Genomic DNA, 72,089 nt, shown 5'->3' with positions numbered 1-72,089 from the left:
TTAGTTACATATTTTCTTGCCAACCTGACAAGCATAATATACGTGGGGAGTTTAGCCTGTCAACCAGGTCGCAGCTTGATGACCACATCAGGAGGTGCAAGTGAAATAAAGGGCTCAATGGAGACACTACTCCCCTGCTTCATATTCCTGTTAGTGGGCTACATGAGTGAGGCTGCCCGAGCCTTGTGATGCTTCCAGCCTCATTGGATCCACGAGACACTGCATGCAATGGCCTGTGATCTTCCTGCATTCTACATCATTGCATGCAGCTGTGTGACTTCGAAGAGAAATTAAAGAAATAGGATCAGACTTATGGGTTGATTTGGATTGGACTGGGATATTTTCTGGACTATCCATTTGCTTCTGATATAAAGCTCTTTCTTACACATATGTAAGTGTCACTGGATTTGCTCTCTAGTCCACCAGTCCTAACATATATATTCAAAAAATCCATAGAGATGGATTCAAAAGGATTTAGAACTGGGGAGGATACCAAAATGGGACAGTATTCCAATGTGGTGTCTTTTTTCATGGACTTTAGATTGTTCTTTCAGATGTAGATGTCCTATCACCCATAGTACCCACATGGTGAATACTTATTGTCCCTCTACACATACTGATAGTGAATTTGTGGTTGTTCTCCAAATGCTATTTTAATGTTCAATATTTTGGAACCTGTTTATATTACTGATATGCTAAAGGGTGACTGCTAGCTTGATACAATAAGTTATATTTTCAGATTAGATTTAACCTAGATGATCCTCATAGGCCTATTTAATAGTGTATATTGCAATGTGGACAGTGTGGGGAAAAAAGCAGAAAAAACTGAATAAGCAAAAAATCCACAGTGGAAAGTAAAACAACATAGTAGCAGACACAGTCCCCAACAGCTCAAAAAGCCTCCGTGACTCATAGTCCTAATTTTTCCCCAAGTCAAGGCTAGACCCCAGCTGTTCTTGCATTTGAACTGATGTTGCTGTGTAGTGTCCCATTCCTATCCCCTAACCCTCTTTAACATAACAGCATCAAGAGGGCTCTTTAAGGATATTATAATTCACAGGTAGGGAGTCGCCTCCAACTCATAGCAGTCTTAGAGGGCAGAGTAAAACTGCCGCTTTGAGTTTCCATGGCTTCAATCTTCACTGTAGCACATACCATCATTCTTCTCTGATGGAACAATTCATGGGCTCTAACCACTGAAGTTATGTTAGCTGCTCATTTTGTAGCCCCCTTTACCAACAGAGCTCCTTAAAATTCATAGAGCAATCATTTTACTCATACCAGGAATTTTTATTTAAGGAGGCACATTAATAGTTTCATTAGTAATGAAAAAGTATATTAATGTGTTCTATCTCACACAAGACCGAGTACTTTCACATGTAGACTTTATAACTCACCACAATGGCCACATTGTCCCCAGAGACAAAATTCCCAACTAAAGTGTATGTTAAGGAAGTTAACAGGTTGCCATGCAAGTCAAAAATGATACAGTTGTTTGGTACGGATGAGTTACAAAAACCTTTCTTGGTTGTTAATAAATGTCTCCCACCAGTTGTCTGTCAGTTTATCATCCAGTGTTGGCTTGTGCATTGCTGTGATGGTGGAAGCTAGGACACTGTCATTTCAAAGGTCAGCCAGGCTCTCAAAGTGAACAAGTGTCCGCAGAGCCTCCATGCTAAGAACAGACAGCAAACGAGTCCTCTGCTCCCAGCTTTGGAGGATGAAGCCGCTGAGAACTTATGCATCGCTTCAAAGCATTGCCAGATACTGAGAGCTTAAACAAAGGAAAGTACAACCACAATGCTCCTTGGAACTGATGATGGCGAGAATACCTTTGAGGACTTAGATCAATGTCTAGGAGGGAATAGACCTTGATGAAGACCCTCTAGATTGTCAACATTCAGGGTTAGTGAAGGAGAGTTCAACTCTTGACCTGATGAAGTGACACAGTGGTTTCAATAATGGACTCACTTAGCTTATAGCTTCAATTGTCCAGATGTGCAGGACCAAACCTTGTTAGATCTAAAGTAATAGCGCAGACATGATCAAAGCTGACTCGGTGGTACCTGACAGCGGTAAAACATGACGTTTTTATATGGAATCAGATGGACAGGCCATTTTTAAACTGCATCACAGGGCGAAGTGAACCAAGAACTTTTAGTTAGAAGTCGTGGATAAATTGTGTACATGACCTTTCCAATAATAATAATAATAAGTCCAAACATTAACTGTTGGTAAGGTTGACTATAATTTGGAAAACTTATGCAATGCTTATGGGGATATAAAGGAAGCAGAAGTATTAGAAAATAATTTGGCTGTTTAGTTATGACAATATATGTCCAGACAGGATATTATATAAAAATACTTGTTAAAACATTTAAAATTCTTAAATGTCAATCAACCAATGTTTGGATAAACAATGTGTGGTACAGCCATGTGATGGTACATTATTCCACTAGGAAAATAAATGAAGTACTGAATATATATATATATATATATATATATATGTATAAATATATATATATATACATATATCTGTGTTATTTGTTCTGATGTACACAGGTTAGTTCACTCTCCTTCACTAACTCTCAGTGTATCTATAGCTATCACATCTATAACATTGATGGGACTTGAAAACATTCTACTAAGTGAAAGAATCCAAACACAAAAGTCAACATATTATAAAATTTTATTCATACAAAAATTCAGAGTGGTGACCAGATTCAGGTTGTGACCAGAGGAGATTGGGGAGTAGCTGTAGGTATGGGATCCTTTGGGGTGGTGAAATATTTCTGGAGCCCGATGTGATAAGGTTGTACAACCTAGATCATGTAAGTAATGTTATGAAAGTGCAATCTCACTTTTGGGTGATGCTAATTAATATAATGTGTATTTAGCCATGAAATAATAAATGAATAAATGCTGAGACTTTCTAACGAGGTATAAAAACATCCAATTAGTTGGGAAGAATGTAACAAAATACATAAAAATATGATAAAACTTACTTTCTTGGTGTCATTTCCATTCTGTCATTTCATAGGGTCAAACTATTCTGTGACCTTCCAAGACTATAACTCTTTATAGGAATAGGAAGTCTCATTTTTCTCCCACAGGGCATCTGGGACTTGAATTGTTGACCTTTCAGTTAGCAGCCTAACGCTTAGCCATTAATCCACCAGGAATAAGGCTTCTGCAGGATGATAAAATGATGCAGTTTCATTTTATGAAAATATTGGCGTGTTCACAAATACTAGTAGTTGTTTAAGATTCAATGAATCGAAGAGCATCAAGGAAATAAGCAAACCTGAATTCAGCCCACCAGTCAGTACTGGAGGCAGATGTATGCTGAGACTGAGAGGGAGTACAATTGGATGCTGTGTTGATGCTTTATTTTTCAAGCATGCGGTGGATTTATATTTTGTCATAATAATAGTATTTCAATGAAATGTAGATGCTTCATAACTGTAGAATTTGAAATAGCCTACTATTACCTAGAACAACTATAACTATCTTATTATTTGCTGAAATGAAGCTGAGTGTGAAAAGATGCTGAAGCTCAAGGAAGGATTATCACAGGCAGTTCTGAGTAATCAATAAATTATCAGAGATGATACAATTATTACAAGAAAGATTTCTTAACAAAGAGTTTTCTCAAGCTCACCTTTATGTCTTTGTTCCTCAGACTGTAGATGAAAGGATTCAGCATTTGGGGCACCACAATGTACATCACTGAGGCGACTGCCGATTTTCTGGAAGACTGTGTAAATAAAGAACTTATGTACACACCAACACTGGTCCCATAGAATAGAGAAACAACTGACAAGTGAGACCCACAGGTGGAAAACACTTTATACTTGCCATTAGATGATGAAATATTCAAAACAGAGGAGACAATTTTGGTGTAAGAGAATATGATCCCAGACAGAGGAACGCCTCCAAAAATGAAAGTAACAGAGTAGATGAGGATGTTGTTAATGAGGGTGCTGGAGCAGGTAATCTTGAGGAGCTGAGAAAGTTCACAGAAAAACTGAGGGATTTCCAGGTCTGTGCAGAACGACAGATGCAAAATCATCAGACTGTTCAGCAGAGCAAGCATTAAACTAGTTACCATGGAAAGCAGCATGAGCAGGCCACAGAAGCAGGGATTCATGATGATTGTGTACCTCAGTGGGGAACAAATGGCCACATAGCGATCATAGGCCATTGCTGCTAGGAGAAAATTTTCAAATGCACCAAAAACCATGACAAAGCAAATCTGGCTAAGGCAGCCTGTGAAAGTGATGGTCTGATTCTGTGTGTGAATGTTCACCAACATCTTTGGGATGGTAGTTGTGCTTAAACAGATGTCAGTAAAGGAGAGATGGGAGAGAAAGATGTACATGGGTGTGTGCAGGTGGGAGTCAGAGATGACAGCCCAGACCATGAGCAGGTTTCCAAGGACAGTGACCAGGTATACCATCAGGAACAGGCTAAAAATGATGGGCTGAAGTTCTGGATCATCTGTAAGTCCCAGGAGAACGAACTCTGCAATGACTGTGTGGTTTCTGGGTGCTGTACCATTGATGCCTCTGATGGAAAGATCAAGAAAAAAACACAGTTAGATGTGTGTTCCCGAAAACTTCAAAAGCAGCAGAAATAATGGACACAGACTCTCTCTTATGTCAAGGAATAGAAGCACAAAGTGAATGTCAAAAGCCGACCTTCTGGTTTTGTTTTTTGAATCCTTTAAAAAAAGAAAAATACATTTCTTCATAAAAGGACTAGATGCATACTTTTATTGTTATTTCAATAGCCATGATTATGTATTCATTTAAAGTACTTAGCCTTTAAAAAATAGAACACTGTAAACCCAGGTGGCATCCTAATTAGACAACTTAGGACACAATGTCATTCCCTAGTGATCAGAGACACATATTAGTGGTAATATAGATACCCTCAGAATGGAGAGGGTTAGAATAAGATTCCAAGCCCTCTTATTCCACCACAATCACATTGTTGTTTGGTGTTATCAAATCAGTTCCAACTCACAGTGACCCACTCACAACAGGGTCCTTGGCCATCCTACTAGTTGCCCCAGTCTTGGGCCTGTTGTTTCAGCCACTGTCTCAGGCTATCTCTGCAACCCTAGAGTCCTAGTCGAGGTCATGGAATTTCATAACATTTGTCATTGTTTTCAAAGGTTTGGCTGTTGCTCAACCGTAAAATCATCTTGATTTTATGGGCAGTGCAAGAGACCCAGAGAATCAGTGACTTATTTGACAGCCATGTAAAGAAACACAGACACATGATCAGAATATTACAAACAAAAAAGTTTCCTATGAGAGTCCTAGCTCCAATTTTTATCTGCACTTACTTTAATCCCATGCATATATTCTTGGATTTTCTTGTAGTCAAACACCTGCTACACTTGTAAAACATATACAAAAGGACTTTAGGTTAACTGGGTGGCATCCTCAAGGATTAATGGCTGACATCTACCAAAGATGCAGAAAAGAGGATGTCTACCATCAGGAAAGACAGATGTTCTCTGTGAAGCCCTGTGTTCCCAGGTAAAAAAGATCATCTCAGGCAACATGGTCATTTATTATCCCTCCTTACAGGGGGAGAAGTATTTAAGTACAAAGTCATATGCATGTTATTGGCAGTTTCTGTCTCCTTGGATGCTGAATATCCAAAGGGCCTCATTAAGCCAACACATGCATTGCCTCATTTATCCCAGGACAGTTATATTGTTAATTCTCTAACCCTTTGAGGTCAATTACACATTACTTGACACTCCCTATTTCTGCTCTCCAGTATATCTTTCATGTTAGAAACATAGACCAAAATCATTTTCCTATTGGAAATCAATGTTTTCATTTTAGATATCCAAAGAATTCTCTCTTGATCAATGGTCTCAGAAAATGCAAATTAAATATTAGGTATGGAAGTAGAATTCAAATGTTTGAGTATTTAGAAAATAGCTTTCTAAATATACTTATCTCCCTGCCATTGCCACTGAGTTGATAATGACTCATAGTAACCTTATATGTCAGTATATTACTTCTCCCTGTGAGTTTCTGAGACTGGAACTGGATTAATCAATACCACTGTTAAGCATGTACCGTAAAGAAATAAGATACAAATCAGGAGTGGAGTTGTGCTTTCCCATGTTCAGAGCAACACAGTTCACAATAGCAAGAAACTGGAAGGAGACCAAATGCCCAACAGTGGGAGAATGGATAAAGAAACAACTGGTACATAGACACAATGGAATACTACACTTCCCTTAAGAACAGCGATGAAAGCATGAAACACCAAAGGACACCAAAAGACCGGAAAATATGTATGCTGAGTTAAATAAATCAATCACAAAAGGACAAATATTGTATAAGACCACTACTATAAAAGAAACACCAATTAAACAAATCTCAGGTATCAATTTCTGAACAAAAGAGAGAAGGCACTCTACTGGCCATGGACCAAACATCATCGCCTTATAGCGCACTTCCCAATAGGCAAATTGAAGGAGGAGACCCCGCATTGATTGGTGTCACTCCTTTAACAGTGAGGCTACACTACATGTAAACAAGGCTTTAGCAGATTGATGGGCCCCCACAAGACCTGAAGGAGACTCTTTCCAGAAATCAATCCAACACCAGGAGAGGGGACCATCTGCATTGTAGAGGAGATGCTGGCATGTATGTTCGCGAGTATGGGAAAAATGAACCTCATAGAAGGGAGGAATACTAAGTCATAGCTGTAGGGAGCAGAGAGGGACAATGGACCGAATTTTATTTTCTGGGGGTGCACAATGTGAGTATCTTCTACCCAACCTTCAGTGAACCACTCCATAGACTAAACCATGAGGATCATGGAGCTTGGACTTGCAGGCAGCAAGGCACACAGCACAGTGGCTACACCAAAGGAACCTCACATAGAGGCACTGCTGGATAAAGGGAACCATGCCTCTAAACTTCCTGCACCTTTGGACAGAGGACTGAGGTTGTTGGCTAGGAGATGAAGCAGACAATGGCTGCCCCAGCAAGGTGGAAGTGGCAGTCATTGGGCCTTGGGGGAACCCCTGGCTCAGTGAGTGTTTAAAGGAAAGCAGCCAAGGATCACCATATATGTAATACCTCTATGCCTACGTTTCAGTGGCACAACAGGTTCTGATCCATTGATCAAGGATCTTCCGTAGGAAGAATTGATCCAGAATGCTCCCCCAACATCATTCCCCATACTAGGGGTCATCAGACCCTGAACTAATAGGAGATAAACTACATAAGGCAAAGCTTGTGTGTTACAGCTCAGGTGGAAGTATATTCACTTACTCTCCTCATACTGACAGTGTCTTGGGTGCTGGGTCATTGGGAAGATTAATGATGATAATAAGGCAATAAATTAACCCCAGGGGGGGCTGATTGACATTGCTTTACTTCTTTGATTATGTGGGTTTTTGCTTTCCTGTTACTTTCAGTACTTTTTTTCCTTCTGCTTTCTGCCTTCCTGTGTGTGTTCTGTTTGTTTGGTGCTGCTTGTCTTCTAGTTGCTATTGATACAATTGATCTTATATTGTGCTGACATTGTCGTATAATTGCCACCAAAGTAAATCTGAACTGTTCAATCTTCAGGGAGGAACAAACAGAGTCTGTGTTTCTACCCAGTTCTAGACCCAATTCAAGAACAGTTAGCTCTGATAACATGGCTCTAATTGATGCTAACCTCATAAAATGATCACTGAAGATAAGGCTGCTACAGAAAAGTGTGATAAAGGAAGTAGATGGTGCCCAGCTGTCAATCTGAATAGCTCCGGTGGTCTTAAAAGCATGTATTCAAAGAAGCAGCCATCTAAACAAGGAGTCAATCAGGCTATATGGAAGAAGCTCACCAGCTTGTGGGATCCAAAGATTACAATTACAAAATTGAAATCTGGCGAAGGGGATAAATTTTATCAGAGCTAAAATTGGAACACCCAATTCGTAGAAGACTATAGAGGACAGTGAGAGCATAAACTACATCTGCACAATTTCTAGTCAGACTGAGCCCATGGCAGATCCCCTGCACAAATCTACATAGGCAGTAGTGGAATTAATGGTTCTTTGGGTAGTCTAAAGAAGTTAGGGGGAAATGTGGAACTAATAACAATAAGTATAAGAAAGAACAAACTTTTAAAAATTAGTTGTGATGGTGATTCTATCTCTTTTAAATATGATTGAATTACTTAATTGTATGATATGTGAATTGTATGACAATAAAATTATTTTTAGAAAGGAAGTGCACATGATCCTACTCTCATTGTTATGAAAAGAGTATAGTTTCTTTCTAATACAATTATTTGGCTGCTTTAAAGGTAAGTTTATGGTCGCCCAGTTCTGAAGGTTATAAATCAGAAACCAAGTAGCAACAGCAGCAGCAGCAGCAGCAGCAGTGTGAAAGCTCAAAGGCCCTGGAGGAGAATGCGTTCATGGCCGCTGTCAGCTGCAGGATGAGCTTGGGGCTCCAGGAACTCCTTGGCCTGTGGCCACATGACCCCGATGGTTCTCTGTGTGATATTGTGGCCTCTTAGTTTTCTCTGTATTTTCTGCGCTGTCGATGTTACAAGAATTCATTTGATTGCAAGTAGGGCTATCAGGATAACCCTCCTTCAATTTCCTCTGCAAAAACATTTTCACCATAAGGTAACAATCACCTGTGTTAAAGAATAACAAACAATGATAAGTGAGATCAACATGGGTAGACAGTTTTATACATTGCACCAGCTGAGGAACTCCTCAATATAGAGGGTACAAGTTTAGTGTCAAGAGAATATGATTTCAGAGAGGGAAATACAACGTAAAATGCAAACTAAAAAACAAAACAATGTACTATCAATAGAGGCACTGACACAAGCTAGCTTTAATATCCAAGAAACTCACAGCGGAACTAAAGGATTATGAGGTTTGAGCTGAAGGATACATCAAAAACCATCAAACTATAGATAAGGGCATCTGTCATTCTAATGACCAAGGAAAGCAGAATGAGGAGACCACATATGCAGGAATCTATAATACGGTGTACTGCAGTGGATAACGTATGGCTACATAGCACACATAATAATAGTAAGCCATTACTGCAAGAAGAAAATTTACCAACAAAGTAGAAATCAAGACAAACATAATCTTTTTGAGCTGTCTTATGTAAGTTTTGCTCAGGATGTTCAGGACATTTGTTCATTAGCAATTTGAGGATGGTAGTGGTTCTTACACAGATGTGATTCAAGGGAAATTTGGAGAGAAAGAAGAACATGGGGTGTGCAGATGGTAGTCATAGTTGACAGAACAATGAACAGATGTCCAAATACTGTTAGCATATACATGGTCAGGAACATGGTGAAGAGGAGAGGCAGCAGTTCCGGATCTTCTGTTAGTCCAAGGAGAAAGAACTTTGAAACATATATTTGGTTTCTGGATCCTACAATTATTAATCTGATGGAAAATTTGAATGACGAGACAATCAAATGTATGGTTGACCAACTGCTAGCTATAGCAACACCATGGGAGACAGATGTTATCTTGAGGAAGGATGAAGAGGAACTGAGGTAAATCCTCCAGAAAGAAAGGTCTGATGTCATCTCAGGAAAGATGATCATGTATTCCACACCCTCATAGGGGACTAAGAAGCCCAGTTTTCAATGAGTTACCTGTTGGTCTGCCAACTGGAAAGTCAGCAGTTCAAATCCACTATCTACGCATTCGGGCAAGATGGAGCTTTCTATGGTCTTCTAAGAAATCCACAGTGGTCGTTCTCCCCTTTGCTATAGGGTATACATGAGCCAGTATAAACCCAATGGCAGTGAAATTGATTTGAGAAAGGAGAACCAACTAAGTGAGATGTCCCAGGTGATCTGCAGGCTTTGTATCCCAGAAGTCTAAATATCCAAAATTTCTTCTCCTTGTTTATTGCCGTCGTGTAGGCTCCAACCAGAGTGACCATATGAACAACAGAATGAAACACTGCACGATCTGGCACCATCCTCACAATGGTTCCTATGACTGAGCCCGTGGATGCCACCACTGTGTCCATTCATCTCCTCAAGGGCCCTCCTCTCTTTGCCTCCTCTCCACTTTACACGACATAACGTCCTACTCCAGAGAATGCTCTTTCCTGACAATATCACCAAAGGCGGTAAGCAGAAGTTTTGCATCCTTGCCTCTAAGGCACACACTGGCGTTACTTCTTCCAATACTCATCTCTTTGTCCTGTTAGCAGTCCATGGCACTTTCCATATTCTCCTCCAGGGCTATAATTTAAATGCATAAATTCTTCGTTGGTCTCCCATATTCAGTGTCCAAGAGATTTCCCTCTGTCATTTGTCCTTGCCACAAAGCGGAGGCGTTCAGTTCCCCAACCCTAGTCTGGATGAAATTTTCCCCAGAGCTAACTAGGGAAGCTGACTGGCCAAGCTGCAGGGACATTGCTCTGCATAGCTAGCCTGGGATAGATATAATCACAAATACACTTGGTTCTCAGTCCAATCCAAGAAATCCCCAGTCCAATTCATTCGCAGCAGTATCTCCCACAGCCTACCAAGCTTGATGAGGGTGTCTGTACTGGGCAACGCAGAGCTGGTGTCAATGGTGAATGAGCCAACCAACAGAACTTCCTAAAGTTCACAAGCTGGGGGAGCTCCAGCGCCCTTGCCATATCTAACTCCTCCCTGAGGTCATTTCTGCATGGACACCTGGAAGCATAGCCCTTCCAGGCATTTTCCCCCTCTCTGTGTTGGTTGAAAATACACACCTGACCTATTAGCAAGGTATTACCAGAGAAAAACATGTAGAAATGCCACTATAGGTTTCACACAGGGAATGTAAGCATATTACAGGGCCCAAAATGCAACCCAGAGTTCAGAGGCTCCTACTCCTTGAGATACTACACAGGCTGAGCTACCAATCACTCAGCTGTCACAAGACATGAGCTCCTGGTCAGCACCCCAAGCCACTCACATCAACAACCTGCCCTGGGAGTAGGCTACTGCCTAATCCGTCCCTCCTAGACCATCTAGGTAGGTGGCAGAAATAAACCCCAAGCCCCCACATCCATGTAAGTCTTTACAAATTCCAACAAAACCAAACCCATCCTCTCTGACCTGAACCACCAGATATATTCTCCTTTAAGATAATTAACTTAAATCTATTATTAATATCATTAAATTCTCTTATTAGGGGCTCTTACATATCTTACCACAATCCATACATTTATCAATTGTGTCAAGCATATCTGCACATATGTTGCCATCATCAGTTTCACAGCATTTTTTACCTTGAGTCCTTGACATCAACTCCTCACTTTTCCACTCTCTCCCTAAGTGCCCTCCTCATGAACCCTTGCTAAGTTGTAGATGATTATTTTCATATCTCAAATCATTCTCTGTCACCCTTCACCCACTTTTCTGGCTATCAAAAGACAGTAATGTCTGGGGTCTTAAAAGCTTGATGATAAACATGTGGCCATCTAGCTGAGAAGCAACCTAAATATTAAGAATACAGGAATTAAATTCTCACAGACCAAATCATTCCATTAGCGTTAATCCCAACCCTACACTGCAATCCTAAAAGACCACAAGAAAGTGAAACATCATACTCCCAGGGACTGTCCCCAACTGCTCGAAAAACCTCTGTGACTCTTAGTCCTGCTTTTGCCCCACACCAAGGTCTAGACCCCAGCTGTTCTTGGCTTGGAATTGAAATTGCTGTGATTTGCCCCATTCCTATTCCCTAACCCTATTTAACATAATAGCACCAAGAAGTCTCTTTTAAGGATATTATAATTCCCAGCTAGACAGTCTCCTGGAACTCACAGCAGCCTTAGTGGAGAGAGTAAAACTGTCCCTTTGAGTTTCCATGACTTCAAATCTTCATAGCACACACCTTCATAGAGCAACTAGTGGGTTGATGGAGCAACTAGTGGGCTGATAGAGCAACTAGTGGGCTGATAGAGCAACTAGTGGGCTCAAACTACTGAAATTATGGTTAGCAGTTTAATTTCTAGGGCGCTCTACCTACAGAGCTCTGTAAAATCCATATAGGAATCATTTTAACCCTAACAGGAATTTTGATTTCAGGAGGGGCACATGAGCATTTCCATTGGTAATGAGAAACTATATCAGTGGGTTCTAACTCACACAACATTCTTTACTTTCACATCTAGACTTTATAATTCACTGCCATGTCCACATAGAACTCAGAGACAAAATTCATGACTAAAATGTGTACTAAGGAAGCGAACATGTTGTCATGCAAGTGACAAATGATACAGTTGTTCGTGCAGGACATGTTGCAAAGATCTTTCATAGTTGTTAATAAATGTCCCTCACTAATTGTCTGTCAGTTTGTCTTCTGGTGGTGGCTTGTGCATTGCTTTGATGTTTGAAGATAGGACACTGTCATTTCAAAGGCCAGCCAGGCTCCCACTGTGAACAAGTGTCAGCAGAGCGTCCAGGCTAAGAACAGACAGCAAAGGAGTCCTCTGCTCCCAGCTATGGAGGAAGAAGCTGCTGAACACTTAGGAATCGCTTTGAAGTATTGCCAGATACTGAGAGCTTAAACAATGGACAGTACAGCCAAAATGCTGCTTGGAATTGAAGATGGCGAGACTACCTTTGAGGACTTAGAACAAGTTCTCAGAGGGACCAGTCATTGGTGAAACTTATACAATGCTTGTGGGAATATAAAAAGATACAGCACCATTAGAAAATAATTTGCCTGTTTATCAAATGCATAAATATAGGGTTAACTTTGGACATAGTGATTTCATGCCTAGATGTACTTACTGCTTGTAGTTATGACAACATATGTCCACACAGGATATTATATAGAAATACATGTTAAACAATTAAAACTTCTTAAATGCCAATCAACAGATATTTGGATACATGATGTGGGGTACAGACATGTAATTGTATATAATACCACTAGAAAAAGGAATGAAGTACTGTTATATAGCTGTATCAGTACTGTTTGTTCTATTGTACACAGCGTAGTTCACTCTCCTTATCCAAGTCTCCATATGTTTCTGTGAGCATGTATGTATATATATGTATATATGTAGATGGGCCTTGAAAATATTATGATAAGTTAAAGAAGACAAACACAAAAGTCCACATATTATAAAATTTTATTAATACAGAAACTCAGACTGGGGAAATCTAGAGAGACAGTGGGGAGTGGTGACCGGTTTAGTGGCTAGAGTAGACAGGAGAGTGGTTGTAGGTACGGGATTCCTTTAAGGGTGATGAAATATTTCTGGATCCAGATAGTCGTACAGGCTGTGCAACATAGATCAAGTAATTAAAGCAGTGTATGTGTAATATCACTTTTTAGTGATGCTAATTTATATTATGTGTATTTTCCACAAAAATAATAAATGATAAAATGAATAAATGGAAAGACTTTCTTCCCAAATATAAAAGCAACCCATTTGTTAGGTAGATTGTAGTGCATACATAGAAGTCTGATAAAATTTAGTTCCGTGATGTTATTTCAGTTGTTGCATTTCATAGCGCCCCAAATGAGTAAGGTCAAACTATTCTTGTGAGCTTCTAAGACTGTAACTCTTTATAGGAATGGAAAGTTTCATCTTTTCCCACAGAGCATCTGGAATTTTGAACTGTTGATCTTTCATTTAGCAGCCTAATGCTTAACCATTATTCCAGCAGGAATATGGCTTCAACAGGGTTATAAAATGATGCAGTTACATTTTATGAAAATACCAGTATGATCACAATTCTTAATAGTTGTATAAGACTCAATGAATAAAAAGCATTCAAGAAATAATCAAAATGAAATGCAGGCAATCAATCAATACTGGAGTCAAAAAGTGTGATGTGATTGAGAGGCAGAACAACTGGATGCTATGTTGACATTGATGACATTTTATTTCTTAAGCTAGCAATGAATTTATATTTGTCCTAATATTACTATTTTTAAAGAAATGCAGACAAGGTTTGCACATCACATTGTGCATAATCCTTTAGTGCATAAAATGCGGAAAGGCTTTCATATTCTAGAGTCTATATATTTTTTCCTGTCTCCCCCCAGGAAAGCCATGATTCTCAGACTAGAGTACAGCAGGGTCTCAAAATGAACTTATTAAAAATGATGGCACCTTGGATGATGTTCGTCTGGTGGCATTGTAAGGTAAGCACCTGACTGCTAACTGCAAGGGTTTTCTCTAGTTCAAAGCCAGGAGGTTTTCAGTGGAACAAAAATGAGATTATCGACTCCAATAAATATTTACAGATTAAAATAAAATCCTCCATAAGGTCATTAGGGGAGCCTTGCTTCTTTGGTGATACACATTGGGCTGCGATCCACATGGTCGACAGCTCCACACTACCAGCAGCGCTGCAGGAGAAAGCAAGGGCTCTCGACTGCCATAGAGTCATAGCCTCAGAAATCCAGAGAGAGGATTTTAACAGGTATCATTGACTCGATGGCAATGGAATTGGTCTTTTTTTGATTATATACAGTCATTAAGATTTGGAATAAATCCCAAATCTATAGCATAAGAGTATGGAATGTATTTGGTCTCAGGAAGAGTAAAAGAAATCGAAAGACATACAAGATCTCCGGTGTAGAGTGCCTGACGTTATCTGGGATAACTGTTGTCTGGAGATACACTCAATTTCACTCCTCTGTGAAACCTCAAATGTTCCCTCCTTTAAAATAAGTTTTATGCTGAGTTTATTATTCGCTGAAATTTAAAAGAAAAGCAGTTTTTCTTGCAACAACTTGTAGATATCCTATTTATAACATGGTTTCAAACCCCAGATCATAATATCCATAATACCAAGCAATACCCATCAACTAAATAACTCTTCAAATTACCTTTATTCAATAAATGTAACAGCTACCCTTCATCGTTGAAGTGATATTCCAAGGTTATGAAAGTAGGAGGTAGATATGGGATACTGAGATCAAACCCTTATCCTACCAGACACATGGCTTCTGATGGCTCTGTTGAGCACATTATTCAAACAAGCCTAAGAGAGACAGTAACTTTCCTTGGGGCAGGAATTCCATTCTCTCTGTGGTGGTATAGCGGCAGCTCCAACAGTCGCCTCGAGCCAATGAGGAAAATTACGCCTAGGATGAGCCACCATGGTGGGTAAATTCTCTAAATTTCTTTCAAAAGAAAGACAGCTCTTTTGATTTTTTGAGCAAAGAAGTGTCTGATTGTCTCTTAATTCTTAATCCCAGAGGACTCATCACTGAGCATGATGAAATAGCCTACTATGACCTAGAACAATATGAAAATATGATGTCATTTGATGAAATAAACCAGAAGGTGAATGACACTGATGCCCAAGAAGGGATTATGACAGGCAGATCTTAGCAACCAATACATTTCCAGAGATGGTACAATCATTACAAAAATGGTTTCCTAATAAGGCATTTTCTCAAGCTCACCTTTATGTCTTTGTTCCTCAGACTGTAGATGAAAGGGTTAATCATTTGGGGCACTACAATGTACATCACCCACCGAGGCGACTGCCGTTTGTCTGGAAGTCTGTGCACATAAAGAACTTATATACTCACCAACACCAGTCCCATAGAAGAGTGAAACCACTGACAGGTGAGACCCACAGGTGGAAAACACTTTATACTTCCCACTAGATGATGAAATCTTCAAAACTGAGGAGAAAATTTTGGTGTAAGAGAATATGATCCCAGACAGAGAAATACCTCCAAAAATGAAAGTAACAGAGTAGATGAGGATGTTGTTAATGAGGGTGCTGGCGCAGGCAATCTTGAGGAGCTGAGCAAGTTCACAGAAAAACTGAGGGATTTCCAGGTCTGTGCAGAAAGACAGATGCAAAATCATCAGACTGTGCAGCAGAGCAAGCATTAAACTAGTTACCATGGAAAGCAGCATGAGCAGGCCACAGAAGCAGGGATTCATGATGACTGTGTACCTCAGTGGGGAACAAATGGCCACATAGCGGTCATAGGCCATTGCTGCCAGGAGAAAATTTTCAAAAGCACCAAAAACCAGGCCAAAGAATATCTGGCTGAGGCAGCCTGCAAAAGTGATGATCTGGCTCTGTGTAAGGATGTTCATCAACATATTTGGGATGGTAGTTGTGCTTAAACAGATGTCAGTGAAGGAGAGAAGGGAGAGAAAGAAGTACATGGGTGTGTGCAGGTGGGAGTCAGAGATGACAATCCAGACCATGAGCAGGTTTCCAAGAACAGTGACCAGATACATCATCAGGAACAGGGTAAAAATGATGGTCTGGAGTTCTGGATCATCTGTGAGTCCCAGGAGAATGAACTCTGCAATGACTGTGTGGTTTCTGGGTGCTCCACTGTTGATGCCTCTGATAAAGAGATCAAGGAAAAAGACAATTAGATGTGTGTTCTGGAAAATTCTACAGCACTAGAAGCAAGGGACATAGATTCTCTTGTGAAAAAGGATAGAAGAATAAAGGGAATGTGAGAAATGTACGTTCTGCGTTTGATTCTTTTTAAAAAGAAAATATAACTACAATGTATAGTTCTATTATTATTTCAATATCTATGAGTATGTGTTTCTTTAAAGTATTTAGCTAGAAAAATCACAACATGATAAACCTGGGTGGCATCCTGATTAGTCAACTTGGGACATACTGTCATTCCCTGGAGATCAGAGACACACATTAGTGATGATACAAACATGCACTAAGAATGAAGCGGGTGAGAAGAAGATCACAAGCCCTCTTCTTTCACTGTAACCGCGTTGTTGTTTGTTGTCCTTGAATGATTTCTAACTCATGATGACCCACGCTCCACAGAAGGAAACACAGTACGGCCCTGGGCCATGCTACTCATTGCTCCAACTTTGCACCTGCTGTTTCCGCCACTGTCTCCATCTATCTGTGCAAACACAGATTTCTAGTCAATGCCATGGAATTTTGTAACAGTCCTCATTGTTTTCAAAGGTTTGGCTGTTGCTCAGCTGCAAAATCATCTTGATTTTAGGGGCAGAGGAAGGGATGAAAAGGATCGGTGACCTTTTTGACAGCCATGTAAACATACAAAGACATTTGACCAGAAAATTACAAACAAAAAGTTTCCCCTGAGAGTCCTCCTTTTCCCTGCACTGACCTTATTCACATGTATGTGTTCCTGGATTTTCCTGTAGCCAAACACCTGCCCCTCTTGCAAAACATGAACTAATGGACTTTAGTTACCTGGCTGGCATCCTCAAGGATGAGTGGCTGGCATCTACTCTGGACGTAGAAAAGAGGAGGTCTACACTCTGGAAAGGCAGAAGGTCTTTGTGAACCACTACGTTCCGGAGCTAAAAAGATCATCTCTGGCAATATGATCACGTATTATCCCTCCTTACACGGAAAGAAGCTTTTAAGTGCAATGCCGTATACATGCTATTGGCAGTTAATGTCTCCCTGGAGGCTCCATCTACAAAAGTCCTCATTAACCTAATGCATGTATTGTCGTTCTTATCCCAGGACAGAATAGATTGTTAGTTCTCTGGCCCTGTAAGGTCATTTCCATGTTATTTGACACTCCCCCCTTTTTTATGCACTCCACTACATCATATATGTTATAAATACAAACCCCCAATTATTTTTCTGGTGGAATTCAACGGTTTCTTGTTATGTAACCAAAAAATTCTCTCTTAATCAATGGTATCAGAAATGTAAATTAAATATTTGGAATGGAAATATAGTTCAAATGTTTGTGTATTTAGAAAATAGGTTTTCAAATATTCATATCTTTCTCTCAATGCTACCGAGTTGCTGGTGACTCATAGTAACCATAGAGATCAATGTAGAACTTCCCCTGTGTGTTGCTGAGACTGCAACTGGAAATTGAATTACCTTAGGATTCAGCAGGACCACTATTAGGCATATAGGCTAAAGAAATAAGAGACACAACATGAGTGGAGTTATGCTCGCCGATGTTCTTAGGAGCACCGTTAACAATAGCTAGAAATTGGAAGAAGCCCAAGTACTCACCTGTGGAAATGGATAAAGAAACTTCTATAGGGAGTAGCTCCAAGATAGCGCCCAGGTAAGCAGCCCATACGGAGAGCTCAGGTGGGTATGCTGTCCAGGAGATCAAGTGAGAGTGGTCTGGTGGGCAGAAGAGTCTTCACAAAAACCCAGGGACCCCTCCTGTCTGGGAGGGGGCCCTGGCTCACATCTGCTTTGTTCCAAGCCCCAGAGCTCTGGGTCCATGCACCAGGGATTTTCCACTGGCTCTGTGAACTTTGTGTGCCTTGGTCACCACATTCCAATGTGATGTGGTGGTCACCCCAGGACCTGGACAACTGTCGTGCTGAACTTCCCAAACTGCAACCTGACCAACACATAGCAACTGTTCACTCATGGCTCCCATCCAAGGGAGCTGCGCCCTTCTCCCACAGTTAGGGTTCTCCATAGGGCTGGGCAGCGACTCTCTCTACAGCCTCTCATCCCTCCCACCAACCACCAAGGGCCCCAGGGCTTAACCCACAGCAAGTTGGATCACCTGCTGCCCGGGGCACCGAGCACTAGTACCTGGGTTGCCTCCACCACAGCGTAGTTGTGGTGTTCTGTCAACAGGGCACAGTGCCCGCCACGTCCACGGTGCCTTAGCTCATCACAGCCCCGGGCTCTCCATGTCTACATGGAGTGGTTTTACATTTTCTATCTATTTACCTGGCACAACAGCTTCTAGCAGCCCCTTCTCCTCCCAGACCACGCAGCGCACTTGCAGACGGGAACCCAGCTCCACCTCAATGGGAGCTGCAGATTGTGGCAGGTGCCAATTGCCAGGCCATGGATAGGCATGTCCAGAGTGTCTTTTGGCTCATGGATCATCACTGCCCCAGTCCCTCACAGACCACAAAACAAGCAGAACAATGGAGAGTCGATCCCTGGCCCACAGGGCATCCTTCCCAAATTTAGCCTAGCTCCAGAAACAAGAGGTTCCGTGACTCAGTTCTGGGAGCTCCACAACTCACGCAGGGCACACAGTTTTATACCCCAGCAATTCCACACCAGCCCATTGGCCTCCTATAGCCCTATCATTGCACCGGGTGTTATGCACCAGTCAGAGTTCTTCAAAAAAGGATGAATATTGTATGAGTCCATTACTGTAAGAAGAAACACCAATTACATACATCTTAGCAACAATTCCTGAACGAAAGGCAAAAAGGCTACCTACTGGCTGTGAACCAAACATCATATCACATTTGTGCTCCTCACAAGAGCCAAGCTGAAGGAAGAGACGACCCATTGCCCGGGGTCTCTCCTTCAAGAGGGGGGAATTGGGAGATGCCAACCAAACAACTTGAAGCGCTACAACATGAAAACAAGGCTAGAGCCAATAGATGGTGTCCCGCCCCCGCCCCCAGGAATGGAAGGAGAAGTTTTCCTGAAATTGAAGCCAACACCAGGAAAGGAGACCTTCTACATTGTGGAGGAGATGCTGATATTTATGTTGGGTAGTGGGGGAAAATTAACCTCACAGCAGGAAGGGATGTTAAACAATACATGTAGGGAACTTAGAGGGAATTTGACCAGAGTGTATTTTCCTGGGTGCACACTGTGAGTATGCTTCTACCCAACCTCCAGTGAACCCCTCCATGGACGAATCACCATGATGATCATGGAAGAAGGGCCTTGCAGGCAACATGGCATAGCACAGGGGCTACACCTAAAGACTTAACACCGAGGCCCTGCTGAATGAACTGAACCCTGCCTCTAAGCTGCCTGCACCCTTGGACTAAGGACTGGGGTCCGTGGATAGAAGAGGAAGCAGATGGCGACTTCCCTAGCACTGTGAAAGTGGCAGTCATTGGACCTTAGGGGAACCGCTGGCTCAGTGGGTGTTTAAAGGAAAGGGACTCAGGATCACCATATATGTAATATCTCTATGCCCACATTGCAGTGGCACAACGTGCTCTGATCCATTGAACGGGGATCTACATTGGGAAGAATGGTTCCAGGAATTGTTCCCCCTGACATCTATCCCCATACTGAGGATCAACAGACCCCGGTCTAATGGGAGATCAACTCTACAAGGAAAAACCTCGTGTGTTGCAGCTCCAGGTGGAACTAAACTCACATAGACTCCTCACACTGACAGTGTCTGGAGTGCTGGGTCATTGGGACATTGATGATGGTAATAGTGTAATAGACTTATATGGCAAAGAAGTGCATGACAATGGTGCACTTCTTGTGTGTATGACCTTTGATATCCTGCTTAGAGTTTTTCAGTCTGTTTTTCCTTCCCTCTTCCTTCTTTTCTTACTTTCTGTGTTCTGTTAATTTGGTTGCTCATTGTCTTATAGTTGCTATCGATACAATTGGCCTTATATGCTTCTGTTGTTGTATATTAATACTGCCAAAGTAAACCTGAGACATTCAATCTGCAGGGAGAAACAATCAGACTCTGGGTTCCTACTTAACTCTAGCCCCAATTCCAGAACAATTAGTTTTAGTAACATGGTCCTTCTTGATACCAACTTTCATGAAATGATCACTGAAAATAAGGGTGCTACAGCAAAGTGTGGTGAAGAAAGTAGATGGTGCCTGGATATCAATCTGAATAGTGTCTGGGGTCTTAAAGGCTGCAAGGAGTCAATCAAGTCTACATGGATGAAGCATATCAGCCTTTGTGATCCAAAGATAATAATTAAAAATTCAAATATGGCGAAGGGGAGAGTATCAGAGCTAATATTTGGAAAGCCCAATTTGTAGAAGGACAGTGGGAGCCCAAAGCACATCTGCAGAATTTCTCATCAGACTGAACCCATGGTTGATCCTCTGTAGCCACAGATTTGAGTTCCAACAGCTTTACCATCAGGCAGAGAGCATTGTACCTTGATTATGCTGGATCAAACTCGATACTCGACCCACCTTCCTGTAGCCCAACCTTAATTTGTTCTGGGTGCAAGTGTCTCTCAGATGTTCCATGACACAAACTTTGTCCCTGGCTTCTGGAATATTAATAGGGGTCTTCTCCCTCTCACACATAGTTTGCATTTTGGCTTTTGTACTATTATGATCTTATTCCTACCACCTTAGTATGGTTTGCTTCTCACGGTCTCCTGTTGTGTTTGCCAGATGTGAAGCACAGCAGGTGTGGAGGTATATTGATAATAACTGATACAAGTTGTTGTAGGGAATGCAGGGGTGGGGGTTGGCGATCTCAGGGGAATGGAAATTCAGGGAGTAAATAATGTTGATGGGAGGCAAAAGGGATCACAGGAAGTCACTGTGAGTGCACACCTCAGTTTAAAGGTGGTGTAACCATGGGCGGTGGGGATGCTCTAAGGTAGATGTGGTGCTGACTGTACAATTGCTCTTGATATGATTGAAAGGTTCGATTGTATGATACATAAATTTTGTCCCAATAAAATGTTGGGGGGGGGAGACTTGTTCTTGTTCATTTTCTTTTGAGTCTCTGCATAATCATTGAACACCATCAAATTTTATTAAAAATGACACAATTATATTTACTTATTGGTTGATGTCATTGTTGGTTATCACTTGAGCTACTAGTTGCAAAGTCAGAAATTTGAATTCAGCATATACTCAGAGCAATAAAGATGAGGCTTTTTAGTAGCATAGGAATTTACATCTATATGAACTGACAAGACCAAATCTACTAAGTCCTTTAGTATGAATCAGAATCAATAAATAGCAGCTGTTTTTTTCCCTTTAAGGGCTATAATCTCAGATACTCACATGACATTTCAGTTACATATTTCCATGCCAACTTGACAAGCATAGTGTAGGTGGGGAGTTTAGCCTATCAACCAGGTCACAGCTTGATGACCACATCAGGAGGTGCAAGTGAAATAAAGGGCTCACTGGAGACACCACCCCACACACCCTGTTTCATATTCCTGTTGGTGGGCTACATGGGTGAGACCTGCCAGAGCGTTGTGATGCCTCCAGCCTCATTGGATCCACAAGACTCTGCATGCAATGGCCTGTTATCTTCCTGCATTCTGCATCATTGTATGCAGCTCTGTGAGTCTGAAGAGGGATTAATGGACAGTATCAGATTTATGGGCTTGATTTGGATTGGGCTGGGATATTTTCTGGATTATCCAATTGCTTCTGATATAAAGCTCTTTCTTACACATATATGTGTCACTGGATTTTTTCTCTAGTCAACCAGGCCTAACATGTATGCCCCAAAATTAATAGAGATGGATTCAAAAGGATTTAGAACTGGGGAGGATACCAAAATGGGACAGTATTCCAATGTGGTGTCTATTTTCATGGACTTTAGATTGTTCTTTTAGATGCAGGTGCACTATAGCCCATAGTACCCACATGGTGAAAACGTATTGTCCTTCTGGATATATTGTTAGTGAATTTTTGGCTGCTGCCCAAAGGCTATTTTAATTTTCAATATTTTGGAACCTGTTCATATTACTGATATGTTAAAGGCTGACTGCTAGCTAGATACAATAAGGTGTATTTTCAGAGTAGACTAAACCTAGATGATCCTCATAGGCCTACTTGCAATCGTGTATATTCTTGTAATGTGGAGAGTGTAGAAAAATCAGAAAAAAATGAGGACACAAAAAATCCACAGTGGAAAGTAAAACAGCATAGTACCAGACACAGTCCCCAACCGCTCAAAAATCCTCTGTGACTCATAGTCCTGATTTCCCCCCAGGTCAAGGCTAGACCCCAGCTGTTATTGTGTTGGAATTGTTGTTGCTGTGTACTGTCCCATTCCTATTCCCTAACCCTCCTAACATAACAGCGTCTATAGGTCTCTTTAAGAATATTATAATTCACAGGTAGAGATTCGCCTCCAACTCATAGCAGTCTTAGAGGGCAGAGTAAAACTGTCCTTTTGAGTTTGCATGGCTTCAAATCTTCATTGTAGCATATCCTATCTTTCTTCTCTGATGGAACAATTCGTGGCTCAAACCACTGAAGTTAGGTTATCAGCTCATTTTGTAGCCCCCTTTACCAACAGAGCTCCTTAAAATTCATAGAGCAATCATTTTACTCATACCAGGAATTTTTATTTAAGGAGGGACATGAATAGTTTCATTAGTAATGAGAAAGTGTATTAATGTGTTCTATCTCACACAACACTCTTACTTTCACATCTAGACTTTATAATTTACTGCAATGGCCACATCGTCCCCAGAGACAAAATTCACAACTAAAGTGTATATTAAGGAAGTGAACAGGTTGCCGTGCAAGTCAAAAAAGATACAGTTGTTTGGTATGGAAGAGTTATAAAGACCTTTCTTGGTTGTTAATAAATGTCTCCCACCAGTTGTCTGCCAGTTTATCATCTGATGTTGGCTTGTGCATTGCTGTGATGGTGCAAGCTAGGACACTGTCATTTCAAAGGCCAGCCAGGCTCCCAAAGTTAACAAGTGTCAGCAGAGCCTCCAGGCTAAGAAGAGACAGCAAAGGAGGACTCTGCTCCCAGCTGTGGAGGAAGAGGCCACTGAAAACTTATGCATCACTTTGAAGTATTGCCAGATATTGAGAGCTTAAACAAAGGAAAGTACAGCCATATTGCTCCTTGGAATTGTGGATGGCGAGACTACCTTTGAGGTTAGAACACGTTCTAGGAGGGAGCAGTCCCTGGTGAAGGGCATCAAGATTGACAACATTCGGGGTTAGTGAAGGAGAGGACAACCCTCAACAAGATGAATTGACACAGTAGCTTCAACCATAGGCCTAATTAGCTTATAGCATCAATGGTGCGTTTAGTGCAGGACCTAATCTTGTTCAGTCTAGTGTAACAGTGTAGTCATGAGCAAAGCAGACTCAAGGGCACCTAACAACGAAAAAACACAGCACTGTTATATGGAACCGATTCAACAGGCCCTTTTTTATATTGTATCACAGGGTGAAGTGAACCAAGAAATTTTGGCTAGAAGTAGTGCAAAAATTGTGAACATGACCTATGGGCTTTGGAAAGTAATAATAATACGTCCAAACATTATGTGTTTGTTAGGTTGAAAGGAATTTGGAAAACTTATGCAATGCTTGTGGGGATATAAAAAGATGCAGATGCATTAGAAAATAATTTGGTTGTTTATCAAATGGATAAATATAGGGTTTCCTTTGGACATAGTGATTTCATGCCTAGATGAACGTACTGCTTGTAGTTATGATAATATATGTCCACACAGGATATTATAGAGAAATACTCGTTAAAGCATTAAAAATTCTTAAATGCCAATCAACAGATGTTGGCTTAACTATGTGTGGTAGTGCCATGTGATGATATATGATTCCACTAGAGAAAGGAGTGCAGCGCTGATACATATTTCTATCAGTGTTGTTTGTTCTGGGGCACACAAGGTAGTGCACTCTACTTCACTAGCTCTGTGTCTATCTAACACCTATGACAGAGCTAGGCCTTGAAAACATTCTGCTAAGTTAAAGAAGCCAAACACAAAACTCCACCTATTATGATATTTTATTAACACAGAGACGCAGATTGGTCAAATCTGTACAGAGAGTGGGGCAGTGGTGACTGGGTTTGTGTCCAGAGGAGACAGGGCAGTGGCTGCAGGATTGGGATTCCTTTTCAGGTGATGAAATGTCCCTGGAGCAGGGTCGTGGTTAAGGGTTGTGCAACATTGAACATGTTATTAATGCTGTTTAAATGGAATCTCTTTTTTGTGATGCTAATTTACATTATGTGTATTTTCCCACAAAAATAATAAATGATACGACTTACAAATCATTTATAAAAGCAACAAATTTTGGGAGCTGATTGTAGCAAAATATGAAGAAATGTGAAAAAACTTATTTCAGTGGTGTCATTTCCACTGTGTCATTTCATAGTGACATTATAGAATTGGGTTGAACTCCCTCTGTGAGCTTCCAAGCCTGCAACTTTTTATAGGAATAGAAACTCTTATCTTATCTTGATCCCACAGAGCAACTGGGATGTTGAACTGTTGGCCTCTCATTTAGCAGCCTAATGCTTAACAACAATTACACCAGGAATAGGACATCTACAAGGAGATAGAAAGATGCAGTTACATTTTAAGGGGAAAAAAAAACCAGTATGTTCACAATTCCTATTAGCTATATAAGATTCAATGAATAAAAGAGTATCCAAGAAATAATCAAAATGAAATGCAGGCTAGCGATCAGAACTGGAGGCAAGAAGTGTGATGAAACAGAGGCAGTTCAATTTGATGTTATGTTGCTAATGATGCTTTATTTCTTAAGCTAGTAATGCATTTACATTTTGTCAATTGATTGCTCTTCTTAAAGAAATAAAGGCTAGTTTTGAACATTAACTTTTATATAATGTTCTAATGTATAAAACTGAGGGGAGAACTTTCATATTCTAGAGTCTATATAAGTTTTACCGCAGTCTTCCCATAGAAAAGTCATCTTTCTCAGATTTGAATACATTAGGATTTCAAAATGAATTTATTAAAAAAGGTTGGTCCCTTAGATGCTCATCTGGTGTCATGGTAAGGTAAGCACTGGACTAAAAACTGCCAGCATTTTCTGTGGTTCAAACCCATCATACTTTCAGTGGGGGCAAGATGAGGTTATCTGCTCCCATAAAGAGTTACAGATTTCAAAATCCTATATAAGGTCATGAGAGGAGCCGTGTTTGAGGTGCAAACCACATGGTTGACAGTTCCAAGTTCCCATCAGCTCTACAGTGGAAACTCTTAGCTTTCTACTCCCATAAAGAGTTATAGTCTCAGACAAACACAGGAGGGATTTTATGAGACAGCATTGACTTGATGACAGTGAAATCAGCCATTTCTTTCTGGTTATATAAGTTCATTCAGATTTGGAATCAATCCATGGCAGTAGAATATGTATACTCTAAGAGATCCTAATGCATTTGTTCTTGGGGAAAGTAAAATAAATTGATATATATGCTTAGTACTTGAAGATATCTAGGATACCTGTCCGCTAGAGAAATGCTCAATTTAACTCCCCTATGAAACCTGAAATGTTCCCTGGGTTAAAATAAGTTTCAAAAGTGAATTAACTATTAGCTGAAAGTTCCAAAAGAAAATCCGATTTTCTTGCAACAACTAGTAGACATCCTGATTTGTATCCTGACTATAATGCCCAGACTATAATATCACCAATACCAAGCCATCCACGTCAACTAAACACCTCTGCAAAGATGCTTTATTCAATAAATGTAATAGCCACCGTTTATCATGTTAATGAAATTCAAAGGTTCCAAAAATAGGAGGTGGAAATCGTATGCTAGGAACAAAGACTTATCCTACAGGACTCATGTCTCTGATGTCTCTGTAGAACACTACTTAAAATAAGCCTGGAAAGCGAGGACATTCTCTTTTTGTCGGTACTACACTCTCTCTGTGGTATCATGTCTGCATGTGAGATGATTGTCTAGAGAATCATGAGGAACATTACTCCTAGGAGGAAGCCACCATGTTCAAGACTTCTGTTCTGTTTTGGTAAATGCTCTAAATTTCCTTCAATGGAAAGATAGCTCATTCATATTTTGAACAAACTGTGTCTGATAAGTATTAATCCCAAAGGCTTCATCACTGAGTTAAAATAACCTCCTATTACCTAAAAGAACTATGAATATATTATTATGTCACTTGATGAAATGAAAGCGAGTGTGAATGATGTTGATGCTCAAAAGGTATTATCACGGGTAGTTCTGAGTAATCAATAAATTATCAGCGATGATTCAATCATTACAAGGAGGATGTCCTAACAAAGAGTTTTCTCAAGCTTACCTTTATGTCTTTGTTCCTCAGACTATAGATGAAAGGATTCATCATTTGGGGCACTACAGTGTACATCACTGAGGCTACTGCTGTTTTTCTGGAAGACTCTGTAAATAAAGAATTTATATACACACCCATACCTGTCCCATAGAATACAGAAACAACTGATAGGTGAGATCCACAGGTGGAAAACACTTTATATTTCCCACTAGATGATGGTATTCTCAAAACAGAGGAGACAATTTGGGTGTAAGAGAATATGATCCCAGACAGAGGAACACCCACCAAAATGGAAGCAAAAACATATATGAGGATGTTATTAATGAGGGTGCTGGAGCAGGCAATCTTGAGAAGCTGATCAAGTTCACAAAAAAATTGAGAAATTTCCAGATGTGTACAGAAAGACAGATGCAAAATCATCAGACTGTGCAACAGGGCAACCATTATACTAGCTAGCAAGGAAAGCAGCATGAGCAGGCCACAGAAGCAGGGATTCATGATGACTGTGTACCTCAGTGGGGAACAAATGGCCACATAGCGGTCATAGGACATTGCTGTCAGGAGAAAATTTTCAAAAGCACAAAAAAACAGGACAAAGAAAATCTGGCTGATGCAGCCTGTAAAAGTGATGGCCTGGTTCTGTATGAGGATGTTCAACAACATCTTTGGGATGGTAGTTGTGCTTAAACAGATGTCAGTAAAGGAGAGATGGGAGAGAAAGAAGTACATGGGTGTGTGCAGGTGGGAGTCAGAGATGACAACCCAGACCATGAGCAGGTTTCCAAGGACAGTGACCAGGTACACCATCAGGAACAGGCTAAAAATGATGGGCTGGAGTTCTGGATCATCTGTCAGTCCGAGTAGAATGAAGTCTGTAATGACTGTTTGGTTCCTGGGTGCTGTACTGTTGATGCCTCTGATAAGGAGATCAAGGAAAGAGACAATTAGATGTGTGTTCCGGAAACTTCAACAGCAGCAGAACCACTGGACACAGACTCTCTCTGGTGGAAAGGAATGGAAGCATTAAGGGGATGTCAAAAGCCGACCTTCTGAGTTTGATTTTTGATTCTTCTAAAAAAAGAAAAAAATCCATTTATTTATAAGAGGACTCGAATGCATAATTTTATTATTTTTCCAATATCTTTGTTTATGTGTTCATTAAAATAATTATCTTTTAAAAAACAATATGATAAGCTTGGGTGTCATCCTAATTAGTGAACCAACCAGGGCCACTATGTCATTCCTTCGAGATAAGAGACACACATTAGTGATAATATAGAGATAAGCTAAGGACGAAGAGGATAAGCTGTATATGACAAGCCTTCTTCTTCCACCACAACCATGTTGTTGTTAGGCGACGTCAAATCAGTCTCAACTCGTAATGACCCAAGAACACTGTTCAGTCCCGGACCATCTTATTCTTGCTCCAATCTTGAGCCTGTTTTTTCAGCCACTGTTTCATTCTATCTGTACAACCATAGAATTCTAGTAAATGTCATGAAATTTTGTGAATGGAAAAACTGGGGGATTTCATGGTCTGGACAGAAAGACAGATTTATCGTGGTTTGAAAAGTTTTGGCTTTTGCTAAAGTGTAAAATCAGCCTGATTTTAGGAGCAGAACAAGAGACCAAGATAATTTGTTACTTTTTTGACAGTCATGTTAAATACAAAGCAACTCGACCAGAAAATTAAAAACAAAAATTTCCTCAGCAGAGTCCTAGCTCCAATTTTTCCCTGCACTTTATTTATTCCCATGCATGTGTACTTGGGTTCCCCTGTAGGCAAAAATCATACCCCTCTTGCAAAACAAAAACTAACGGACTTCAGGTTACCTGGCTGGCATCCTCGAGGATGAGTGGCTGACATCTACTTTGGACGTAGACAAGAGGAGTGCTGTCCTCAAGAAAAACAGAGAGCCTGTGTGAAGCACGACATTCCTGGGCAAAAAAGATCATGTCTGGCAGCATGGTCATTTTTTATCCCTCCTTACAGGGGAAGAAGTCTTTAAGTGTAACATCATACATGTGCTATTTGCAGGTTTTGTATCCCTGGAGGATCAATATCCAAAGGTCCTCATTAACCCAACACATGTATTCTCTCTCTTATCCCAGGATGGTATATATCATTAATTCTCTTATCTTTGAGGTCAATTCCACTTTATTTGGCTCTCTCTCCTTATTTCTGAACTGCTCTAGTTATATGTTATAAACATGGACCCACATTTATTTTCCTGGTGTAAATCAAGTTTTCTTTTTCTTTTCAGATAAACAAATAATTGCCTCTTTAACAATGGTCTCATAAATGAAAATTAAATATTAGGCATGGAAGTACAGTTCTAACATATGAGCATTTAGAATGTAGGTTTGTAAATATTCATCTCTCTCTCTTATTGTCACTGAGATGATGCCCACTCATCATAACCCTATATAAGTCCCTGTAGAATTTCCGCTGTAGTTCTGAGACTAAAACTCGAAATTGAAATCCAATAGGATCCGGCAATACCACCATGAAACATAAAACCTAAAGATATAAGAGACATAAAATGAGCGGAGTTGGAGTTGTGCTCGCCCATGTTTATAGCAGCACAGTTCACAATAACTATAGATGGGAAGCAGCCCAAATACCCAACTGTGGAAGAATGAAAAAGAAACTATGGTACATATACAGAATGGAATACTACGCGTCCCTAAAAATCAGCAATGAAAGCATGAAACACCACATGACATCAAAGGACCTGGAAAAAATTATGTTGAGTGAAGTAAGTCAATAACCAAAGGACAAATATTGTATGGATCCACTTCTGTAAAAAGAAATGCCAATTAAACAAATATTAGGAATCTATTGCTGAACAAAAGGAGAGAAGGCTACCTACTGGCCCTAGATCAAAACTCACCACCCTTTTGTGCCAAGGTGAAGGAGGAGACCCCACATTGACAGGGGTCACTCCATTAAGAGTGAGGAATCAGAGATGACCATCTACTTGAGGCCATACAACATGGAAACAAGGCTGAAGCAAATCGATGGGCCCCACAAGAATGGAAGGAGAAGCTTTTCAGAAATTCGAGTCAACACCAGGAGAGGGAACCAAGTACATTGTGGAGGAGACACTGATATTTGTTGGTGAGTGTGGTATGTAATTAGGGAAAATTCACCTCACAGCGAGAAGGGTTGCTAAACAATAAGTGCAGGGAGCCTAGGGGGACAATAGGCCAGATTTTATTTTCTTGGGTGCACACTATGAATATGTTTCCACCCAACCTTCAGTGAATCACTCCATAGACTAATCACCATGATGATCATGGAAACTTGGACTTGCAGACATCATGACATAATGCAGAGGCTACACCAAAAGGACTTAACATAGAGATTCTGCTCTATCCTAAAGCTTGCCTCTAAGCTGCCAGAACCCTTGGAATAAGATTGGGGTACTTGGATAAGAGAGGAAGCAGATAGTGGCTGCCATAGTAGGGTGGAAGTAGCAGTTATTGGAACTTGGGGGAACCCGCAGCTCACTGGTGTTTAAAGGAAAGGGACCCAGGATCACCATACATGTAATATCTCTTTGCCCACCTTGCAGTGGCAAACAGGTTCTGATCCATTGAACAGAAGTCTTCATCTGGTAGAATTGTTCCAGGAAGTTCTTCCCAGACATCAATCCCCATATTTGAAGTCAACAGAAACCGATCTAATGGGAGATCAAACTCTTCAAGGCAAAAACCCGAGTGTTGCAGCTCAAGGTGGCTCTACACTCACATAGACTCCTCACACTGACAGTGTCTGCAGTGCTGGGTCCTTGGTACAAGTGATGATGACAATAATGCAATAAACTGATACCACAGGGGGTGACGGGCAATGCTGTGCCTTTTTGATTATATGTGTTTTGCTTTACTGCTTGTAGCTTTCAGTCTTTCCTTTCTCTCTCTCTCTCTCTCTCTCTCTCTCTGGTGGTCTGTTCGTTTGGTTGCTGGTTGTCTTTTAGTTGCTATGCAGAGAGTTGATCTTATATGCTTCTGATGTAGTCGTATTAATACCGCTAAAGTGAACTTGAGATGTTCAGTCTCCAGGGTGAAACAAATGGTTTCTCATTCCTACTTAACTCTAGCCCCAATTCAAGAACAGTTAGCTCTGATAACATTGCCCTGCTTGGTACTAACCTTCATAAAATGATCACTGAAGATAAGGGTGCTACAGCTAATTCTGGTGAAGAAAGTAGATGGTGCCTGGCTATCAATCAATCTGAATCGTGTCTGGGGTCCTAAAGGCATGTATTCTAAAAAGCAGCCATCTAAGTACAGAATCAATCACGTCCACAAGGAAGAGCACACCAATTTGTGTGATCCAAAGATAACAATCACAAAATTTGAACATGGCAAAGAGGAAGCATCAGAGCTAAAATTTGGAAGACCCAATTTGTGGAAGGCTGTGGAGCACAGTGGGAGCACAATGCACATCTGCAGTTTCTAGTCCGACTGAGCCCATGGCAGATCCCCTCCAGCCCCAGATTAGAGTTCCAAACAGCCTTACTATTAGGCCATTGTAAAAATGGTTATGCTGCATTGAACTCGATAGTTGACCAGTTGACCCCCTGCTAGTCCCAACCTCTATTTATTCTGGGTGCAAGTATCTCTTAGATGTTCCATGACGGAAATGTCTTCCCCGGCTCATGGACTGTGGCTAGGGGTCTTTTCCATCTAATACATTGTTTGCATTTTTGCTTTTATACTATAATGATCTTATCGTTCTACCTTAGTATGATTTGTTTCTCATTGTCTTGTGTTTGCCAGATGTGAAGCAGAGGAGGAGTGGAGGTATACTGATAATAACTGAAACCAGGTGTTATAGGGAATGCAGGGGTGGGGGATTGGAGATCTGGAGGGAAAGGGGATTTCAAGAGTAAATAATGAACGTGGGAGGGGAAAGCGAGCACTAGAACACATCGTGATTTCCCAACTTATTTTAAAGGAGATGCTTTAAGATACATGTGCTGATTGTACAATTACCCTTGATATAATTGAAATGTTCAAACGTATGATAGATAAACTTTGTCCCAGTAATATGTTGGGGAAAAGACTTTCTTGATAAATTCATTCTAAGTCTCAGTATCAGCATTGACTATAACCAAGTTTCAATATCAATAGCACAATTATATTTTCTTATTGGTTTATATTGCATTGTTAGCTCGAATTCAGCATCTGCTCAAAGCAATAATGATAGGGGTTTTTACTAGCCTAAAAGTTTAAACTACGTAAACTGACAGGACCAATTCTACTAAGTCCTTTAGAATAAATATGAATCCGATTCAATTAAAAAACGGGTTTTTTTTTTCCCTCTTGGGGCTTTTTTAAAAAGTTGTTTCAGTAATTGTGAGATATGTCAGCATCATGCGTGGAGAAGCTATTCGAATTTACTAATACTCCGTATAATCACAGGCACTGATATGATGTGGTAGTTACATATTTTCATGTCAACTTAATAAGGAAGGTGTAGGTGTGGAGTTTAGCCTGTCAACCAGGTCGCAGCCTAATGACCCATTCAGGAGGTGTGAGATAAATGACTCACTGGAGGCCACTTCTCTCTTTGCTTCACCTTCCTGTTGGCGAGTTCTTGGCAGAGACCTGCCAGTGTCCTGTGAGGCTTCCACCTCCATTGTATCCACAATTGTATCCCAATGACCTGGGATCTTCCTGCATTCTGCATCATTGCATGTAGCTACGTGCATCTGAAGAGGGATTGATGGAATAGTATCAGACTTTTGGCCTTGATTTGGACTGGGCTAGAATGTTTTCTGAACATTCAATTATTCATTTATATAAAGCTTTTTTTCTTACACATATAGAAGTCTCAATAGATTTGTTTCTCTGGGAATCTGGCCTAACACATATGCTCAAAAAATTAATAGACATGCATTCAAAAGGATTTCGGAGTAGGAAGTACAACAAAGTGGGATAGTAGTCCTGAAATTGGTGCCTTTCTTCTTGGTCTCTAGATTGCTCTTGCAGATGAAAATGTACTATCACACATAGCATCCACATGGGGAAATCTTGTTTTCCTTCTTGGACATATTATTAATCTATTAAAATGAAACATGAGAAAGCATGCTTCTTGTAGTATATTAGATGGCTGGTCCCATAATTCTATTTTTATGTTCAATATTCTGGAACCTGTTTATATTCCTGATCTGTTAAAGGGTGACTGCTAGCTTAATTGAATAAGTTATAGTTTCAGAGGAGATTAAGCTTATGATCCTGGTAAGTTTACTTGCAACCATGTATATTCTCGTAATGTGGACTGTGTGGAAAACGGGAAAAATGATGAAGCAACGAAACCACAGAAGGAAATATTGAAATCATGGGGCCACAGTTCATGGACTTGCTAGAGCCAATAGCTCTCCCTGCGGCTGGAAGAGACAATAGTAGTATTCTTCTAGAGTCATCTACAGAAGTTCACTCCATTGATACCTTTGCTTCTCATTTACAGAATTCAGATTTTGCAAAACTAATTTTCCCATTTTAAGTAGTTAACTTTGTAGTGTTTTATCTGGCTGCCAAAAGAAAGAAGTATAGGTTATAATCAACAACGTCCTTCTTAATCTAATTATTTCTATGGGGAAATGCATACCTCAGATGTAATTCCATTGGGAAGTTAACCATAACCACTAGAAGCATTAATACAATGCCTGCCAAGTACCACATATTCAATAAAACACATATCACTTAGTTGGGTTCCTTTTAGAAGAGTTATTTCCTTTAGCAAAATAGTTGTTTCCTGGAGTAACAAAGCTTAGATTGCTGAAAATTACACCCAATATGATAGCATAAAAGTGGCTTAGTTACAATGTCAAATGTAATATCAATTGAAAAAGATTTCTGTGGTGAAAATGAGGCCACTGATTGGGAAAAAATGGGATCTTGAGAGTTGGGAGGGGACACATAGGCAGAAAGCCAGGGACCTAGGCCTTCTAAGTCCTTAAATTCCACTGCAGCACTCCTGCCAGCAGATCCAGCCCTCTTGCATCCAATGGATGAGATGAACGTAGATGTGTCTGAGGATTCTGGGATATCCCCTCTGATGGTGCCTAGGTCAGTTCTTGGGCATCATGTGAGATAGGTGCTTTCCGTGACAGTATTGAGTGTGTTCAAGATCTACCCTTAGTTCTCATTTTTATTCTTTTTCCAGCGGAGAGTGAGAACGCAGTCCCCCACTACCACAAATTAGGCGGTTGAGTTTCCCACACGGGGAAATCACGGGGGTCAGCACATCCGGAGTGCAATGGATGAGCCTCGCCCTGGGAAAACCACCTTCATGATCATGGTCTCTCCCCTGCCAGTGAAGTAGAGCTCTCATTTTTATATCTAGACCTACAAACAGAGACATGTATGGCCATCGAGTCTATGTTTACTCATAGTGACCCTCTCAGACATTTCAGCAGAACTAACGATGTGAGTTTCTGAGACTGGGACTCTTTGTGGGAGTGGAAATCACAGTCTTTCACTGATGAAGTGGTTGTGGGTTTCACACTGCTGACCTTGAAGTGGGCAGCTCAACAAATAACTACTATGGTACCGAGCACTAAGTCTCAGGAAGGCCCAAAGGTGACATAGGAATTGGGATATTACACTTCAAATGAACAATTTGATATTCCTGATAGATAAACCCAAACTGGAGGATATACACAAAAATGGCTAGTAAGGATGTAAGAGAATGCTGGAAGGAACATAAAGTTGAATAAGTCTAAGTTCATTGTTGTGGGTCCACTAAGCACAGAATTTTTCATTAAAGGTTTGCACTAAGAGATAGAAAGTTAACCCTATACTTTATTTGTAAAGCATAGAATATGTGGTGGATAAACCCTACCAAGTTAAAGAACCAGATTTGCCTTGATATACTCTAAAATCAAGCTTAGGGAGGTTGGCATGTGAGAGTGAATTTATGAGGTTAGATTCCAAAGCCCACAAATGGAATGGACAGTAGATACATTGTATACTACAACCATAAGAAATAAATTCATGAAGGAAGTCCTATGATGCTTGAACATGATTGGGGGTGTGTATGCAAAAATTGGTGTTGGAAGCTGCCTTACTTTAAGACACATAGATGCAATGTAAGCGATTGGAAACCATGGGAGTGAGTGCCAAGTGGCAGTTGTTAGAGCATAAAGACAAGAGAGGTGCGGATACTGGAGGGAGCAACAGAGTCAAAGCTCCACAAACAAATCCCTGCCACGGAGTCCATGCTGACTCAGCAAGCCTCAGTCGACTGGTGGGTTCAGACTGCTGACCTTGGCAACAGCTGCTCAGAGCATCAGGACACGGGTTATTGCAGATGCAGTTAGATAGAATTGAACACCGTCACATTTGGTCTCCATTTTGATCCATTTATATTTTAAAAATAGTTTCTGTTTTCTTTTGATTGATAGGAACTGAATTAATTGGGGGTATGGCAGGGGAACTTAGGGGGAAATGTGGAGCTAATAACAATGAGTATAAGAAGGAAGAAATTTTTGGAAATTCATTGTGATTTGATGATTCTATCTCTTTTAAATATGATTCATCTACGTATTGATATGATACGTGCATTACATGACAATAAAAGCTCTTTTAGGAAAAGAAGTGCACATGAACCTATTCTCTTGGTTGATCAAATAGTATACTTTCTTTTGAATGAAAAATTATAAGTCGGTCAACCATACATTTGATTCCTTAAACCCTCTCTCCTAGACCACCTAGATAGATGGCATAAATGTACTCCAAGCCCCCACACCCATGTAACTACTTACAGTATCCAAAGAAATCAAACGCTTCTCCTCTGAACTAACCACCCAGAAGTATTTTCCTTAAAGGTAATTAACCTAAATCTTACAGATACAGGAATTAAGTTCTACCAGACCAAATCATTCCCTTAGCCTTAATCTCTACACAACACTCCCATCGGAAGACCATAGGAAATTAAAACAACATACTCCCAGACACTGCGCCCAACTGCTAAAAAAAAATCTGTGTCCCACGTAGACATGATTTTCCCCCAGGACAGGTCTAGACTGCAGCTATTCTTGTGGTGAGATTGATGTTGCTGCATTTTTCCCCATTCCTATTCCCTAACCCTCTTTAACATAACAATACCAAGAGGTGTCTTTTAAGGATCTTATCATTCACAGCTAGAGAGTCTCTGAGGGCAAGATAAAACTGTCCTTTGAGTTTCCATGGCTTTCAATCATCACTGAAGTATATACCACCATTCTTTTATGGTGGAGGAACTAGTGGGCTCAAGGCACTGAAATTATGGTCAGCAGCTTATTCTTTAGGCCCCTTTACCAAAGGAGCTCCTTAAAGTTCATAGAAAAATAATTTTACATACCAGGAATTTTAAGAATGGACAAATGAATGTTGGTAATGAGAGGATATATTAGTGTGTTCTGTTTCAGACAACACTCTGAGTTTATAATTCAGTACAATGGCCATAGTCCCCAGAGACAAAACTCGTGATAGACAATATATATGAAAGAAGTGAACAGGTTGCCGTGCAAGTGACATACGACACAGTTGTTCGGTAAGCACCAGTTACAAAAACTTTCTTGGTTGTTAATAAATGTCCCCCACCAATTGTCTTTCAATTGGTCATCCGGTAGTGGCTTGTGCATTGTTGTGATGTTGGAAGCTAGGACACTGTCATTTCAAAGGCCAGCCAGGCTCCCACTAGAACAAGTGTCCGCAGAGCGTCCAGGCTAGGAACAGACAGCAAAGAAGGCCTGTGCTCCCAGCTTTGAATGAATAAGCTGCTGAAAAACGTATGCATCGCTTCAAAGCATTGCCAGATACTGAGAACTTAACCCAAGGAAAGTCCAGCCACAATGCTCCTTGGAATTGAGGATGGAGAAATAACATTTGAGAACTTAGAACAAGTTCTGGGACAGGACAGTCCCTGGTGAAGAACATCCAGGTTGACGGCATTCAGGGTTAGGGAAGGAGGGGACAGCCCTCAACGAGATGACTTCACACAGTGTCTTCAACGATGGGCTCAATTAGCTGATAGCATTAATGGTGCATTTAGTGCGGGACCAAGTAGTGTTTGGTCTAATGTAATAGGGCCGTCCTAATCAAGCTGACGCCGTGACACCTAACAATGTTTAACCACAACATTTGTATATGACATCTATCGACGGGCCTTTTATTATAGTGCAACACAGGGTGAAGAGAACCAAGAAATGTTGGCTAGACGTGATGCAAAAATTGTGTAGATGACCTCTGCGCTTTGCAAAAGTAATAATGTTGAGTGTTGGAAATGTTGAAAATAATTTGGGAAACTTATGCAATGCTTGTGGGGACATAAAAGAATGCGGCAACATTAGAAAACAATTTGTCTGTTTATGTAATAGTTAAATATATGGTTAACTTTGGATATAGCAATTGCATGCATAGATGGCAATATGTGCCCACACAGGATATTATATAAAATACTTGTTAAAACATGAAAATTCTTAAATGCAAATCAACAGATGTTTGCATAAACCATGTGTGGTACAGCCATGTGATGGTACATTATTCCACTAGGAAAAGGAACAAAGTGCTGATATATATCTCCATCAGTATTGTGTTTACAAGTCTACACAGGGTAGTAAACTCTCTTTCACTAACTCTTCATACATATAAGATCCATAACATAGATGGTGCTTGAAAACATTGTGTTAACTTAAAGAAGCCAAACACAAAATTATCCATATTATAAAATTTTATTAACACAGAAACTCAAATTGGGCAAATCTATACAGAGAGTGGAGCACTGGTGACTGGGTCTGTGTCCAGAGGAGACAGGGCAGTGGCTGCAGGAATGGGATTCCTTTTCAGGTGATGAAATGTCCCTGGAGCAGGATCGTGGTTAAGGGTTGTGCAGCAATGAATATGTTATTAATGCTGTTTAAATGGAATCTCATTTTTGTGATGCTAATTTTTAGTATCTGTATATTCCCACAAAAATAATAAATGATAAAACTTTGAAAAAGTTATAAAAGCAACCAGATTGGGCATTGATTGTAGCAATATATGAAGAAGTGTGATTAAATTTATTTCCATTGTCATTTCCATTGTGTCATTTCCTAGTGACCCTATAGAATAGGGGTGAACTACCTCTGTGAGCTTCCAAGACTGTACCTCTTTATAGGAATAGACAGTCTCATCTTTCTCCCACAGAATAACTGGGATTTTGAACTTTTGACCTTTCATTTAGCAGCCAAAAGCTTAACCATAATTCCACCAAGATTAGGGCTTCTACAGGGTGATAGAAAGATGCAGTTACATTTTAAGAAAACACCAGTATGTTCACAATTCCTATTAGTTGTACAAGAGACAATCACCGAAGACAAAGCAGATGAATAAGTAAATGTGGTGAAGAAAGCTGATGGTGCCCGGCTATCAAAAGATATAGCATCTGGGGGTCTTAAAGGCATGAAGGTACACATGTGGCCATCTAGCTCAGAAGCAACAAAGCCCACGTGGAAAAAGCACACCAGCCTGTGCGACCACAAGGTGTCAAAGGGATGAGGTATCAGGCATCATCAGAACAAAAAATCATATCATTGTGAATGAGGGGGCACAGTGTGGAATGGAGACCCAAAGCTCATTTGTAGGCCACTGGACATCCCCTTACAGAAGGGCCTCAGGGAGGAGACGAGGCAGTCAGGGTGTGATGGAGCAACAATGAAACATACAACTTTCCTCTAGTTTCTAAATGCTTCCTCTCTCCCCAACCCCAACTATCATGACCTCAGTTCTGGCTTACAAATATGGCTAGGCAAGAGCATGTACACTGATACAGAGAGGAACTGAAAACAGAGGGATTCCAGGATGGAATGATCCCTTCAGGACAGTGGTGGGAGTGGCGATACTGGGAGGGTAGAGGGAGCATGGGTTCAAAAGGGGGAACTGATTACAAGGATCTACATATAACCTCCTCCCTGGGGGATGGACATCAGAAAAGTGGGTGAAGGGACACATCGGACAGGGAAAGATATGACAAAGTATGAATTTATTAATTATCAAGTGTTCATGAGGGAGGGGGAAGTGGGAAGGGCGGGGGAAAATGAGGACCTGATGCCAGGGGCTTAGATGGAGAGCGTATATTTTGAGAAAGATGAGGGCAATGAATGTACAAATATGCTTTACACAATTGATGGATACAATTGATATATGTAAGGATTGTGATAAGAGTTGTATGAGGCCCTAATAAAACGATAAAAAAGATTGCATGAATAAAAGAGCATCAGAGGAACAATCAAAATGAAATTCAGGGTGACCAACAGTACTAGAGGCAAAAATGGTAATGAAATTGAGAGGTAATTCAATTGGATACTGTGTTGATGATGCTTTATTTCTTAAACTAGGAATGCATTTATATTTTGTTATTATATTGATATTCTTAAAGAAATAATAACCAGTTTGCACATCAAATATTATATAATTCTCTAAAGTGTAAATCCAGGGAAAGGACCTTCATATTCTGGAGTCTATATAAGTTTCCCACAGTCTTCCTATAGAAAAGTCATGTTTCTCAGACTTGAGTACATCAAGGTCTCAGATGGAACTCATTAGTGATGAACTGAAAAATGATTGTCTCATGGATGCTCACCTGGTGGCACCGTAAGGTAAGCACTGGACTGCTAACTGCAAGCATTTTCTGTGGTTCACACCATCGTAATTTCAGTGGGGGCAAGATGAGGTTATCTGCTCCCATAAAGATTTACAGATTGCAAATCTGGCTAGACCAGAGGATGTACATTGGTACAGATAGCAACTGGAGACACAGGGAATCCAGGACAGATGACTCCTCCAGAACCACTGCTGAGAGTGGCGATGCCTAGAGGGTGGAGAGAGTGTGGGGTAGAAAGGGGGAACTGATTACAGGAATCTACATATAGCCTCCTCCCTGGGGGAGGGACAGCAGAGAGGAGGGCAGAGGGAGACGTCAGAGAGTGTAATATATGACAAAATAATAATAATATATGAATGATGAAGGGTTCACAGGGTGGGGAGAAGTGGGGAGGGAGGGGCAAAATGAGCAGCAGATATTCAGGGCTCAAGTAGAAGGCAAATGTTTTGAGAATGATGATGGCAGCAAATGTACATATGTTCTTGGCACAATGTATGTATGTATGGATTGTGATAAGAATTGTATAAGCCCCCAATAAAATGATTTAAATGAAAGAAAAATAAATAACATTTGAAGGTTAATTAAAATTTTTTTTACAGCTTTCAAAATCCTACATAAGGCCATTTGAGGAGTCATGCTGGTTGAGTGGTTGTTCACTGAGCTGCAATACACAAGTTTGACAGTTCTAAACTACCTGCAGCTTTTCGGGAGAAAGACTTAGCTTTCTACTCCCAAAACATTCTCAGAAACCCACAGGGGGGATGTTATCAGACAGCCTAGAATAGATGACAGTGAAATTGGTCTTTTCATTTGGTTATGTAAATTCATTAAGATTGGGAATAAATCTCATGGCAGGAGGATATGCATATTCTAAGATGGGGATACTCACACATTTTCAGCATGTAAGCCACTTATAAAATGTTCAAGTCAAAATGATCTACCAATTAAAAAATGCAAAATACATTTATTTTTATTTAAAGATTTATTACATTTATTGATAAATGCATTCAGAATTCGTTATATGTATGAGGTATGTGTTTGTACCTTGTATAACCACATGAGTCTATATCACACAATACAACACAATCAAGTGTGTACATTTTTTGTCATTACCTGAGTTTACTCTGATGACTTTCACTGAATGGAATGAGACAGGGAGGCATAATCTAGACAGTAGCTGCTGACAGCCAGCCTCACACACAGTTCCAAATGATGATCAGTCATGGTGGAATGGAACTTGGACTTAATGATCTTTATATGGGAAAAGGCTGACTCACATAAATAAGTAGAGCTTCCAGAACTGTTTATGCACTCTGGACTTCAGCTGATTGTCAGCTTGTAGGGTTCAAAATCTCCCATTCCCTATGAAAGTGATACGGTTTTGTCTTCTTACTTAGTGCAGCTCCCCAACTTATTTTAATGCCCTTTCTTATGTTAAAGAGAAAAAAAACAATGCTTAAAAATCGACTCAAACTTAGCTCATCAGTTTTACTGCACTCAGAGCAGTTGTTTGTCCATGCATTTGAAACCTAAGATTGTGTATGATTGTCTGCACTCTTTATCAATGAAGTGACCAGATTGATGATAGGCTTATGTCTATTTTTAATGCCATGCACTATACCCACAGTACATTTGCGATTGACTAGTAGATAGCCTTCGATGTATTGAGCACTCCTGTTCTAAGAGATTCTAATGCATTCGTTCTTGGGGAAAGTAAAATAAATTGAAATATGTAAACATTAGTTCTTGAAGATATCTAGGATACTGGTCCTCTAGAGAGATGGTAATTTAACTCCTCTATGAAACCTCAAATGTTCCCTGCTTTAAAACAAGCTTTGATCGTGAATTAACTATTAGCTGAAAGTTCCAAAAAATGTATGCATTTTTCTTGCAACAACTCATAGATATCATGTTTGATATCAAGATTACAACTCCAGACTATAATATCACTAATCCCAAGCCATCCCCTTCATCTAAGCATCTCTGCAGAGATGTAAGAGCACGCTTTTATCTTGTTAATGATATTCAATGTTCAATGGTTCCAGAACAAAGGAGGTAGAAAGAGTACACTAGGATCAAACACTTATCCTCCAGGACGCATGTCCTCTTAGGGCTCTTTGAACACTTTATTAAAAATGAGTCTGAGAAAGACAGCATGTTTTCTTTCTTTGGTACATTCTCTCAGTGGTATCATATCTGCATGTGAGATGATTATCTGGAATCATGAGGAAAATTACTTCTAGGATGAAGCCACCATATTCAAGACTTCTGTTCTACTTTAGGAAAATTACTCAAAAGAATGATAGCCCTTTTATTTTTTGAGCAAAAAGCTGTCTGAATATTTCTAAACTATTAATCCAAAAGGTTTCATCATGGAGGATGTTGAAATAGCCTACTATTTCTTAGCACAACTATGAACATATTGTTATGTCATTTGATGAAATGAAATTGAGTATGAATGATGTTGATGCTCATTAGATATTATTACAGGCAGTTCTGTGTAATCAACAAATTGTCAGAGATGATACAAGCATTATAAGGAAGATTTCCTAACAAAGAGTTTTCTCAAGCTCACCCTTATGTCTTTGTTCCTCAGACTATAGATGAAAGGATTCAGCATCTGGGGCACTACAATGTACATCACTGAGGCTACTGCCGATTTTCTGGAAGAATGTGCAAATAAAGAACTTATATACACACCAACATCTGTCCCATAGAATAGTGAAACAACGGACAGGTGAGACCCACAGGTGGAAAAAGCTTTACACTTCCCACTAGATGATGGTATTCTCAAAACAGAGGAGACAATTTGGGTGTAAGAGAATATGATCCCAGACAGAGGAATACCTCCCAAAATGGAAGCAACAGAGTAGATGAGGATGTTATTAATGAGGGTGCTGGAGCAGGCAATCTTGAGGAGTTGAGCAAGTTCACAGAAAAACTGAGGGATTTCCAGGTCTGTGCAGAAAGACAGATGCAAAATCATCAGACTGTGCAGCAAGGCAAGCATTAGACTAGCTAGCAAGGAAAGCAGCATGAGCAGGCCACAGAAGCAGGGATTCATGATGACTGTGTACCTCAGTGGGTGACAAATGGCCACATAGCGGTCATAGGACATTGCTGCTAGGAGAAAATTTTCAAAAGCACAAAAAAACAGGACAAAGAAAATCTGGCTGAGGCAGCCTGTGAAAGTGATGGTCTGATTCTGTGTGAGGATGTTCACCAACATCTTTGGGATGGTAGATGTGCTTACACAGATGTCAGTAAAGGAGAGATGGGAGAGAAAGAAGTACATGGGTGTGTGCAGGTGGGAGTCAGAGATGACAGCCCAGACCATGAGCAGGTTTCCAAGGAGAGTGACCAGGTACACCATCAGGAACAGGCTAAAAATGATGGGCTGGAGTTCTGGATCATTTGTGAGTCCCAGGAGAATGAACTCTGGAATGACTGTTTGGTTTCTGGGTGCTAGACTGTTGATGCCTCTGATGGAAAGATCAAGGAAATAGACAATTAGATGTGTGTTCCTGGAAACATTAACAGCAGCAGAAACAGTGGATTCAGATTCTCTCTAGTGCAATGGAATAGAAGAATAAAGGGGATGTCAAAAGTCTACCCTCTGGGTTGATTTTTGATTCTTCTAAAAAATGAAAACTTACTTTTATTTATAAGACAACTAGAATGTATATTTTATTATTATTTCAAATATTTATGCCCATGTGTTCATTTAAATATTTATCTACTAAAAACAAAATTATAAAGTTGGGTGGCATCATGATTAGTAAATCTGGACACTCTGTCATTCCCTAGAGATCAGAGACATACATTAGTGATAATATAAAGATACATTAAGAATGAAGACGATAAGATGTTGTAGGTGCCATGAAATCAGTTTCAACTCATAATGAGCCATGCACTACTGAAGGCAATGCTGCACATTCCTCGGCCATCTTCCTAATTGCTCGAATCTTGACCCTGTGGTTTCTGCCTCTGTTTTAGTCTATCTTTGTAACCTTAGAATTCTAGAAAATGTCGTGAAATTTTGTTCACAGAAAACGGGTACTTCTAGGTCAGTACAGAAAGACAGATTCATCATGGCTTGAAATTTTTTGGCTATTGATCAACTGCAAAATCATCTTGAATTTAAGGGCAGAGCAAGAGACAGAGACAATTTGTGACTTTTTTGACATCCATGTAAAGATACAAAGAAACTTGACCAGAACATTACAAACAAAAATTTCCCATGAGAGCCTTAGCTCCGATTTTTACCTGAAGTTAATTTATTCACATGTATGTGTTCTTGGATTTCCTTGTACTTAAAAACTTGCCTTCCTTGGAAAACAAAAACTAACGGACTTCAGGTTACCTGGCTGGCATCCTCGAGGATGAGTGGCTGACATCTACTCTGGACGTAGACAAGAGGAGGTCTGTCCTCAGGAAAGACAGAGAGTCTGTGTGAAGCACTATGATGTTCCTGGGCACAAAAGATCATCTCTGGCTGATGGTCATGTATGATCCCTCCTTACAGGGAAAGAAGTCTTTCAGAGTAAGGTCATACACAAGCTGTTTGCAGGTTTTGTATCCCTAGAGGATCAATATCCAAAGGTCCTCATTAAGCCAACACATGCATTCTCTCTTTTATCCTGGGACAGTGTATATTGTTAATTCTCTAACATCGTGAGGTCAATTTGATGGTGTTTGACAGCCTCTCCTTATTTCTGTACTGCCCCATATCACATATATTATAAACATGGACCCACAATTATTTTCCTTGTGGAAGTCAAATTTTCTTTTAGATAACCACAAGAATTCTCTCTTGATCAATGTTCTCAGAAAACACAAATTAAATATTAGGTGTGGAAGTACATTTCAAATGTTTGAGTATACAGAAAATACGTTTACGAATATTCCTATTTCTCACTGCCACTGAGTTGATGCTAACTCATAGTAACCCTATAGGTCAGTGTGTTATTTCCCCTGTGATTTTCTGATACTGCAACTGGACATATGATAACCATAGGATCCAGCAAAACCACTATTAGGCATATACTCTAAAGAAACAAGAGACATAACATGAGTGGGGATGTGTAGTCCCATGTTCATAGCAGCACAGTTCACAAAAGCTGGATATGAGATGCCAACCAAAGATGCAACTGTGGAAGGATGGATACAAAAACAATGGTACCTCCACACAATGGAATAGTATGCATCCCTAAAAAGCAGGAATGAAACAAGAAACACCCATAACATCAAAGAACCTGAAACCATTATACTGAGTGAAGTAAGTCAATCACAAAAGTACAAGTATTGTATGAGTCCACTACTGTAGAAGAAACACCAATTAAACAAATCTTAGGAATCAATTAGTGAACAAAAGAAGAGAAGGCTGCCTACAGAGCCTGGAAGGAACCTCATTGCACTTTTGTGCAGTTGACAAGAGCCAACGTGAAGGAGGAGGCCCCACGCTGACAGGGATTCCTCAATTAAGTGGGGGGAATTGGAGGACAACTATCAACATGAGGCAAAACTACATGGGAATAAGCCTGGAGCAAATCGATGAACCCCCACAGCAATGGAAGGAGAAGATTTTCAGAAATTCAAGCCATACCAACTGAGGGGGGCCATCTACATCATGAAGGAGACACTGATATTTGTTGGTGAGTATGCTGCGTAATTGGGGGAAGATTCACCTCAGAGCTAAAAGGGATGCTAATCAATAAGTGTAGGGAACCTACAGGGACAATAGTGCAGATTTTATTTTTCTGGGTGCACATTGTGAATATGAATTTCCAAATACAGTGAATGGATACATGGTCACGAACATGGTAAAGAGGAGAGGCAGCAGTTCTGGATCTTTCATTATTCCAAGGAGAACAAACTTTGAGACACATGTTTGATTTCTGCATTATTAATGGATCTGATTGAAAACATTGAATGACAAAACAATCAAATGTATCGTCGACCGACTTCTAGCTGTAGCAAAAGCATGGGAGGCAGATGTTACCTTGAGGAAGGATGAAGAGGAACCAAGGTAAATCCTCAACAAAGAAAGATCTACTGTCATCTTAGCAAAGATGATCAAATATTCCACACCTTGACAGGGCATGAAGGAGCCCAATTTGCAGTGAGTTACGTTTTGGCTGCCAACTGGAAGGTCAGCAGTTCAAATCCATCATCAAAACAGTGGGTGGAAGATACAGATGTCTAGTCTTGTAAAGTTTTACTGTCTTCTAAGAACTCCACTGTGGAAGTTCTCCCCTGTGCTCTAGGGTACACAGGAGCCATCATAGAGTCAACGACAGTGATTTTGGCTTGACAAAGGAAGAACGTCTCAGTGAGATGTCACAGGTGTCTTCTGGCTTTGTATCCATGTATTGAAATTGCCAAATTTCTTCTTTGTTGGTGTCACCGAGTAGTTTCCTCCCCAGAGTATCCATATGAACAAAAGAATAAGAAACTTCACAGTCCGGCACAACCCTCACAATTGCTCCTGTGACTGAGCCCGTGGATGCCACCGCGGCACGAATTCATCTTCTCCAGGGCCTTCCCCTCTGTGCCTCCTCTGCTCTTTACAAGACATAACGTCCTACTCCAGAGACTGCTCGTTCCTGACAATTCAATCAAAGGCAGTCAGAGGAAGTTTTGCCATCCATGCCTCTAAAGAACATTCTTGGCCTGGTTTATTCCTAGACAGATCTCTTTGCCAGGTTATCAGTCCCTATCCTCCTCCAGGGCCACAATTCCAATGCATACATTCTTCTTGGATCTTCCTTATTCAACCTCCAAGAGATTTCCCTCTGTCATTGTGCCCTTACCACTAACTGATGGCTCTCAGTTTCCCAACTCGAGTCTTCACTAAATTTTCCTGATCCCAGAGCTAACTAGGGAAGCTGACTAGCCAAACTCCAAGGGCATATCTCCGCATACCTAGCCAGGGGCAGATATAAGTACAAATACACTACCAAACTGCCTCAGGGTTACTGTACAGGGCATCCTGGGGGTAGTGTCAATAGTGAATGAGTTAACTCTTCACACAAACCAGGGGCGCTCCAGCCCCACTGGGCATATCTCACTCCTACTCCCTGAGCTCAGACCTGCATGGCCCTGTCTTAAGACACGTGAAAGCAAAGAAGGCAGCAAGGAAGGCCTGTGCTCCCAGCTTTGAATGAAGAAGCTGCTGAGAACTTATGTATTGCTTCAAAGCATTGCCAGGTAGTGAGAGCTTAGCCAAAGGAAAGTACAGTCACAATACTCCTTGGAACTGAGGATGGAGAGACTACATTTGAAGACTTAGAAAAAGTTCTAGGAGGCCGCCGTCCCTGGCGAAGGGACATCAGGATTGGCAACATTCAGCATTAGTGAAGGAGGGGACAACCCTCAACGAGATGAATTGGCACCCTGGCTTCAACAATGGGCTCAAATAGCTTATAGCATTAATTGTGCATTAAATGCAGGAACAAATATTGTTTGGTCTAATGTAATGGGGTTGTCATGATCAAAGCTGATTCAGTGACACCTAACAATGCTTCACCACAACATTTATATATGAAATCACACTGACGGGCCTGTTTTATTTTGCATCACAGGGTGAAGTGAACCAAGAAATATTGGCTAGCAGTGGTGCAAAAAATTGTGTGCATGACCTTTGATCTTTGCAAAAATAATGTTAAGTGTTGGTAAGGTCCAAAATAATTTGAGTAACTAATGCATTGCTTGTGGGGACGTAAATGGATGCAGCAGCATTAGGAAATAATTTACCTGTTTTTATAATGGATAAATACAGGGTTAACTTTGGACATAGTGATTTCATGCCTAGATAAACTTACTGCTAATAATTATGATAACATGTATCCACACAGGATATTATATAAAAATACTTGACAAACCATTGAAAATTCTTAAATGCTAATCAACTGATGTTTGCATAAACAAGGTGTGGTATAGCCATGTGATGGTATACTATTCCACTAGAAATATGAATGAAATACTGATATATATATATATATATATATATACTGATATATATATATATATATCCATCAATGTTGTTTGTTCTGGTGTACACAAGGTAGTAGTTCACTCTCCTTCAGTAACTCTGTGTATATCTAAGATCTATGAAATAGATAGACCTTGAAAACATTGTGCTAAGTTAAAGAAGCCAAACCCCAAAGTCCACATATTATAACATTTTATTAACACAAAGAAGAAGATTGGAAAAATCTATACAGCGAGTGGGGCAGTGGTGACTGGGTTGGTGTCCAGAGGAGACAGGGGAGTGGCTGCAGGAATGGGATTCCTTTCCAGGTGATGAAATGTCCCTGGAGCAGGATCGTGGTTAACGGTATTACAACGCTGAGCATGATATTAATGCTGTTTAACTGGAATCTCATTTTTATGATGCTAATTTACATTATGTGTAATTTTCCACAAAACTAATAAATGATAAAACTTTCTATTTATGCTATGTTGCCATATTTTAAAAATCATTTTGGTGCCTCATACAATGCTTATCCAATCCATATGTATATCCATTGTGTCAAGAACATTTGTACATTTGTTGCCATAATCATTCTCAAAACATTTGCCTTCTAGTTGAGCCCTTAATATCTGCTGCTCACTTCCCACTCCCTCCCCACCCCCACCTACCTCATGAACACTTCATAATTCATAAATTATTATTATTTTGTCATATATTACACTGTCCAACATCTCCCGCTGCCTTCTTCCCAGCTGTCCCTCCCTCAGGGACGAGGCTATATGTAGATTCTTATAATCAGTTCCCCATTTCTACCCCACATTCTCCCCACCCTCCAGGCACCACCACTCTCACCACTGATCCTGAAGGACCCATCTGTCCTGGATTCCCTATGTTTCCAGTTGCTATCTGTACCAATGTACGTCTCTGGTCTAGCCAGATTTCTAAGGTAGAATTGGGATCATGATAGTAGGGGGTAGGAAGCATTTAAGAACTAGAGGAAAGTTGTATGTTTCATCGTTGATATATCACACCCTGACTGGCTCATCTCCTCCCCACAATCCTTCAGTAAGGGGTGTCTGGTTAGCTACCAATGGGGTTTGAATCTCCACTCTGCACCCACCCAAATATTCAATGATATGATTTTTTGTTCCTTGATGCTTGATACCTGATCTCTTTGACAGCCCGTGGTCACACAGGTGTTTTGTGTTGCATCCATGTGGGTTTTGTTGCTTCTGAACTAGATGGCCACTTGTTTATCCTCAAGCCTTTACAACCCCAGACGCTATATCTTTTGATAGCTGGGCCCCATCAGCTTTCTTTACCACATTTGCTTATGCACACATTTTTCTTCAGCAATCATGATGGGAAGGTGTGCATCCTGGAATGCCAGTTTAATAGAACAACGTGTTCTTGCATTGAATAAGTGCTTGAGTTGAGGCCCAATAGACAAAATGATAAAACTTTCAAATCAGTTATAAAAGCAACCAATTTGGGGGTTGGTTGTAGCAAAATACAAAGAAAATACAAATGGAACTGATTTCAGTGGTGTCATTTCATAGTGACCCTATAGAATAGGACTGAACGACCCTTGTGAGCTTCCAAGACTGTGTATGTTTATAGGAATAGAAAGTCTCTTCTTTGTCCCATAGATTAACTGGGATTTTGATCTTTTGACCTTTCATTTAGCAGCCTAATGCTTAACTACAATTCCACTAAGATTAGGGCTTCTAGAGGGTGATAGAAAGATGCAGTTAATTTTCAAGAAAATACCAGTATGTTCACTATTCCTATTAGTTGTACAAGACAAAATCACTGAAGACAAAGCGGTTAATAAGCAAATTGGTGAAGAAAACTGATGGTGGCTGCTATCAAAAGATATAGCATCTGGGATCTTAAAGTATTGAAGGTAAACAAGCAGCTATCTAGTTCAGAAGCAACAAAGCCCATATGGTAGAAGCACACCAGCCTGTGTGACCATCAGCTGTCAAAAGGATGAGGTGTCAGGCATCATCAGAACAGAAAAACATATCATTGTGAATGAGGGGAAAGGGTGGAGACCCAAAGTCCATATGTAGGCCACTGGACATCCCCTTACAGAAGGGTTTCAGGGAAGAGACGAGCCACTGAGGGTGCCATTTAGCAACGAAGAAACATACAACGTTCATCTAGTGCCTAAATGCTTCCTCCCCACCCCACTATCATGATCCCAATTCTACCTTACAAATCTGGCTAGACCAGAGGATGTACACTGCTACAGAGAAGAACTGGAAACACAGGGAATCTAGGGTGGATGATCCCTTCAAGACTAGTGGTGTGAGTGGCCATACTAGGAGGGTAGAGGGAAGTTGGGGTGGAAAGTGGGAACTGATTGTAAGGATCTACATATAACCTCTTCCCTGGAGTCAGGCAACAGATAAATGGGTGAATGGGGACATCATACAGGGCAAGATATGACAAAATAATAATTTATAAATTATCAAGTGTTCATGAGGGAGGGGGAATCAGGGAGTAAAGGGAAAAATGAGGAGTTGATGCCAGGGGCTTAGTTGGAGAGCATATATTTTGAGAAAGATGAGGGCAATGAATGTACAAATGTGCTTTACATAATTGATGTATATAAGGATTGTGATAAGAGTCGTATGAGGCCCTAATAAAATGATAAAAAAAGATTGGATGAATAAAAGAGCATCAAAGGAACAATCAAAATTAAATTTAGGTTGGCCATCAGTAATAGAGTCTAAAATTGGGATGAAACTGAGAGGGAGTTCAATTGGATACTGTGTTGATGATGATGTTTTATTTTTTAAACTAGTAATGAATTTATATTTTATTATATTGATATTCTTAAAGAAATAAAGACTAGTTTTTCACATTGAATTTTATATAATTTTCTAATGTGTAAATCCGAGGAAAGGCCTTTCATATTTCGGAGTCTATATAAGTTTTCCACAGTCTTCCCATAGAAAAGTCATGTTTCTCAGACATGAGAACATCAAGGTCTCAGATGGAACTTATTTGTGAAGAACTTAAAAATGATTGTTTCTTGGATGCTCACCTGGTGGCACGGTAAGGTAAGCACTGAAGTACCTAACTGCAAGCATTTTCTGTGGTTCAAACCATCGTAATTTCAGAGCGGGCAAGATGAGGTTATTTGGTCCCATGAAGATTTGCAGACTTCAAAATCCAATATGAGGTCATTGGAGGAGCCGTGCTGGTTCAGGGGTTGCTCATTGAGCTGTGATCCACATGGTTGACAGTTCCAAACCACCTGCAGCTCTCCAGGAGAAAGACTTAGCTTTCTACTCCCATAAAGAGTTACATTCTCAGAAACCCACAGGGGGCATATTATCAGACAGCCTTGACTAGATGACATAGAAATTGGTCTTTTCTCTTTGGGTGTGTAAATTCTAAGATTGGGAATAAATCTCATGGCAGGAGAATACGTATATTCTAAGATGGGGTACTCACATTTTTTCAGCATGTCAGCTACTTCTAAAATGATCTACCAATTACAAAAATGCAAAACATATTTACTTTTACTTATATATTTATTACACTTATTCATAAATGCATTGAGAATTCTTTTTATGTATGATATATGTTTATGTACCTTGCATTACCACATGAGTCCGTATCACACAATACAACACAATCAATTGTGTACATTTTTTGTGATTGCCTGAGTTTACTCTGATGACTTTCACTGAATGGAATGAAACAGGGAGGCATAATCTGGACCGTAGCTGCTGACAGCCAGTCTCAAGCACACTTCCAACTGACTATCAGTGATGTGTAACGGTACTTGGAATTAATGATCTTTATGTGGGAAAAGGCTGAATCACGTAAATAAGCAGAGCTTGCAAAACTGTTCATGTGCTCTGGACTTCAGCTGAATGTCGGTTAGTAGCGTCAAAATCTCCCATTCCATAAGAAAATGATATGTTTTTTTCTTCTTACATGATCCAGCTCCCGCACTCCTTTTAATGCCCTTTGTTATGTTTAAGAGGGAAAAAATATGTCTAAAAACTATGAGCTATAATTTAGCTCATCACTTTTAGTCCACTTAGAGCAGTTGTTTGCCCATTGATTTGAAACCTAAGATTGTATAGGATTGTCTGCACTGAATATCAATTAAGTGACAAGAATGATAATAGGCTTATGTCTATTTCTGTAATGCCATGCAATGTAACCACACTACATTTATGATCAACTAGGAGATAGAAATCGATGTATTGAGCACCCCTGTTCTAAGAGATCCTAATGCATTTGTTTTGGGGAAAGTAACAGAAATTGAATCATGTAAGCTTAGTGCTTGACGATATCTAGGATAGCTGTCCTGGAGTGAGAGGCTCAATTTAACTCCTCTATGAAACCTCAAATATTCCCTGCTTCAAAATATATTTTCTTAGTGAATTAACTATTAGCTAAAAGTTCAAAAAAAGGTATCTGTTTTTCTTGCAACAACTCATAGATATCCTGTTTTATATCATGCCTGCAAACTCCAGACGATACTATCACTAATCCCAGGTCATCCCCTTCATCTAAGCACCTCTGCAGAGATGTAAGAGCCACCCTCTCATCTTGTTAATGATATTCAATGGTTTCAAAACAAAGGAGGTCGAAAGAGGACACTAGCATCAAACACTTATCCTACAGGACACATGTCATCTAATGTCTCCTATGAAGACTTTATTAAAAATGAGCCTGGGAAAAACAGTGTGTTTCTTTCTTATGTACATCCTCTCGGTGATATCATATCTGCATGTGTGATGATTATTTGCAATCATGAGGAAAATTACATCTTGAATGAAGCCACCATGTTCAAGACTTCTTTCTATTCTGGTAAATTCTCTAAATTTCCTCTAAGGAAAGATAGCTCTTTTATTTCTTGAGGAACAAACTGTCTGAACATCCCATAAATATTAATCCCAAAGGCTTCATCATTGAGGATGTTGAAATAACCTACTCTTTCCTAGCACAAACTTGAACATATTATTATGCCATTTGATGAAATTAAACGTAGTGTGAATGATGTTGATGGTAAAAAAGGTATTATCACTGACAGTTCTGAGTAATCAATAAATTATCAGAGATGATACAATCATTACAGAGAAGACTCCCTAACAAAGAGTTTTCTCAAGCTCACCTTTATGTCCTTGTTCCTCAGACTGTAGATGAAAGGATTCATCATTTGGGGCACTACAATGTACATCGCTGAGGCCACTGCCGTTTTTGTCGAGGACTCTGTAAATAAAGAACTTACATACACACCAACACCTGTCCCATAGAATAATGAGACAACTGACAGGTGAGACCCACAGGTGGAAAACAATTTATACTTCCCACTAGATGATGGAATCCTCAAAACAGAGGAGATAATTTGGGTGTAAGAGAATATGATCCCAGACAGAGGAATACCTCCCAAAATGGAAGTAACAGAGTAGACAAGGATGTTATTAATGAGGGCGCTGGAGCAGGCAATCTTGAGGAGCTGAGCAAGTTCACAGAAAAACTGAGGGATTTCCAGGTCTGTGCAGAAAGACAGATGCAAAATCATCAGACTGTGCAGCAGGGCAACCATTATACTAGCTAGCAAGGAAAGCAGCATGAGCAGGCCACAGAAGCAGGGTTTCATGATGACTGTGTACCTCAGTGGGGAACAAATGGCCACATAGCGATCATAGGCCATTGCTGCTAGGAGAAAATTTTCAAAAGCACAAAAAGCTATGACAAAGAAAATCTGGCTGAGGCAGCCTGTGAAAGTGATGGTCTGATTCTGTGTGTGGATGTTCACCAACATCTTTGGGATGGTAGTTGTGCTTAAACAGATGTCAGTAAAGGAGAGATGAGAGAGAAAGAAGTACATGGGTGTGTGCAGGTGGGAGTCAGAGATGACAGCCCAGACAATGAGCAGGTTTCCAAGGACAGTGACCAGGTACACCAGCAGGAACAGGCTAAAAATGATGGGCTGAAGTTCTGGATCATCTGTGAGTCCCAGGAGAATGAACTCTGCAATGACTGTGTGGTTTCTGGGTGTTGTACCATTGATGCCTCTGATGGAAAGATCAAGAAAAACACAGTTAGATGTGTGTCCCGAAAACTGCAACAGCAGCAGAAACAGTGGACGCGGACTCTCTCTTGTGCAAAGGAGTAGTAGAATAAAGGGGATGCCAAAAGTCTACTTTCTGGGTTAATTTTTTGTTCTTCTAAAAAAGGAAAAAATACCTTTACTTATAAAGGACTAGAAGGTATAATTTTATTATTATTTCCCGTATCTATGTTTACATGTTCACTTAAATTTTTATCTATTTAAAAACAAAATGATAAACTTTGGTGGACGATGATTAGTAAACCTGGAGCACTCTGTCATTCCCTAGAGATAAGAGACATACATTAGTGATAACATTAAGATACTTTAAGAATGAAGACGAGATGTTCTTAGGTGCCATCAAATCAGTTTCAACTCATAATGACCCCTGCACTACTGAAGACAACACAGTACAGTCCTGGACCATCTTCCTAACTGCTCAGATCATGAGCCTGGGTTTTCTCCCTCTGTTTCAATGTATCTTTGTAACCCTAAAATTCTAGCAAACATCATGAAATTTTGTTCACATAAAACAGGTACTTCTAGGTCTGTACAGAAAGACAGATTCACCATGGTTTGAAAAGCTTTGGCTGTTTTGAATTTAGGGCACAGTAAGAGACAGAGACAACTTGTGACTTCTTTGACACCCATGTAAAGTTACAAAGAAACTTGACCAGAACATTGTGAACAAACAAAATTTCCATGAGAGTCCTGCTCCAATTTTTACCCATATTGACTTTAATTACAGGCACGTATTCTTGGGTTTCCCTGTAGTTAAAAACTTGCCTTACTTGTAAAACATAAACTAATGCACTTCAGGTTACCTGGCTGGCATACTCGAGGATGAGTGGCTGACATCTACTCTGGACGTAGACAAGAGGAGGTCTGTCCTCAGGAAAGACAGCAAGGCTGTGTGAAGGACTATGACATTCCTGGGCAAAAAAGAACATCTCTGGCTATATGGTCATGTATTATCCCTCCTTTCCGGGAAAGAAGTCTTTAAGAGTAATGTCATGCAGGTGCTATTTACAGTGTTTATATCCCTGGAGGATCAATATCCAAAGGTCCTCATTAAGCCAACACATGAATTCTCTCTTTCATCCTGGGACAGTGTATATTGCTAATTCTGTAACATTGTGAGGTCAGTTCAACCTTATTTGACCCTGTTCTTATTTCTGGACTGCTTTTGCATCACATATGTTATAAATATGGACCCACAATTATTTTCCTGGTCGAAGTAAAATTTTCTATTTAGATAAACAAAGAATTCTCTCTTGATCAATGGTCTCAGAAAATGCAAATTAAATATTAGTTGGGGAAGTGCATTTCAAATGTTTGAGTATTTAGAAAATAGGTTTCTAAATATTCCTATCTCTCTCACTGCCACTGAGTTGATGCTGACTCATGGTAAGTGTGTGACTTCCCCTGTGCGTTTCTAATACTGCAACTGGACATTTAATAAAAATAGGCTCCAGCAACACCACTATTAGGCATATACCCTAAAGAAATAAAGACATAACATGAGTGGAGGTGTGTGTTCCCATGTTCATAGCAGCACAGTTCACAATAGCTGGATATGAGAATCAACCCAAATATGCAACTGTGCAAGGATGGATACAGAAATGATGGTACCTATACACAATGGAATAGTATGCACCCCTACAAAACAACTATGAAAACAAGAAACACCACATGACAGCAAAGGACCTGAAACCATTATTTTGAGTGAAGTAAGTCAATCACAAAAGTACAAGTACTGTAGAATAAACACCAATTAACAAATCTGAGGAATCAATTTCTGAACAAACGGAGAGAAGGCTGCCTACAGGAGGAAAGCTCATTGCCCTTCTATGCAGTTCAGAAGAATCAGCGAGAAGGAAGAGGCCCCACCCTGAAAGGGGTCCCTCCTTTAAGAGGGGGAATTGGTGGACGACCATCCATTTGAGGACATACAACATGGAAACAAGCCAGGAGCAATTCGATGAGCCCCCGCAGCAATGGAAGGAGAAGATTTCCAGAAATCCAAGCCAACATCAAGATAGGGAATCTATCTACATCATGGAGGAGACACTGATATTGTTGGTGAGTATGGTGGGTATTTGGGGGAAAATTCACCTCAGAGCTCAAAGGGATCCTAATCAGTAAGTGAAGGGAACCTAGAGGGACAATAGTGCAGATTTTATTTTCCTGGGCGCACACTGTGCATATGTTTCTAACCAAACTCTAGTGAATCACTCCATGGGCTAATCACCATGATGATCATGGAAGCTGGACCTTGCAGGCAGCACAGCAAATGCTGGGGCTACACCTAAAGGACTTAACCTAGAGGCCCTGCTGAGTGAGCTGAACCTGCCTCTAGTCTGCCTGCACCCTTGGAATGAGGATTGGGTACTTTGATAGGAGAGGAAGCAGAGAGTGGCTGCCGCAGCACGGTGGAAGTGGCCATTACTGGACCCTGAAGGAACCCCCAGCTCAGTGGGTGTTTAAGGAACGGGACCCAGGATCACCATACATGTTGTACCTATATGCCCACCTTTCATTGAGCAAGGATCTGCTTTAGGAAGAATTATTCCAGAAGTTCTCCGCTGCCATCAGTCCCCATATTGAAGATCAGCAGATCCAGATCTAAGGGGAGATCAACTCTTGAAGGCAAAAACTCATGTGTTGCAGCTCAAGGTGGAACTAATCTCACTTAGACTCCTCACACTGACATTGTCTGCAGTGCTGGGTCCTTGGGACAAGTGATGATGACAATAATGAAATAGACTGATACCACAGGGGGTGATGGGCAACGCTGTATCTGTTTCTGTTGTTGTTTATATGGGGTTTTGCTTTCTTACTTGTAGCTTTAAGCCTACGTATTCCTTTCTTTCTTCCTTTCTTTCTCTCTTTCTTTCTTGTTCTGTTTACTTGGTTGCCGGTTGTCTTAGACTTGTTATGTATACATTTGATCTAAAATGATTCTCATGTTGTCATATTGCTACCACAAAAGTAAATTTAAGACATCCAGTCTCCAGGGAAAAATTAATGGAATCTGGGTTCCTACTTAATTGTAGCCCTAATTCAAGAATAGTTAGTTCTGATCAAATGGTCCTGCTTGATACTAACATTCATAAAATGATCACTGACTATAATGATGCTACAACAAAGCGTGGTGAAGTAAGTAGATGGTGCCCAGCTATCAACCTGAATAGTGCCTGGGGTCTGATTGGTATGTATTCTAAAAAGTAGCCATCTAAGCAAAGAGTCAACCATGCCAAAAAGGAAGAAGCACACTATCTTTTATGATCCAAAGATAACATTTACAACGTTTAAATATGACAAAGAGGAAGTATCAGTGCTAAAATTTGGAAACTCAATTTGTAGAAGGCTGTGGCGCACAGTGGGAGCACAAAGCACATCTGCAGTTTCTAGTCTGACTGAGCCCATGGCAGATCCCCTCCAGACCCAGACTAGAGTTCCAAACAACCTTACTATCAGGTCTTTGCAATCTTGATTATGCTGGATTGAACTCGATACTTGACCAGTTGACCACCTTGTAGCGCCCAACCTCTATTTATTTGGGTGCAGGTATCTCTTAGATGTTCCACGGCAGAAATTTCTTCTCAGGGTCCTGGAGAGTTGATAGGGATCTTACACTTCCCACACATTGTTTGCTTTTTTGCTATTATAGTAATATATTCTTATCCCTACCACCTGAGTATGATTTGTTTCTCATTGTCTTATGCTGGGTTTACCAGAAGTGAAGCAGAGAGGAGTGGAGGTATAATGATAATAACTGATACAAGGTCATGGGGAATGCAGGTGTGAGGGGTTGGCAATAGGGAAGGACAGGGGATTTCAGGAGTAAACAATGAAAGTGGGAGGGGGAAGGGAGCACTGGAACTCATCGTGATTGCACCACTCATTTTAATGGTGATTTAACCATGGATGCTGGTGGGGGAGATACTCTAAGATAGACGTGGTGCTGATTGTACAGCTCCCCTTGATGTGATTGAAATGTTCAATTGTATAATACATACATTATTTCCTATTTAAAATGTTGGGGGGGAAAGAGACTAGTGCTTGGTAAATTCATTCTAGGTCTCAGCATCAGCTGTCATCAAGTTTCAATATCAATATTACAATTTTATTTTCTCATTGGAGTATATTGATACCTGATAGCATTGCTAGTTATCCATTGAGCTACTAATTACATGGTCGGCAATTTGAAGTCAGCATCTGCTCAGGGCAACAAAGGTGAGGGTTTTTACAAATATAAAAATTTACAGCTACATAAACTGACCGGACCAGTTCTAACAATTTCTTTAGAATGAATATGAATCAGAATCCATTAAAAGCTGCTTTTTTATATCCCTCTCTGGAGTTTAAAAATGTTATTTCAGTAATTGAGAGATATTTCAGCATTATGTGTGGAAAAGCTATTGTAATTTAGTAATACTTCATATAATCTCAGGCACTAATATGATGTGGTAATTACCTATGTTCAGGTCAAGTCAACTTGACAAGTAATGTGCAGATGGGAATTTTAGCCTGTTAACCAGGTCTCAGCCTAATGATCCCTTCAGGAGGTGTAAGTGAGATAAATGGCTCACTGGAGGCCATTCTCTCTGTGTGCTTCACCTTCTGTTGGTGGGCTAGTTTGCAGAGACCTGCTAGAGCCTTGTGATGCTTCACCTCCATTGGATCCACAAGACCCTTCATCCACTGACCTGTGATCTTCCTGCATTCTGCATGATTGCATGTAGCTGCATGAGTATGAAGAGGGATTGATGGACTAGTATCGAGCTTATGGACTTGATTTGGGCTAGGATGCTTTCTGGACATTCATTTATCTGTGATGTCAAGATCTTTCTTACACATATATAGGTGTCATTGAATTAGTTTCTCTAGGTAATCCGGCCCAACACATAAGCTCAAAAAATTAATAGACATGCATTGGAAGGATTTAGAAGAAGGGAGCACAACAACGTGGGGAAATAGTCCTGAAACTGGTTACTTTCTCCCTGGTCTCTAGATTTTCTTGCAGGTGCAGATGTACTATCACACATAGTATCCACATGGAGAAAACTTGTTGTCTTTCTTGGACATATTGTTACTACATTTTCAATGAAGACCTGGGAAAACGCCTCTGGTAGTGTATTAGATGGTTGCTCCCCAAAGCTATTTTTACATTCAGAATTTTGGAACATGTTTATGTCACTGATATGTTAAAGGGTGACTGCTAGCTTAATTCAATAAATTATATTTTTAGAAGAGATTATGCTTATGATCCTGGTAGGTCTACTTACTATCGTGTATATTCTTGTAAAGTGGACATAGCAGAAAACACAGGAAATAGGAAGAAGCAACAAAACCACAGAGGGAAATATTTGGATCATAGGGACACAGTCCATGGACCAGCTGGAGCCCATAACTGTCCCTGAAGCTCAAGAGACAATAGTTGACAAAAGCTGCTACCTTTGTTTCTGATTTACAGAATGCTGATCTCTGTGGCAATAAATTTTTTAAGTAGTCAACTTTGTAGTAGTTTTATATAGCTGCCAAGGAAACTAGTAGACATTGTAATTGGCAGCATCATTCTTATTTTGATTTTTATATGGGTAAATGAAAAACTTAGAATGTATTTCCACTGGAATGTTAACCAGAACCAGTAGAAATATTTAATAGAATGTTTGCCAAGTAGCACACATTCAATAAAATACATCTCATTTGGTTGGGTTCCATTTACAAGAGTTATTTGTTTTAGCACACTGGTTGTTTGGTGAATCAATAAAGATTAGATTGCCAAAAATGAAACCCAATATGATAGAACAAAACTGGCCTAGTTACAATGTAAAATGTAATCCCAAATTCATTAGATTTCTGTAATGAAAGTGAGGCCACTGACTGAGAAGAAATGGGATCTTGAAATGTGGGAGGGGACATATAAGCAGATATCCAGGGATGTGTCCACACTGAATCCTGAAATTCCACTGCAGCACTTGTGCCAACAGATCCAGCCCTCTTACCTCTGATGGATGCGATGAACCCAGGAGTGTCGGATGATTCTGTGATATCACCTCTGATTTTGCGTGGGTCTATTCTTGCGCATCATGTGGGATAGATGCTTTCCTTGACATTATTGAGTGTGTTCAAGCACTATCCCTAGCTCTTATTTTTACACCTAGACCTGTAAAGATAGAAACTAACTGACACTGAGTCTATTTTGATTGATAATATCCTTATAAGGCACTTTAGTAGAACTAACCCTGTGAGTTTCTGAGACTGAGACTGTGTGGGAGTAGAAAGCATAGTCTTTCACTGCTGACCTTGTAGTTGGCAGCTCAACAAGTAACTGCTATGACACTGAGCATTAAGTCCCCAAAAGGCCCAAAGGTGACATAGGAATTGGGAGACTACACTCCAAATGAACAACTTGATATTGCTGATAGATAAACTCAACCGTGAGAAATACACAAAACTGGCTAGTAAGGACATAGGAGAATGCGCCATGGAACATAAAGTGGAATAAGTCTAAGTTCATTTTTGTTGGTCCACTAACCACAAATGTTTCACTCAAGCTTACCATTAAGAGATTGAAAGTTAACCCTATAACTTATTTATGAAGCTTAGAATATGTGGTAGATAACCCACTACCAAGTTAAAGAACAAGACTTGCCTCTACATACTCTAAATCAAGCTTAGGTACATTGGCATGTTATTTTGAATTTAGAGGTTAGATTCCAAGACCCACACATGGAATGGACAGTAGACACGTTGTATACTACAGCCCTAGGAAACAAGTTCATGAAGAGAGTCCTACCATTCTTGAAGACTATGTGGTTATGTAAGCCAAAATTGATGTTGGAAGCTGCCTGACTTTAAGACCCCTAAATGCAATGTGCTGATTGGAAACCATGGGGTGAGTGCCAAATGCATTAGAGAATAAAGACAAGGGAGGTGCGGTTACTGGAGGGTGCAGCAGAGTCAAAGCTTACAAGCTAATCACTGCCATTGAGTCCATTCTGACTCATAGTAATCCTCACTAGACTGGTGGGTTCACACTGCTGACCTGGGCAATAGCTGCTCAATTGGTTGTGACGTGGGTTTTTTTCAGAGGTAGTTGATTTAAAATAGAACACCCTAACATTTGTTCTCCATTTTGATCTTTTTAAAAAATATTTTCGGTTCTGTCAATTGCCAATTCTCTCCACTTTATTTTTATATTCTTGTGAATATTTTTGTATTAGTTTTTGTATGTTTTCTATTTATGAAATTTGAGCTAGGTAAATCTATAGAGACAGTAACTGATTTTATGATTTCTTAGAGGTATTTCAGGGGCAGTTCGGGGGAAATGTGGAGCTAATAGCAATTAGTATAAGCAGGAAACAATTTTTCTAAAATTAGTTTTGATGAGGATTCTATACCACTTTTAAATATGGTTGAGCTACTTAATTGTATGAACTATTAAAAATAAAAATATCTATCTAAAAAAACTATTTTTAAGAAAAGAACCACACATGATCCACCTCTCATTATTGATTAAATTGTAGCGTTTCCTTTGAATAAAAACGTTATTTGGCTGTTTTAAAGCAAAATTTATTATCTCCCAGTCTTCAAGGTTCTAAATCAGAGACTAGGTAGCAGCAGCAGGCGTGTGAAAGCTGAAAGGCCTTGAGGAGAATGCGTGCATTGCCTCTGCCAGCTGCAGGATGAGCTTGGGGCTCCAGGAACTCCCAGGTCTCTGACCATATGACCCGGATGTTCCTCTGTGGACTCTGGTTGCCTCCTACTTTTCACCATATTTTCTGTAGTGCCTATGTTATTTCTTCTGAAAAGACTTTTTCACCAATAAGGTAACAATCACATAAAAAAAAGATGTGTCATAGCGTGAAGAAATAACTGAAAGGTGAGAGCAACCTGCAGAGGAAGCTGTGGACTTTCCCCCAGGTAATGGCATCCTCAGTGTGGAGGATGCAGTTTTAGCGTGAAGAGAATAAGATCCCAGACAAAGGACCCCCACCCCAAATGCCACCCGGAACACAGGACAACGTGTTATCAACATGGGCGCTGACACAGGCCAGGATTCCTGTCTGAGCAAACTCACTGTGGAACTCTGGGAAGAGCAAGTTTGTGCAGAGGATACTTCAAAAGCCATCACACTAGAGATAAGGGCATCTGTCATAGTAATGACCAAGGGAAGTGGAATAAGTAGAGCACACACGCAGGACTCCATGATGCCGTGTACCTCAGTGGGTAACATGTGGCCATGATGCAGACATGATAACCATTTCTGCAAGAAGAAAAGTTTCAAGCAAAGTCAAAATCAGGACAAATCTATTCTGGTTGAGGCATCTTATGTAAGTGTTAATCAGATCTATCTGGATATTTGTTCATTATCAATTTGCGGATGATAGTGGTTATTATACAGATGTCATTAAGGGCAATATGGAGAGAAAGTAGCACAGAGGGAGAACATACTGTAGTCATAGGTGACAGACAAAACAATGAAGAGATTTCCAAATACGGTTAGCAGATACATGGTGAGGAATATGGTGAAGAGGAGAGGCAGCAGTCCGGGATCTTCTGTTTGTCCAAGGAGAAAGAACATTGAAACATATGTTTGGTTTCTGCATTCTCTATTAATGGATCTGATTGAAAACATTGAAAGACAGGACAATCAAATTTATGGTCGACCAACTTCTAGCTGTAGCATCACCATGGGAGGCAGATGTTATCTTGAGGAAGGATGAGGAGTAACAGGAAAATCCTCAACAGAGAAAGATCTGTTGTCACCTCAGGAAAGATGATCACATATTACACACCTTGATAGGAGATGAAGGGGCCCAGTTTTCAGTGAGTTGGGCGGCCAACTGGAAAGTCAACAGTTCAAATCCAATCTCCACTCAGTGGGGGGGAAGAAAAAAGATTTCTAGTCTTGCAAAGGTTTACAGTCTTCTTACACATCCGCTGTGGTAGTTCTCCCCTGGGCGATGGGGTATAAAGGAGTCAATATAGGCTCAATGACAGTGATTGGGTTTGACAAAGGAAGAACGTCTAAGTGAGATGTTACAGGGTGTCTTCTGGCTTTGTAGCCATGTAGTCAAATGTGGCAAATTTCTTCTTCTTTGTTTGTGTCATTGAGTGGTTTCCTCTCCAGAGTAACCATGTGAACAAAAGAATAAGAAACGTCATGGTCCAGCACAACCTTCACAATTGTTCCTATGACTGAGCCCGTGGATGCCCCCGTGGCATGAATTCATCTTCTCCAGGGCATTCCTCTTCTGTGCCTCCTCGCCTCTTTACAAGACATAACGTCCTACTCCAGAGACTGCTCATTCCTGACAATAGAACCAAAGCCAGTAAGAGGACGTTTTGCCATCCTTTCCTCTGAGGAACATTCTTGGCCTTACTTTTTTTCTGAGACAGAGCTCTGTCCATGTTACTTTCCATATTCTCCTCCAGGGCCACAATTCCAATATATAAATTCTTCTTTGGTTTTCCTTATTCAACCTCCAAGACATTTCCTCTGTCATAGTGCCCTCGCCACTAACTGATGGCACTCACTGACTAAATTTTCCTGATCTCAGAGCTAACTAGGGAAGCTGACTGGTCAACTGGTATGCTTCTTCCATGTGGACTTTGATGCTTCTCAGCAAGATGACCGCTTGCTTCTCTTCAAGATTTTGAGATCCCAGATGGTATATCTTTTGATAGCCAGGCATCATTAGCTTTCTTCATCACATTTGCTTATGCACACATTTTTCTTCAGCAATCATAATGGGAAGGTGTGCATCCTGGAATGCCAATTTAATAGAACAACGTGTTCTTGCATTGAGTAAGTGCTTGAGTGGAGGCCCAATATCCAACATGATAAAACTTTCAAATCACTTATAAAAGCAACCAATTTGGGGGTTGATTGTAGCAAAATACAAAGAAGTGTAATGAAACTTATTTCAGTGGTTTCATTTCATAGTGACCCAATAGAATCGGAATGAACGACCCCTGTGAGCTTCCAGGACTGAAACTCTTTATAGGAATAGAAAGTCTCATCTTTGTCCCACAGAGTTACTGGGATTTTGAACTTTTGACCTTTCATTTAGCAGCCTAATGCTGAACCACTATTCCCCCGAGATTAGGGCTTCTACAGGGTAATAGAAAGATGCACTTAAATTTCAAGAAAATACCAGTATGTTCACTATTCCTATTAGTTGTACAAGACAAAATCACTGAAGACAAAGCGGGTAAATAAGAAAATTTGTGATGAAAGTTGATGGTGCCTGGCTATCAAAAGATATACCATCTGGGGTCTTAAAATATTGAAGGTAAACAAGCAGCCATCTAGCTCAGAAGCAACAAAGCCCACATGGAAGAAGCAAACCAGCCTATGTGACCATCAGTGGTCAAAAGGATGAGGTATCAGGCATCATCAGAACAGAAAATCATATCATTGTGAAGGAGGGGGAAGGGTGGAGACCAAAAGCCCATATGTAGGCCACTGGACATCCCCTTACAGAAGCGTTTCATGGAGGAGTTGAGCCAGTGAGGGTGCTGTGTAGCAACGAAGAAACATACAACTTTCCTCTGGTTCCTAAATGCTTCCTCCCCACCCCACTATCATGATCCCAATTCTACCTTACAAATCTGGCTAGACCAGAGGATGTACAGTGCTACAGAGAGGAACTGGAAACACAGGGAATCCAGGGTGGATGATCCCTTCAGGACTAGTGGTGTGAGTGGCCATACTGGGAGGGTAGAGGGAGGGTGGGTTGGAAATGGGGAACTGATTATAAGGATCTACATATAACCGCCTCCCTGGGAGAGAAAACAGAAAAGTGGGTGAAGGGAGACGTCAGACAGGACAAGATATGACAAAATAATAATTTATAAATTATCAAGGTTTCATGAGGGAGGGGGAAGTGTGGTGGGAAGGGAAAAATGAGGAGCTGATGCCAGGGGCTTAGTTGGAGAGCATATATTTTGAGAAAGATGAGGGCAATGAATGTACAAATGTGCTTTACACAATTGATGCATATAATTGATGTGCATAAGGATTGTGATAAGAGTTGGATAAGGCCCTAATAAAATGATAAAAAAGATTGCATGAATAAAAGAGCATCAAAGGAACAATCAAAATTAAATTTAGGTTGGCCATCAGTAATAGAGTCTGGAATTGTGATGAAATTGAGAGGTAGTTCAATTGTATACTATGTTGAGGATGATGCTTTATTTCTTAAAGTAGTAATGAATTTATATTTTATTATATTGATATTCTTAAAGAAATAAAGACTAGTTTTTCACAATACATTTTATATATTTCTCTAACGGGTAAATCTGAGGAAAGGCCTTTCATATTCTGGAGTCTATATGTTTCCTACAGTCTTCCCATAGAAAAGTCATGTTTCTCAGATTGAGTACAACAATGTCTCAGGTTGAACTTACTTGTGATGAACTTAAAAATGATTGTTTCTTGGATGCTCACCTGGTGGCGTGGTAAGGTAAACACTGGACTGCTAACTGCAAGCATTTTCTGTGGTTCAAACCATTGTAATTTCAGAGGGGGCAAGATGAGGTTATCTGCTCCCATGAAGATTTGCAGACTTCAAAATCCAATATGAGGTCATTGGAGGAGCTGTGGTGGTATAGTGGTTGCTCATTGTGCTGCAATCCACATGGTTGACTGTTCCAAACCACCTGCAGCTCTGCAGGAGAAAGACTTAGCTTTCTACTCCCCTAAACAGTTACATTCTCAGGAACCCACAGGGGGCATATTATCAGACAGCCTTGACTAGATGACAGCGAAATTGGTCTTTTCTCTTTGGTTATGTAAATTTATTAAGATTTGGAATAAATCTCATGGCAGGAGAATGCGTATATTCTAAGACGGGGTACTCACATTTTTTCAGCATGTCAGCTACTTCTAAAATGATCTAGTAAAAATGATCTACCAATTACAAAAATGCAAAACATATTTACTTTTACTTATATATTTATTACACTTATTCATGTATGCATCGAGAACTTGTTACATGTATTATATATGTTAATGTACCTTGCATAACCACATGAGTTCATATCACAGAATATGACACAATCAATTGTGCACATTTTTGTCATTTCCTGAATTTACTCTGATGCACTGAATGGAATGAGGCAGGGAGGCATAATCCGGACAGTAGCTGCTGACAGCCAGCCTCATGCACACTTCCAACTGATCATCAGTCATGGTGGAACGCTGCTTGGACTTAATGATCTTTATGTGGAAAAAGCTGAATCACGTAAATAAGCAGAGCTTGCAGAACTGTCCATGTGCTCAGGACTGCAGCTGAATGCCGGGTATAAAGGTCAAAATCTCCCATTCCAAAAGAAAGTGATACGTTTTGTTCTTCTTACATGATCCAGCTCCCCCACTCATTTTAATGCCCTTTCTTTTGTTTAAGAGGGGAAAAAAAACAATGTCTAGAAATTGGCCATAATTTAGCTTATCGGTTTTAGTTCACTTAGAGCAGATATTTGCCCATGCATTTTAAACCTAAGATTGTATATGATTGTCTGTACTGAATATCAATTAAGTGACAAGAATGATGATAGGCTTATGTCTATTTTTCTAATGCCATGCAATGTAACCACACTACCTTTATGATCAACTAGTAGAGAGAAATCGATGTATTGAGCACCACTTCTAGGAGATCCTAATGCATTTGTTTTGGGAGAAAGTAAAAGAAATTGAATTATGTAAGCTTAGTGCTTGATGATATCTAGGATAGTTGTCCTCTAGAGAGAGGCTCAATTTAACTCCCCTATGAAACCTCAAATGTTCCCTGCTTTAAAATATGTTTTCTTAGTGAATTAACTATTAGCTAAAAGTTCCAAAAAATGTATCTTTTTTTACTTGCAACAACTCATACATATCCTGTTTATATCATGACTACAAACTCCAGTCTATACTATCACTAATCGCAGGTCATCCCCTTCATCTAAGCACCTCTGCAGAGATGTAATAGCCACCCTCTCATCTTGTTAATGATATTCAATGGTTCCAGAACAAAGGAAGTAGAAAGAGTATACTAGGATTAAACACTTATCCTACAGGACACGTGTCATCTGATGTCTCTTATGAAGATTTTATTACAAATGAGCCTGAGAAAGACAGTGTGCTTTTTTTCTGTATTAGATTCTCTCGGTGGTACCATATCTGCAGTTGCGATGATTATTTGGAATCATGAGGAAAAGCACATCTGGGATGAAGCCTCCATGTTCAAGATTTCTGTTCTATTTTGGTAAATTCTCTAAATTTCCTCTAAGGAAATATAGTTCTTTTATTTTTTGAGCAATGAACTCTCTGAACATCTCTTAAATATTAATCCCAAAGGCTTCATCATTGAGGATGTTGAAATAGCCTACTATTCCCTAGCACAAAGTTGAACATATTATTATGATATTTGATGAAATTAAATTTAGTGTGAATAATGTTGATGGTCAAAAAGGTATTATCCCAGGCAGTTCTGAGCAATCAATAAATTATCAGAGATGATAAAATCATTACAAAGAAGATTTCCTGACAAAGAGTTTTCTCAAGCTCACCTTTATGTCTTTGTTCCTCAGACTGTAGATGAAAGGATTCATCATTTGGGGCACGACAATGTACATCACTGAGGCCACTGCCGTTTGTCTGGAAGACTCTGTAAATAAAGAACTAACATACACACCAACACTTGTCCCATAGAAGAGTGAGACAACTGACAGGTGAGACCCACAAGTGGAAAACACTTTATATTTCCCACTAGATGATGGCATCCTCAAAACAGAGGAGACAATTTGGGTGTAAGAGAATATGATCCCAGACAGAGGAACACCTCCCAAAACGGAAGCAAGAGAGTATACGAGGATGTTATTAATGAGGGCGCTGGAGCAGGCGATCTTGAGGAGCTGAGCAAGTTCACAGAAAAACTGAGGGATTTCCAGGTCTGTGCAGAAAGACAGATGCAAAATCATCAGACTGTGCAGCAGGGCAAGCATTAGACTGGCTAGCAAGGAAAGCAGCATGAGCAGGCCACAGAAGCAGGGATTCATGATGACTGTGTACCTCAGTGGGTGACAAATGGCCACATAGCGGTCATAGGCCATTGCTGCTAGAAGGAAATTTTCAAAAGCAGATAAAACTTGGACAAAGAAAATCTGGCTGTGGCAGCCTGTGAAAGTGATGGTCTGATTCTGTGTGTGGATGTTCACCAACATCTTTGGGATGGTAGTTGTGCTTACACAGATGTCAGTAAAGGAGAGATGGGAGAGAAAGAAGTACATGGGTGTGTGCAGGTGGGAGTCAGAGATGACAGCCCAGACCATGAGCAGGTTTCCAAGGACAGTCACCAGGTAGACCATCAGGAACAGGCTAAAAATGATGGGTTGAAATTCTGGATCACATGTAAGTCCCAGGAGAATGAACTCTGTAATGACTGTTTGGTTCCTGGAAGCTGTACTGTTGATGCCTCTGATGGAAAGATCAAGAAAAACACAGTTAGATGTTTGTTCCTGGAAACATCAACAGCAGCAGAAACAGTGGACGCAGACTCTCTCATGTTCAAAGAATAGAAGAATACAGGGGACGTCAAGAGACTACTTTCTGGGTTAATTTTTTGTTCTTCTAAAAAAGAAAAAATTACCTTTACTTATAAAGGCTAGAATGTACAGTTTCATTTTTATTTCTCATATCTATGTTTACATGTTCATTTAAATATTTATCTCTTAAAAAACAAAATGATGAACTTTGGTGGACCATGAATAGTAAACTGAGGAAGGACTCTCTGTCATTCCCTAGAGATCAGAGATATACATTAGTGATAACATTAAGATACTTTAAGAATGAAGATGATAAGATGTTGTTAGGGCCATCAAATCCGTTTCAACTCATAATGACCCCTGCACTACTGAAGACAACACTGTACAGTCCTGGGCCATCTTCCTAATTCCTAATTGAGCCTGTGCTTTCTGCCTCTGTTTCAATCTATCCTTGTAACCGAGAATTCTAGTAAATGTCATAAGATTTTATTCAAAGAAAAAGGGTACGTCTAGGTCGGTATAGAAAGACAGATTCATCGTGGGTTGAAAAGCTTTGGCTGTTGATCCACTGTAAAGTCATCTTGAATTTAAGGGCAGAGCAAGAGAGGAAGACAACTGTGACTTCTTTGACACCATGTAACGTTACAAAGAAACTTGACCAGAAAATAGCGAACAAAAAACATTGCCCATGAGAGTCCTAGCTCCAATTTTTACCCATATTTACTTTAATCACAGGCATGTATTCTTGGGTTTTCCTGTAGTTAAATACTTGCATTGCTTGCAAAACATAAACTAACGGACTTCAGGTTACCTGGCTGGCATTCTGGAGGATGAGTGGCTGACATCTAGTCTGGACATAGACAAGACGAGGTCTGTCCTCAGGAAAGACAGAGAGTCCGTGTGAAGCACTATGATGTTCCTGGACAAAAAAGATCATCTCTGGCTGTATGGTCATGTATGATCCCTCCTTACAGGGAAAGAAGTCTTTAAGTGTAATGTCATACTTGTGCTATTTACAGCTTTTCTATCCCTGGAGGATCAATATCCAAAGGTCCTCATTAAGCAACACATGTATTCTCTCTTTTTTCCTGGAAGAGTGTATATTGTTAATCCTCTCACATTGTGAGGTCAGTTCAAACTTATTTGACCTTGTCCTTATTTCTGCACTGCCCTGCATCATATATGTTATAAATATGGACTCGCAATTATTTTCTTGGTGGAAGTCAAATTTTCTTTTTAGATAAACAAAGAAATCTCTCTTTGTCAATAATATCAGAAAATGCAAATTAAATATTAGGTGTGGAAGTACATTTCAAATGTTTAAGTATTTTGAAAATAGACTTATAAATATTTTTATCTCTCTCTCACACTGCCACTGAGTTGATACTGACTCATGATAACTCTAAAGGTCAGGGGGTGATTTCCCCTGTGAGTTTCTGATACTGCAACTGGACATTTAATAAAAATAGGCTCCAGCAACACCACTATTAGGCATATACCCTAAAGAAATAAAGACATAACATGAGTGGAGGTGTGTGCTCCCATGTTCATACAGCACAGTTCACATTAGCTGGATATGAGAATCAAACCAAGGATGGATACAGAATGGATGGTACCTACACACAATGAAATAGTATGCACCCCTACAAAACAACGATGAAAACAAGAAACACCACATAATAGCAAAGGACCTGAAACCATTATTCTGAGTGAAGTAAGTCAATCACAAAAGTACAAGGATTGTATGAGTCCACTACTGTAGAATAAACACCAATTAACAAATCTGAGGGATCAATTTCTGAACAAACAGAGAGAAGGCTTCCTGCAGGGCCTGGAGGAAACCTCATTGCCCTTCTGTGTAGGTCACAAGAGTCAGCGTGAAGGAAGAGTACTCACCCTGACAGGGGTCCATCCTTTAAAAGGGGGAATTGGTGGACGACCATCCATTTGAAGCCATACAACATGGAAACAAGCCAGGAGCAAATCGATGAGCCACCACAGCAATGGAAGGAGAAGATTTCCAGAAATTCAAGCCAACATCAAGTTAGGGAATCTATCTACATCATGGAGGAGACACTGATATTGTTGGAGAGTATGGTGGGTAATTGGAAAATTCACCTCAGAGCTCGTAGGGATGCTAATCAGTAAGTGTAGGGAACCTAGAGGGACAATAGTGCAGATTTTCTCTTCCTGGGCGCACACTGTGCATATGTTTCTAACCAACCTCCAGTCAATCACTCCATGGGCTAATCACCATGATGATCATGGAAGCTGGACCTTGCAGGCATCATGGCAAATGCAGGGGCTACCCCAAAAAAATCTAACATAGAGGCCCTGCTGAGTGAGCTGAACCCTGCCTCTCGTCTGCCTGCACCCTTGGAATGAGTATTGGGTACTTTGATAGGAGAGGAAGCAGAGAGTGGCTGCCGCAGCATGGTGGAAGTAGCCATTATTGAACAGTGGAGGAACCCCCAGCTCAGTGGGTGTTTAAGGAACGGGACCCAGGATCACCATACATGTTGTACCTATATGCCCACCTTCCATTGAGCAAGGATCTGCTTTAGGAAGAATTATTCCAGGAAGTTTCCCCCTGACACCAAACCCCATACTGAGCTCAACAGACCTGGATCTACAGGGAGGTCAATCTCTACAAGGCAAAAACCATGTTGCAGCTCAAGATGGATCTACACTCACATAGACTCCTCACACTGACAGTGTCTGCCGTGCTGGGTCACTGGGTCAATTGATGTGATACTAATGCAATAGACTGATACCACAGGGGGTGACGGGCAATGCTGTGCCTTTTTTGTTGTTGTTTATATGCGTTTTGCGTTCCTGCTTGTAGCTTTAAACCTATACTTCTCTTTCTTTCTTTCTTTTATTCTTCTTTTATGTATTTGGTTGCTGATTGTCTTTTAGTTGTTATAGATACATTTGGTCTTACGTGGATCTCACGTTGTCATATTACTACCACAAAAGTAAACCTAAGACATCCCGTCTCCAGGAAAAACTACTGGAATCTGGGACCTACTTAACTCGAGCCCCAATTCAAGAACAGTTAGTTCTGAGAACATGATCCTGCTTGATACTAACCTTCATGAAATTATCTCTGAAGATAAGGAAGCTACAGAAATATGTGGGGAAATAAGTAGATGGAGCCCAGCTATCAATCTGAATAGAGTCTGGAGTCTTGTTGGTATGTATTCTAAAAAGTAGCAATCTAAGCAAGGAGTCAACCATATCCACAAGGAAGAAGCACATCAACTTGGGTGATCCAAAGATAACATTTGGAAAATGTGAATATGGAGCAGAGGAAGCATCAGAGGTCAAATTTGGAAACTCAATTTGTGGAAGGCTGTGAAGCACAGTGGGAGCACAAAGCACATCTGCAGTTTCTAGTCCGACTGAGCCCATGGAAGATCCCCTCCAGTCCCAGACTAGAGTTCCAACCAGCCTTACTATCAGGCCATTGCAATCTTGATAATGCTGCATTGAACTCGATACTGGACCAGTTGACCTCCTTGTAGCGCCCAACCTCTATTTATTTGGGTGCAGGTATCTCTTAGATGTTCCACGACAGAAATTTCTTCTCAAGCTCCTGGGCAGTTGACAGGGATCTTCTACTTCTCACACATTGTCAGCCTTTTTGCCATTGTAGTATTATAATCATATCCCTACCACCTGAGTATGATTTGTTCCTCACTGTCTTCTGTTGGGTTTACCTGAATGACGCACAGAGGAGCAGTGGCATAATGATAATAACTGATACAAGTTGTTATAGGGAATGCAGGGGTGGGGGATTGGCAATAGGGAAGTGTGTTCAGGAGTTAACAATGAACGTGGGAGGGGAAAGGGAGCACTAGAAACCATGATTGCCATGATACTCATTTTAATGGCGATTTAACCATGAAAGGTTGTTGGGGAATGCTGTAAGATAGACGTGGTGCAGATTGTACAGTTCCCCTTGATATGATTGAAATGTTCAATTGTCTGATACATACATGTTGTCCCATTTAAAATGTTGGGGGGGAAAGAGACTTGCTCTTGGTAAAATCATTCTAGGTCTCAGCATCAGCTGTCCTCAAGTTTCAATATCAATATTACAATTTTATTTTCTTATTGGATTATATTGATACCTGATA

General features: G+C 40.3%; 4 protein-coding genes and 1 non-coding gene across 5 annotated transcripts in view; all 5 read right to left on the bottom strand.

Moving 5' to 3' along the window:
- Positions 1-26,670: 26,670 nt before the first annotated feature.
- Positions 26,671-30,366, bottom strand: LOC142432993 (olfactory receptor 7G2-like). Its single transcript, XM_075538355.1, has 2 exons — positions 30,275-30,366; positions 26,671-27,619 (listed from the first exon to the last, which is right to left on the bottom strand). Exons 1-2 carry the CDS (start codon positions 30,364-30,366, stop codon positions 26,671-26,673), a joined length of 1,041 nt encoding a protein of 346 aa, XP_075394470.1.
- Positions 30,367-33,877: 3,511 nt separating this feature from the next.
- LOC142437973 (U1 spliceosomal RNA) lies at positions 33,878-34,039 on the bottom strand. The gene has a single exon (XR_012782468.1). It is a non-coding gene; the product is annotated as a U1 spliceosomal RNA (small nuclear RNA).
- A 7,837-nt stretch (positions 34,040-41,876) lies between these two features.
- LOC142432069 (olfactory receptor 7G2-like) lies at positions 41,877-43,832 on the bottom strand. The gene is made up of 2 exons (XM_075537501.1): positions 43,707-43,832; positions 41,877-42,911 (listed from the first exon to the last, which is right to left on the bottom strand). Exons 1-2 carry the CDS (start codon positions 43,830-43,832, stop codon positions 41,877-41,879), a joined length of 1,161 nt encoding a protein of 386 aa, XP_075393616.1.
- Positions 43,833-52,422: 8,590 nt separating this feature from the next.
- Positions 52,423-54,241, bottom strand: LOC142431147 (olfactory receptor 7G2-like). Its single transcript, XM_075536450.1, has 2 exons — positions 54,231-54,241; positions 52,423-53,371 (listed from the first exon to the last, which is right to left on the bottom strand). Exons 1-2 carry the CDS (start codon positions 54,239-54,241, stop codon positions 52,423-52,425), a joined length of 960 nt encoding a protein of 319 aa, XP_075392565.1.
- A 12,689-nt stretch (positions 54,242-66,930) lies between these two features.
- Positions 66,931-72,089, bottom strand: part of LOC142430279 (olfactory receptor 7G2-like) — a 16,210-nt gene continuing 11,051 nt past the window's right edge. Inside the window, exon 2 of the mRNA XM_075535592.1 lies at positions 66,931-67,879. Within this exon, the coding sequence (XP_075391707.1) occupies positions 66,931-67,879 (949 nt within the window). The remainder of the gene's footprint in view (positions 67,880-72,089) is intronic.

The sequence above is a fragment of the Tenrec ecaudatus genome, chromosome 1, assembly GCF_050624435.1.
Source record: "Tenrec ecaudatus isolate mTenEca1 chromosome 1, mTenEca1.hap1, whole genome shotgun sequence".
Classification (NCBI taxonomy): Eukaryota; Metazoa; Chordata; class Mammalia; order Afrosoricida; family Tenrecidae; genus Tenrec; species Tenrec ecaudatus.
Note: the sequence above shows the minus strand (reverse complement) of the source record. Positions and strands in the feature narration are given on the sequence as shown.

Coding starts and splice junctions, on each gene's coding strand:
- LOC142432993 (XM_075538355.1), bottom strand. CDS start 30,366: ATGGGGATTGATGTCTGGGAAGAACTTCCTGGAACAATTCTACCAGAT. Junction 27,620..30,274: donor AACCTGTTTGCCACTGCAAG/GTGGGCAAAGAG, acceptor TCTCCTTATCAG/AGGCATCAACAGTACAGCAC.
- LOC142432069 (XM_075537501.1), bottom strand. CDS start 43,832: ATGATCTTTTGTGCCCAGGAACATCATAGTGCTTCACACAGACTCTCT. Junction 42,912..43,706: donor TCCTCGAGGATGCCAGCCAG/GTAACCTGAAGT, acceptor CCATTGCACTAG/AGAGAATCTGAATCCACTGT.